Source organism: Mus caroli, unplaced genomic scaffold (genome assembly GCF_978045245.1).
Source record: "Mus caroli unplaced genomic scaffold, Mus_caroli_1 scaffold_3, whole genome shotgun sequence".
NCBI lineage: Eukaryota > Metazoa > Chordata > Mammalia > Rodentia > Muridae > Mus > Mus caroli.
The window spans coordinates 31,368,817-31,440,905 of record NW_028227258.1 but is presented as its reverse complement, the minus strand read 5'-3'; positions in this window follow the sequence as shown (position 1 = coordinate 31,440,905).

The following is a 72,089-nucleotide window of genomic DNA, read 5'->3' as shown; positions in this document are numbered from 1 at the left end:
TTATATATACTCACTACAAACTTTGGTTTCACTAATATTCACTGTACAGAACACTCAACAATAAATAATATTTATATGTGATAAGAGCATGAATTATCCACCATAAAACTCTGAAATAGATTGTAAATGAGATATGAAATGTTCAATTCCATAAAGTGTGAATGTGTTTTATGGTGAAATTAATGAGAAGATCTGGGGCAAATCTCCACAGCTGGTTTTTGGGACAAGACAGAGATCTGCTAATTCGATGTCAGTCCTAGAATGTTTTCGCCCGGTTTCTCACATGTTGTGTCCACACTTGTGCACGTATGTGTGTCCCCTTCTTCACAGATTTGCTGGAAATCTCATGGCCACTGGCGACGGACTTCTCAGAGCCTCACATTGTAGGCAGCATGCTGCATGAAAACTACACCCTTCTAGATGAATATTCTGGCTCTGGATGCAGACAAACCTGTTTCATTTGTTGACTCTACCACTCACTGGTTAAGTAAACTTAACAAATTACTAAGTTATTTTCCACATCTTTAAAATTCCTAGATATCAAAAATACTTACCCCCCCCCGTTCCTAGTAAACAGTAAGTAGATATAACAATTTATTTTAATTACATAGGACAGATACCAATGTACTTTATAAAACGGTTGCTTTTAAAATCTTTTCTTCTTTTGCAATTCTAAACACCCAAGTAAGGGTTTTTTTTGTTTGTTTGTTTGTTTGTTTGCCTCTGGTCAACCACTTTAGCAAGGATTGAATTTCTGTATTGCTTGGCTTCCTATCATAAAAACAGTATTGTCCTATATATACACCTTTTGTGCCATTGTCAGGTCCTTTCTATAGAACCAAATATGACAAGCAAAATCTCCTGGATCTAATACACAAGCATGAAAGAAAAGATGCGTCTTGGTTCGAAATAAGACAACAGCATTTTACTAACAATTATTCCAGCATAGTGCCAGATTCCCATTTCCATAGTGTCATATTTCTGAGTTAAAAATGAAATCTGTCCAGTGTAAGCTCTGAAGTCTCAGTTGTACATTCATCACAGAAACCGGTATGGATGGGCTCCCATTTATGTGTACCTCTAGGTAGAAGTCACCCACATCAACATACAGAACGGTCCAACACACGCAAGGCGTCTTTTCCCTCTTCTCATCTAATACCTTCCAGCTCAGATAACTCAGTTCTGACTCCTAAACCATACCATTTGTCCTGGTGTTTTACTAAAATAAATAACACACTATGTGCTCTTTACAAATGCCTGTTATCTTTTGCTCAGTGCGATGACTCTGAGTGCATCCAGCTGTGACCCAGCAGTTTCTACTGCGTACTATTCTGTATTCAGGCATACTTTGGTTTGTTTACATATTTCCATATGTTTGGATCTTAATCACTTACAGTTTGGAAGTTTTGTAAATAAAGTCGATATCAAAATATGAATTATGTGGGGATAAATGGAAGAGAGAGACAGACATTTTGATGGAGACAAACCATTTATTATGAAATCATTTATGAGTAAAGTAGCATTTTCACTAGGGTAGAATTGTATTTACCATTGATAGAAACCATTTATTCCAGTCTAAAAGCAATTCACAGTCTCATCAGTGAGGTTTAAATTTCCTGCTGCTCCTCGGCTTCTTCAGCATCTGATGTCATCAGTCTTGTGAGCCTTGGGCTTCTAGTGGAGGGTCTATCTAACTGTGGGTATGATTTGCTCTCATTTGACAAATCATTGTTAAGAATTTTTAAAATATATTTACTACTCAACTTGGAATGAATTTTGGAAATTACTCATAGCATTTTTAGTGAGACTCTTTCTGTTTCTATTGATTTTTCTGGAGTCCTTTATACTCTAGAGACACAAGGCCTTTGACATAGTTTTATTTCTTGTATATACTTTTTTCCTAATTTGTAAACTGCCTGCTCAATTTTCTCCTTCAATTATTATTAAATTATATAAAAAGCAGAAGGATTGTGATAAAAGTAGGCAAAAAAGCTGAGAATCTACAATAAAGAATTCACATGCAATCTGACTCCTATGCTAGATTTGATCTGTGATATGAGCACCCACTTGATGAAAAGCAAAGGGAGACAACTTTACATTGTTTTCCAAACAATCATGCAGAAGTAAGTATTTTGTTCATCCCCCTTCATATTCAGACAATTTTAATTGGAGATTAAAATATCTATCCCTCTCATGACTAGCTCCTAAAACATAATATTGACGCCTTTTACATTTCTACTTCTGCTTCTCAAAATATTAATGCATTTTGAGGTGTTACTTTCTTACTTTTAAAAATACTTCTTTTAAAATACTTCTTAATACTTAAGAAGTATTAAGTATTCTCTTAATACTTCTTTTAAAAATACTTCTCAGCAGATCTTTCCAAGTGATCTGAGATACCATTTTCATCAACTTCTAACTTAGATACGATGGTTGGCTTTTGATTATCTTTTTGCGATCTATGTGATTTTCTACCAAAAACTTTATATGAAACAATGTTTATTGATGAAGGAGACAGAACTGGTACTGAACAATGTTAGTAAAAATGCTTTCTGTTGAGCCTGACGAACACTTCCATCAATAATTATAGTACTTAGATGATTATCACACACCATACAAAAAGAATCCGAAGGCGTGCTTCCTTTACAGTGAGAATGTGATAAACACACACTTGAGCTAGCATAGGAAGAGCAGCTGAGAAGTACAGAAGTTTCCTATGGGCTTTTTGCAATCCTGTTTGACATAAGAGAGGAAGGATCACAGGGTCTCCAATGGAGGAGTGAGAGAAAGGACTGAAGGAGCTGAAGGGGTTTGCAACTCCATAGGAAGAACAACAGTATCAATCAACCAGAGCTCCCAGGTTCTAAACCACTAATCAAGGAGTACACATGGAGGGACCCAGGGCTCCAGCTGTGTATGTAGCAGAGGATGGCCTTGTTGGACATCAATGGGAGAAGAGTCCCTTGGTTCCTTGAAGGCTAGATTCCCCAAGGTAGGGGAATGTGAGGGTGGGGAGGCAGGAGTGGGTGGGTGGGTGCACACCCTCATAGAAGCAGGAGGAGGGGAGATTGGATGGAGGAGGTTCTGGGGGCGGGGTGTGAATCGGGAAAGAGGATAACATTTGAAATGTAAATAAAATATCCAATTTTTAAAAAGCAAGCAAAAAATCAAAAGGAAGTTTAGTATGTAAACAACATTTAAAAAAAGAAATCTTTTGTCTCTAGCTTGTACATTTTATGCTATGAACTCTATTCTAATTCAAAGGACTACATAAGTTATAGAGTGTATATTAGTTAAATCTTAAAATGAGCATATGAAACATTTTAAAATGTGAAAAATAAAGATGCTCTAAGATGTTAGTTTATATGGATTTCCCTAAAGTATAAACCTAACTTCACACGATAGTTAGGTACAGCTCAAGAATAAGTCTGTTATTTTATATGCTCTTTTGAGTCTAAATTAACTAATGCCCTGGAATACTGCAGAAATGTTTTGCCAAAGCTTCTCTAGGAAGGCAGAAGAAAATAAGAATAAGAAGGAATTTCAGTGGTTAACTTGAAACTCCATCATGTATATAGTTAGGAAATAATTTTTTGAAACACAAGGAAGACATAAGAAATATCTAAGAAATTTCTGAATGGAAGGAAAAGGGAGGGAGTTCTACATTGCTTATTGTGATTGTAACATGTACTTGAAAGACTGTAAAGAAGTCAGAGAGTCTGCATTTCAAACTGTGTCTACTGGTGCTAGACACTTAACAGGTCTGACAGGACTTTACAGTTTTGAAAATTATACACACAGAATAAACTCAGAAGTGATATTTGGGAGTGCTATGCTAAGTCCTTTGAAAGCAATACTTGAGTGGAGGAAATCTCTGCTTTCCTCAATAGTCCCATGTCCTAGCAGCAACACAGAACAGGGGGTAAGGAGCAGGGGGCAGGGGCAGGGGCAGGGGCAGGGGCAGGGGCAGGAGACACTCTTAGTCTAGCAGTCTAACTATATCAGATACCTTCTCTTTCCTTTTCTTAAGTCACTGCAGTGCTTTGCTTTGATTTTGCTTGTTTGTGGATTTCTGTTGTTGTTTTTGTTGATCAAGAGAACAGATTTTAGGAAGCCGAGAGAATATAGCAAGCAGGGTAGAGCTATATAACACTAAGGTCCAGTTGCCAGTGGCCAACAACCTGCAGACAAAATAAAACATGCATCCAAAAGGCTCCACAACTTCCCCAAACAGCACTACCTCCTAGAATCAAAATGCAAACACTTGCCTGTGGAGAACACTGAATATTGAAAAAATGACAGTATCCAAATGACTTGTTCTCATCAACAGGGCAAGCACCCTTTCTGTATGTGAAGACATGTCATCTGTTATACTGAACACTGTTTGTTAAATTGTTCTACAGTTCAGCTATCAATTTAATTTTTTGCAATATTTTATTAATACTTTCAAAAGTTTATTGAATATATTTTGAGCCTATTCATCAACCCCAACTCCTCTCCTACCGCTCTTTCCACCTTCTTACCCCTTCCCACCTTGGAGGGAAAAAAATACTTTCGTTTTCCTCTTTCTCCATTGAGTCTAGTTAATTTGTATTTTCCAGCTTGTCTTTGAATTGGGGCCTACCCTGGTTTTGATATGTGGTCAGCTGACCATCATCAAAGAAAACAGAAACTCCCTATCCTAGCAACTTTCAAATCCAATAGTGCCACAGACTATTAGGAATATGTCTCAGCTTGCCATGCCACCAGCAATGAAGGAGTGTTCCTCTTTCTTCACATCCTTGCCAGCATCTGCTATCACCTGAGTTGTTGATCTTAGCCATTCTGACTCGTGTGAGGTGGAATCTCAGGGTTGTTTTGATTCCCATTTCCCTGATGACTAAGGATATAGAACATTTCTTTAAGTGTTTTTCAGCCATTCAGCATTCCTCAGTTGATAATTCTTTGTTTAGCTCTATACCCCATTTTTAATGGGGTTATTTGGTTCTCTCAAGTCTAACTTCTGGAGCTCTTTGTATATATTGGATATTACTCCTCTATCGAATGTAGGGTTAGTAAAGAAAGATCTTTTCCCAATCTGTTGGTTGTCATTTTGTCCTATTGACAGTGTCCTTTGCCTTACAGAAGCATTGCAATTTAATGAGGTCCCATTTGTCAATTCTTGATCTTAGAGCATAAGCCATTGGTGAACTATTCAGGACATTTTCCCCTGTGCCAATGTGCTCTAGATTCTTCCCCACTTTCTTTTCTATTAGTTTCAGTGTATCTGGTTTTATGTGGAGGTCCTTGATCCACTTGGACTTGAGCTTTGTACAAGGAGATAAGAATGGATTGATGTGCATTCTTCTACATGCTGACCACCAGTTGAACCAGCACCATTTGTTGAAAATGCTGTCTTTTTTTCCACTGGATGGTTTTAGCTCCTTTGTCAAAGATCAAGAATACCTAAGATACAATTCTCAGATCACATGAAGCTCAAGAAGAAGGAAGACCATAGTGTAGATACTTCAGTGCTTCTTAGAAGGGGGATCAAAATACCCATGGGAGGAGATACAGAGGGAAAGTTTGGAGCAGAAGCTGAAGGAAAGGCCATCCATCCAGTGACTGTCCCAGCTGGGGATCCATCCCATATACAGTTATCAAACCCAGACACTATTGTGGATGCCAACAAGTGCTTGCTGACAGGAGCCTGATATATCTGTCTCCTGAGAGGTTCTGCCAGTGCCTGAGAAATACAGAAGTGGATGCTCACAGCCATCCATTGGACTGAGCACAGGTTCCCCAATGGAGGAGCTAGAGAAAGGACCCAAGTTGCTGAAGGGGTTTGCAGCTCCATAGGAGGAACAACAACTAACCAGTAACCCCAGAGCTCCCAGGGACGAAACCACTAACTGAAGAGTACACAAGGAGGGACTCAAGGATCCAGCCACATATGTTGCAGAGGATCTTGTGAGACATCAGTGAGAGGAGAGGACCTTGGTCTTGTGAAGGCTTGATGCCCCAGTGTAGGGGAATGACAGGACAGGGAAGTGGGAGTGGATGGGTTAGTGAGCATGGGGAGGAGGGAGGGGATAGGGGGGTTTGGGGGAGATGAAGAAAGATGATAACATTTTAAATGTAAATAAAGAAAATATATAATTTTAAAGAAGAATATGTCTCTACTTTCTCCCTTTGTGTTGGGATTTCGTCTGGCTATAGATTTTGAAAGTCTTGTACAAGTGTCATTATCACCATGAATTCACATGTGCATCTGATATTTTATGTCTGTTTTCTTGATGCTAATTACCAACTCTGGCTCTTGAAATCTTGCTTCCTCTCCCTTCTGCAACAGTTGCAGAAGAGCTTTTGTGGAGGAAGGCTGTGATATGAGTGGTCTATTTAAGGCTGAGCAGTCAATAATCTTATATTCTTTGCATCTTGACCAGTAGGAGTCTCTGTGTTAGCTGTGTTAGCTGAGTCTCTGTGTTAGCTGCCATGTACTATATAGAGATGCTTCTCTAATGAGGGTTGAGAGATACTCTGATCCAAATAGAAATAAAAGTACCAGCAAGGGAATTCATTACATTATTGTAATATGTTGATGGGATTGGCCAAGGAACTAGTCCTTAATTTCAAACTGAAGCATATCATTTATCTCATACTTTTTACACATCATAGGATATATAAAATTGCTTGGTTTATGAAGAATCATAGAAAACTGTCCTTAGATCAGAGTTTATTGAGGGTGAGTTAGGGGTGGTGGTTTGAGAGGGTTTCCCTGTATAGCCCTGTCCAGTGTTTTATTAACCAGGCTGACTTCTAACTCAGAGATCTACTTGCCTTTGCCTCCCAAGTGCTACAACCACTTGGTTAGAAGCTTATGTTTAATGCTAGTATGGGTGGGCTATTGAGAAAAGACAAGATGGGAAATATGCACAACACCTAACAGGCATATACAGGTATAATACTAGTTGAGTAGGAAGAAATTTTACAAATTAGAATCTAAGAGTTATACTTAGGACAGAGGAATCTAATGCTAGAGAGTTAAGGCAGGGTTTATGGCCCTTGCTTGTTAAACTAGGAAGTCAAGGCATAATTTGTTTACATTTTAATAGATGCCACAATAGCTTGGCTTTGTATCCAGAAAATTTTAAGACAATCTTCTTATCTTTATAAATATAGAGAAAATTTAGAGTATGAAATGATTAACATAAAAGAAAGGAAAAGGAAGAAGGACATTAATGAAAGAAAGGTCCAAAAGAGTTAATAGGTAATCTAATCCAAAAATTACAGCTATTTGTAACCAGCATTGAATGTGGTAGATATTTGCCAACACAACGAGTTCAATAAATTAACAGTTAAATGCAGTATATTACAAGTTCTACTCTTTCCAAGAACAAAATCAGCTTCATCGTGACCAGCACGATACATTACTCAATTTCATTGTTCTTCGTCTCTGAGCTAGTACATCTGTTGATTATCATATGAATCAATACACATAAATATTGGCATATTCTGTTTTAACATCTATGGCCTTCAATTGTAAAGTCTCTGAAATATTCACCTGTAGGGAAATTTTATAATGAACTGAAATTCCTTTCGGTTAAGTAAATACCAACTCTAGCATTTTATCTTAATTTTCAGTATCTGCCACAAAAATATGTTCCCTTCTATTACTTGATAAATACAAAGGCATTTTATCTAGTTTCAGACCATATACATATGCCCCTTCCTCAGGTTTAATTTGCTTTAATCTTCTATATAAATTGGATTTCTCTCTCGGTTTTGACATTCCTAGTATGGAAATGTTATCTTTCTATTTTGGCAGTACTCATTAGGTCATATTCTCCATCATTTAGAAACACTTCCAGTTAATCTTTTTAATTTCCCATTTACTTTGTAGTTACTTATAGACAATTAAGTCCAGTATGTTAATATCACTTATCACTTATATTTTGTCTTCGCGTGTTGAACTCCCTCCTCTCTCCATTGTGCATGTTGAGATTATTTGGGCTAAGCAAAAGATCCTTTCTTAATACCCAATTTAAAGCCAACTTAATGAGCCCTGCCAGTTCTGAACACAGCAGGGAGTTTGGTATCCCATCTGGTTAAGTGGAGACTACAATAACTTCCATGATGAGGACATCTGTTTAGAAAAAAACAGAGTTCCACAAATCCAAAACTCCTTCCTTTTCCACCAGCAGACCCAACATAGGTGCTTGACCTTTATTTTGTGACAGCAAGGTCTTCAGGCCAACTTCCTCTCTTGTTTCTCTGAAAATTCCCAGAGACATGTACAACAAAGTTTCACTAGTGAACTCGTGTTTTGTCAAGCACAGCTGTGTTCTATGTAGTCTATTATGTTTATTTTCATCATGTGTGTTTAACATGGTTAAAACCTATAGACCTCAGGGAATTAGTAGTAACAGTGTGTCCAGGGCTCACCACATTAGAGGCATCTAAATACAGTATTTTCTTTTGTCTTGACTATGAGGGCATTGAGGTGCTGTGTTTGCCTCTCCAAGACACATTTCACTCTTCACTCACTCTCTGAAACAAGAAAGAAATAGTTGTACAAATCTTTATGCACCCTCTTTGGAACTGTTCCCTCTGAGGTTATGTTGTGCAGGTTACTAATTGTGTTTGGGCACCACACCATCAGTTGTTTTCTTCATTTTGAGCAGTTCTGGCTTTCTGCAATGCTCTCCACTTTCCTCAAATGATAAGCCACTTTGATGAGAGATGAGAGCTAGACTTATCTGTACATATAAAAATTGGTTATAAAAATAAGTGTGTGAAATGCAGTTAAGAATAATACTGGTTTAGGGAAATGACAGTAGTATATTTTATAAGATCCATAACCTCACTAGGTATGGCTAGTTGAGTAGGTTGATAGGTTCAGACATCAGTTCCCTTCTGGTGACTGGGTCTTAAGTCCAATTGTATAGCTGTTGGGCACCTTTAAGAATATTTTGCATTAGCTGGGCGTGGTGGCATATGCCTTTAATCCCAGCACTCAGGAGGCAGAGACAGGCAGATTTCTGAGTTCGAGGCCAGCCTGGTCTACAAAGTGAGTTCCAGGACAGCCAGGGCTACACAGAGAAACCCTGTCTCAAAAAAAAAAAAAAAAAAAAAAAAAAAAAAAAAAAAACCAACCAAACAAACAAAAACAAAACAAAACAAAAAAGAATATTTTGCATTAATGGTTGTTGTTTTGGTCCCTAATCATCAACATCATTCAGTCTGCAATGAGTTTTTTGCCATGTACATAAAACAGGGAAATCATACTGATGAAATATGAACTATATGACTGCCTAAACAAGACCTGAATGATGACACCACCCACTGACATGCCAAGATAGATGAGAAAATCTCATGATACTCCACCCCTAGACAAAGAGCTTGAGGCCACTAGCAGGTGCTGCGAATAAGTCTTTCCCAATGATGAGTCCCCTAATTGGTTACCCAATACCAGTAGTCAACCTTAAAACTTTGTACTTATAAGCAATATGTATGGGTCAACAGTACTAATGTGGCTCAGGCCATGTTGATGTCTGTGGCTTGGGCTGCCACCTAAGGCCATGGTGATGTGTAGATCCATGGTGCTACCATCAAGGACCATGCCTGTATTGCAGCTCGGGTCTGTGCTGATGTCCATGACCCTTGTTACCACTGAAGGACATCCGGATGCCCTCAGTCTGTGATGCCTCCTGAGGCTGTGCTGATGTCCATGGTCCAGGCTGCCTCTAGGCTGTGTCTAGGTTTGTGGTCCTACTGCAGCACAAGGTGCAGCACAAGGGTCTGTGCTGTCACCATAAACAATGAGGATGCCCCAGCAGAGCTCCAGCTGACAAAGAGGAAGGATGTGACTGGCAGTGCTATCTATGACCGACGATGCATCATGGAGAAAAGAGCATGTAATACTTCTGTGACAATTCCTACCACCCAACAGCCCCCCAAAGTAACAGCCTAAAAGGGAGTCCATCAAGAAGAACTATTGAAGAATGCCATAAGGATGCAGAAGTGTAGCTCTCCACAATTGATGGCTTCTGGCAGGGATAAGGAAGAGAAAGATTCAGTTTTCTTTAAGGGTAGACCACCTAAGAACTGATTAAATTAGTATTTTGAAAAAATATTAACATAAAATTCATGTTTTACCATGTCCTTTTGATAGTGACCAATATCTCACTGTTTACCATATTTTCTTCATTGAGCAATTGCAGGACACCTTGGCTGTTTCAAGCTTTGAGCAGTTATGAATAAAGCTACTATAATATCTGAGTTTTTGTGTAGACGTGCTTCTAATGTCTTTGGGTAGGTATCCAGGTCTGTTCATGTACCTTGTGGCAGGAGTGTATTCATTGTGAAAGGAACTGAAGCTATCTTTTCCAAGTACATGTTGCATCTGACCAGCAATGAATAGACTTCCTCATGCTTCAGTCCCTGTACCTACGTTTTGGTGTGTCAATAATTTATATTATTGAGTGTTGCCCATTCAAACAGAGGTATACCTTTTTGATGCTAATTTCTAGCTTACAAATGGCTTCTGTGATGGATAATCTTGGTTGTTAACTTGAATTTGGAGTCAACTAAAACACAAGATGCTAGGCACTCCTGTGATGGTTTTTATTAACTAGACGATTTGCACCTGGAAAACCCACTCTAAATCTGTACCACACCTTCTGGTGGTGGTCCAAATAAAAGGACATAGAAGAAGGAAACTGCCTTTGCCTGATTGCCCTCACTCTTGCCTGCATGTTCATCAACTTTTTAATTCTCTGGTATTAGAACCAAATTCTTTTGGGATTCCTCCACTGCACCTCAGAAGCTCTCCAGGAATACTAGAGAAATCTAGAGTCAGATTAGAACTGTTAAGGCAGACAGCCTTGTGGAATTACCAGGTTCTTGGCCTTTCCATCATGATATATCCATAGTTGCTCTGCTTGGACCACAGCCTGTGATGCACTCTAATAAGTATAGATATATATGTATTATATGTATAATATATTATATATAATATATAATTTAACATATAATATATAATTTAATATATACTATATTATATGTTATATACATATACATATGCATATACATATAATCATTTCCATTCTTTTAGAGAACCCTAAATAAAGCAACATGTGATACTGAAGATCTCGTTTCTTTTCCATTTTCTTTCCTCTCTGGTGAGAGAAATCTTATGTCTTTTGTCGATTTTTAAATTTGTCTGCTTGCGTTTTTTTAGAGATTTATTCATACTTTTCAGTAAATTTGTTAAAAACTTGTTTTGTGTAACTGTGTGACCTTGTGTTATGAATGTTGTGTGAATTTCTTAGTGTGTGTCTGCATGTATATGCAACTATACATGTGTATGTAGGAGACAAGTTGAAATTAAGTTTCTTTCCTTGATCATAATTCATCTTCCTTCTTTTGAAACAACATCTCTCACTGAAACTGAGACTAATGGTTCAAAGTGACTGGCAAGCCAAAGAGCTTCAGGGACCCCCCTGTCTTGCTGTACCCCAGTACTTGGTTACAGATAAACTACCATGGTTATACTTTTAAGTGACTTCTGAGGATACAAACACAATGCCTACTTATATGGCAGGCACTTTATGCACTAAAGTAGACCCAGCTCCATTTTGTTAAGTTTTTCCATCCAATAAATGTACTGCAAATATTTTCGTAGGTTATGGTTTAGATATCTGTTCATATTTACTCTCATTTTCATGTTAACATTTTTACCAAACTAAAGTCTTTATTTTCTGTGAAATCCAGCTCACCAGTTATTTTTTAATCTGATCTTTGATGTTATATTAAAAAGTTATTATCAAAACCAAGGTCATGGCGACTGGTTTCTAATGCTATCTTACAGCCAGCTGTTGATAATTTTTGTGTTTGCCCTCAGCCAAGCCTGCTTCTTCTCTGAGTTAGTGACTTGGATGCTTTTCTTCTTGGTTCTACCTCCCCTTGGCTCTCTCAAAAGCACTTCAAGTTCATGACAGTATGAAAACAAGATATGTAATCTCATGATGATGACTGCCTCAGTCAGTCAGTGAATGTTCTTACATCCATCTAATTAAATGATACAAAACCTGGGAGGTTTGTAAACAAGTTCATCTCCATCCCCTAAATAAAATCTATAATGTATTCATTTTTATATATGTAACACTGTAAAACAATTGTATGTTCTTGGTCCCTACAACTGCCATAGACCAAGTTGTCATTATCTCCTGCCTTTTTATTTATATCTACTGTTTATTTTCCTTTATCATCGATAAAAACATAAGCATGAACGAGTCTCTAGAAGCGAGTCAATCCGTAGCATCAGTTGGATTTAGCCTTTCCAACGCCTTCTCGTATGTTCACAGCTGTGTAGACTAAGGCTGGCCAGCGGGGTTTCCCCCTTCTCTCACAGGATCTGTGTCTTCCTTTCTGGTCTAGACGTAGTCACTTTCACTTAGAGGTTGTGTGTCCCCATTGAGTTCACTATCCATTGATGCTTCTGCCTACGGTGCTCTCTCAAATAACACACTGGTTCCTTCCTTCTTTTCTTCATTAATTTAATTTCACCTTCACAGCTTAAATCACGTCACATTTTTGTTACCTTTTTTCCTGAAACTGGATATCACTATGCAACCCTAGTCATTCCTCGGGCCGGGGTTGTTGAAAGTATTGGTGTGTCATTCCTTCAAAGAGAAAACACGCTCGGAAACACCAAATCCTTAGTCAGTTATGTTTGATCCTTACACAGTAATGTTTACTGCTTCTGTAGTTCCAGCCACTGCAATTTCGGGTTTTCTTATGTGGGAGACAGCCACAAGATCCAGGAGGTTACATTTTTTAGTATTGAGGAAAGATGGCTTCCTGCTGTTGCCTATCCCTAGCTAAGGAGCAAATGGCTGGTAACAAGTGCACTGAACATTTTGAAGTTATTTGAAATTTTTAAGACAATAACAAAGAAAATGTTTCCTACAGCTTTTGTATTTAAGGATATACAGTAGTTTTAGAATAGAGATCTAGACTAAATTAATAGCATTTTTTGTTTTTTAAGAAAATTGGTTAGGTGAATAATTTATATGTAAAGTATTTTGTTGTCAATTCATAAATAATAGCATACTGTTATCAAATTTATCATAAATAATTATATAAATTAGGTAAGATTATATACTCTGTTTCTTTAGATTTGAATTTTTTAAAATTAATTTGGTTTGCAATTTCATCAATAAGTACTGCTTTTACATCATTAACACTTTATCTTCTCTTCCTCTAACTCCTTAGTTTTTAAGATTTTTAGAAAATTAGACTTGAAGCTTAGATTTTATAGCACATCAGAGAATACAGATGTTTACCCCACCATCGTGCTGAAAAAAAAAACTTCCAGAAAACAAAACAAAACAAACAAACAAACAAAAGAAATGTGTTTTTAAACTCACATAAATATAGGTTGGTTTTTAAGATGGTAAACTTGCCCATCAATGAATGTTCCCAAAACTACCAGCCCTCCTCAGCATCAGTAAATATTCCAGAAACTAACAGCCCTCCTCAGCATCAAGAAACTGTGAGGCTGGAAACTTTCTCATTTAACCTTGTTTTCCCCAGAGTCCAAATGGACCTGATTCACCATAAAATGAACTTTTGGAAAACTTGAGTTACATGAACTGCCTTTCCATCCAGATAACTGCAGTAAAGTATTCTGAATTTAAAAATCAATGCTGCATATCCAGTCCTAACTCTTTATCCTAATAAAAGCCATGTTATTCTATTCTTTAACATAAAGGATTTGTGATTATCCATCACTATACATGCCTTTGTTAACACAAATTCAAGAAACACGAATGTCTCCTTTATACACCTATATACCTTTGTTTCAACTTGTACTGTACAAATGGTGCAATCTATTGGTTCTCAAATTTTATGGCATATTGGAACTCTTCTGGGAAAATTCTTGGCTACTGATGGCTAAGCTCATCTCTAAAATTCTTACTTATGGCATGAGATTTTCGTCATGGTTTAAATGTGTACAGTCCTTTAAGCACTGGGAAGTAATGGCCAAAGCAAAATGCCCTGAGAGATAATGAGGTCACAAGGACTCCTCCACTCCTGAGGAGTGTAAAAGAGGCTTCATACCCTTTCCAACGTGTCTTTCCATCTATATTCAGCTATAGGAGGACACAACCCTCCTCACTGGAGGACAAGAATCAAAGCAACATCATCAAAGCTGAGAGCAGCTCCTAATGACATGCAAATGTGGACAGTGGATGGTGCATCCTTACGTCCAGGATGGTGAGGGTCAGCTTCCTGTTCTTTATAAAGTGCCCGGTTTTACCTTCAACAGTAAATAGCAAGATGCTATGCTTTAGAAAGCCTGCTCTGCATTACAGTTTCTTAAACCTTTCCATTTGTCTTGTTTCCACCACGGAAGAAATGTTTACATGACCCAAGAGATATAGGTATATAAAAGGTCTACAAAGCAAAGCAAAGCAAAGATTCACTAATAATAAATAATAGATATTTATTTGATTGTCATATGTATATATTTATATAAAGTTTAAAAACTTGGTGAATATGTAATCATGCGAATATAGCCCACATATTCACCATTTTCCAGCCAAGAATGCCATTTTGTATTAATACATGTTACAAAATGACACATTTAGGATCATTTTACAAATTGTGGGAATTTCTCTCTAATCCCATGCCCATATTTACCAACTGATGTTTTAAAAAAACTAAAACTCAGGTTGGCATCTCAAACATTAATTCTTTAAAAGCAAATATTCCAGCACAATACCCTGCAAAAATATACTACCCTGATGAGTACTGGGTATAGATGACAGGAAGATGTTTCAAAGTGCTTGTTTTCATAATAAACAACTATGATTCTAGACTGATAGGAAACTTTGCAAAACTACCACAGTTCATAACACAATAGACTTGGATCTGAGTTTAGTGTTTCTGGTAATGTTCATTGGTGTTGTGTGGTGTAATGGCAGACGCATGTGATACAATGTGTCCACACAGTATGTTGAGAATGAATGCTGCAGTGAAGTCACTCCATGCAACACAAGCGTTGCATGAAGCTGGGTTCCTTGCATGTTTAATTTCAAATTAAGTTTTGATCATTGTGTGGTCAGAATGCTTTGCCTCCAAATTTTGTTACACTTAGATACCTATTGTACCGTTTAAGAAACTGTATTCTAAACTACTTCTAAAACAGGAGTAACCATAGGAACACTTTACTCATCTGAGAGCTAAATTTCCTCTGAAGGCAGCATGAAGACATGGAGAAATATGCAGAGTCTTAATCTGAAAACAAAAACAAAGATTTCTTTCTGCACTAATCAGTAAGCCTTTGCTAGAGGCACTGACGCACTTTCCACGTCAGGCTGCCATTCCTTGCACAGCTCTCTGTCTTCCCAGTGCTTCAGTACTTCTTTAGGATGGTCAATAGGAAGAAGGATCAAGTGTTGTTGGCATAGGTGCATGCCACTTCGTGGTTGGGAGCAAGTTAAAATCCCAATGCTAGCTCTCCGAAGAATTCCTCTCAGCTAGCGAAATGGCACAGCAATTTAGAGCACCTGTTGCTCCTGCAGAGGACTAGGGTCTGATTCCCAGGACCCACATGGTGGCTCACAACCATCCCTCACTCTGTTCCCGAGCATCTGAGGCCCTCTTCTGGCTTTTGTGGGCACTGGACATATACACGATACACAGACCTACATGCACTGAAAATGCTTATACCTATAAAATAAGGAAAGAATTCCTCTGTGGGTCTCAGCTATGTTTGGGGTGAATCCTTTTAATGTTACCTTATTCTTAATACAACATATTTTTTTTAGACGATGAGATTTGTGGTGACTAACACACCATTTTTTTTTAAATGCAAAAGTGATAAGAGGTATAAAATTACACTATTCGGAGCTGATATTTAAATAAAATCTTTAAGTTAGGATTTGCTTTGTTCTATTGACTGTGTTCCTTTAAAAGATTGTTTTAAACTGCTTTTAAGCCGAACTTGAAGTTTTTCTAGAACATCTTTTTTTTCTTTTCTTTTTCTTTTGTCTTGCCAGCAGAATTCTCAGAGGCAAAAGGAGTGAAATATTTTGCTGGAGGGGATACTTTCCTTTCAAGAAGCATTCCTTTGCCTCCTGAGCAATATGGAGGGAAGAGAATAAATCAAAGACAATGCGAAAACGTGTCCAGTCAAAACAATTATGACCGTCCCGAGCCATCTTAACTGTCCCGCAGATTAAATCATGAGATGTAAGTGCCTTTGTTATTTATTCAGACAGTCAAACATGCATCTATGTTCCTTCCACTCCTTCCATTTAAATATTCCTGTTCTTCCCTTTGATGGTAACGTCAAGGGAAGGCAATGCCCTTTCCAACTTATCTCAGACATCTGCTGCTGAAGGCCTCCTGGTAATTACCCTCCCCCTTGTACCCCCGGCAAGGTTTGCTTTCTGTCTTTCTTATTTTATTTTGAAGATGAGACTAAGAGGTAAAAAGGAAAAGGAACTACATTTAAATCACCCTATAATCTGATGGCATGCCTGTGTTGTTTTCACACAACTGACTTGCTTCATTTGCATAGACAGCTGGAATGGAGTCCCTTTAAAAAACAGAAATCTAAATATTCAGAGTGTGCCTTAGGAGCTGCTGTGAAATGACGACCGATGGCTGGTCAAATGCACGAATGTGATTTTGTCTTTGAAGCGTCCAGTGTAAGAGAGGGTAATGTATGAGGCTCTTTCTTGTTTCTTCTGCACAGTTACTCTCTATCCTTAATAGCGCCCTGGCACCGTTATTGTTATGTAGGTTCTCGCCTGAAGGAAAAGGGAAGATTTGTTCCTGTGGGATTCTCTAAGACACTGTGCAGGTTGCACATGGTGTAGTTTTACATTTATTGAAATTGTCTTTCCCCTAGGGTCTTAACAAAATGTGCCTAAAGCTATTATCGCATCTATCGACTCTCTGGGATTTCAGGGATGTGGCTTTTGGTCCCGAGTGGTTCAAAAATGACCTTTATGAGCCAAAGTTCAAGCGGAGTGAAGGTTTCGAGATGGAGATTAGAGACCTGTCAGTAGCCTGAGAGGATAAAAGTGTAAAATCATATGTGACGCTCAGCTGGGGCACATCAAACACTAAGAAATGTTTGCTGAATGAACTACACCAGCCCTAATCACACCAATCCCATAAGTATGCACATTAGCATGGGCCCAGATACAGAGAGAGCCGGTAAGGGAAGAGCACCTAACAAGTGCGCCCCAATTACAGCAAGCGTGCGCGCGCACCTTAATTTCTTACAGCAATTATTTTCTCTGTTCAAATGCATTCGACTTGTTGTTAGAAACACTCCATTCCCTTTCTCCCATTTCTTTTAATTAACTTTTTAAACTTTGAGAAAAAGCAGATTGCATAGGTGTGTGTGTGTTAAATATGATCGGGGAGCACAGAGAATAAGATCCGAACATTTTCTCTTTTTTTCTTGGATAGTTTATGTATTTACATTTCAAATGGTATCCCCTCTCTCGGTTTCCCCTCTGGAACCCCCTCCCCTACGTCCCTCCCTCTGAATCTATGAGGATGCTCCCCCCATCCACCCATCTATTCCCGCCTCCCTGCCCTCGCATTCCCCTACACTGGGGCATCTAGATTTCACAGGACCAAGGGCCTCTCCTCCCATTGATGGTCAACAAGGCCATCTTCTGCTACATAAGTGGCTGGAGCCATGGGTCCCTCCACGTACACTCTGATTGGTGATTTAGTCCCTGGGAGCTCTGGAGGGTCTGGTTGGTTGATATTGTTGTTCTTCCTATGGGGTTGCAAACCCCTTCAGTTCCTTCAGTCCTTTCTCTAAGTCCTCCGTTGGGGACCCTGTGCTAAATGCAATGGTTGGCTGCAAGCATCTGACTCTGTATTTGTCAGGCTCTGGCAAAGCCTCTCAGGAGACAGCTATAACAGGCTCCTGTCAGCAAGCACTTCTTGGCATCCGTGATTGTGTCTGGGTTTGGTGTCTGTATTTGGGATGGATCCCCAGGTGGGGCAGTCTCTGGATCATTCTCTTGAGCGTGACCCTGGTAAAGAATAAACGAATACCCTCTTCCCACCGCTCTCTGGTATCAAATTTATATCCATTAAAAGAGGAGCATAAGGGTCAAATGCAAAACAGGGGGCTGTGAATGTGCAGTATGTAACTTTTAGATGTAAGGTGTTAGCTGCTGCTGCCACTGCCACTGCCACTGCTGCCATGCTGCTGCAACACCACTTCCAAGCACAGCAAATCAAAGCAGTATAAAATGACAAGTAGGCGTTTGCAACCCCATAGGAAGAACAACAATACCCACCAACTAGACCCCTCAGATCTCTCAGAGACTAAGCCATCAACAAAGGAGTACACATGGCTCCAGCTGCATATGGAGCAGAGGATGGCCTTGTCATGCACCGATGAAAGGAGAGGAACTTGGTCCTATAAAGGCTCGATATATACATATAATATATAATTTAACATATAATATATAATTTAACATATAATATTTAATTTAATATATACTATATTATATGTTATATACATATACATATAATCATTTCCATTCTTTTAGAGAACCCTAAATAAAGCAACATGTGATACTGAAGATCTCATTTCTTTTCCATTTTCTTTCCTCTTTGGTGAGAGAAATCTTATGTCTTTTGTCAATTTTTAAATTTGTCTGCTTGCATTTTTTAAAAGATTTATTCATACTTTTCAGTAAATTTGTTAAAAACGTATTTTAACCTTGTGTAGGGGAATTGAGGGCAGGGAGGCAGGAGGGGGTGGGTGGGTGGGTAGAGGAACACCCTCATAGAAGCAGGGGGAGGGAGGATGTGATAGGGGGTTTCTGGAAGGGAGGGAAACCAGAAAAGGGGATACCATTTGAAATGTAAATAAAGAAAATATCCAATAAAAAAGATGATCATTAGTAATAAGTGTCTCTCCCCTGCCCACTCCACAGCTCTGCCTGCTACAGGCTCTTAACTTTCTATATCTTGGTGGCACTTTACTGTTTATTCTCTGATTTGCTGTATATATATATATATATATATATATATATATATATATCACATGCTCGATGAATCATAAGGAAAGACATTACTTTCTATCTTCTTTGACAATGGCTAGCATTATATGACAAGCAATGGTATATGATTTTGGTAAATTTATATGTAACATTATTTTCTAGCTGTAGAGGTTCCAAAACTTTAACAAATATCTTTAAAAATATCCATTCTCTTTTAAAATCTCCTAAGTTTAAGTAGCAGAACGTTCAGTGCCAGGGGACCCCCTGAGGATCTTCTGGGATCCTCCAAAGGGCTTACGTTACTACTGCAATGCCTTCTTCGTCACGCACAGCTTGTCTCCTCGGCTCTATCCGGCTCCACTTCACGGATGCTGGTAGTTTGGGCGGTCATTCCATAGCATGGGCATCTCTAAAATGCTTAGGTCCTCTGGGGATCAGCTACAGCTAAGCTGCACTTGCATCAGAAACTCTCATAGGCTTCCTTCATGGTGCCCAGGCTCAACATCTCTGCAGGATCCCTTTAATCCTTTGTCTTCAACTGCCACTGAGGCTGAAACTTCATCAGTATTCTCCCCTGGCTTCTCATAGTGACAAACTTCATTCTACAATCTCTTCATGCCTTCACAACTAGAACCACCTAGGTGAGTCTTACTCTGTGACATTCAGCTGCCAGCATAGAGTTCAACTAGCTGCCTATAGAAGACAGTTTCTGTTTGGTGACCCTGAGGAAAAACTTCCCAGATTCTACCTCAGTGGTGCTGGTGTCTTCTTAATCACCTAATTAATTTAGCTCCAACTAAATTAATTTATTTACCTAATTATTTATTCATCTATTTATTTAGCTCCAGCTAGCCAGCATCAATTATTCCAGTAATGCAAAGATTTCACTTAAATGGTGCCAGTTCCTTGTTAATCATGGCTGACTCTTCAGGACCAGCTGACAAGAATGACAGAATCTCAATTCAAAATAGCAAACAGCCCTGATAGAGTCTTTAATCTTCCCTTTAAAACTTTATATGCTAGGCCTCCATCTTCTTTACTGCCCTTAAGATTCTTATCTTCCAAGCTCCTACAAAACACCCCAATGATCTCTCTTCTAGCCCAAATCCTAAAGATCTTTCACAATCCTCCCAAAGATGTGGTCAGGTCTCTCACAAAATTACCCAACTCTTAGTATCATCTTGAGTAGTTCAGGTTACTACTGTGGTGATAATACACCATGACCAGGGGAGAAAGGGTTTATTCAGCTTACCTGTAACAATTCATTATTAAAGGAAGTCAGGACAGGAATACAAACAGTACAGGATCTGGAGGCAGGAGCTGATGAAGAGGTCATAGAGGGATGCTGCTAATTGGCTTGTTCTCTATGGCTTGCTAAGCCTCTAATAGAACCAGATCAACCAGCCCAGGTGTAGCATCACCCATAATGGCTGGGACCTCTTCCATCAATCACTAATTAAGAAAATGCTCTACAGGATGTGCCACAGTCCAGTCTTATGGAGGCATTTTCTTAGTTGAAGTTTTTCGCCTCTCAGGTGTGTCAAGATGACATCAATCTAGCCAGGACACAGTAGTTTCACTTACAAGATGAGAGAGGGGGGCCTGGTTTTGTTCTTCTACATGTGGATATGCAGTTTCCTCAGTACTATTTTCTTGAAAAGTGTATATTTGTTCCAATTAATTTTTTTGTCATTTCTGTCAGAAATCAGGTAGATCCAGTGATGTGATTTTATATGTGGGTTATTCTATTCTATCCTATCCTATCCTATCCTATCCTATCCCATCCCATCCCATCCCATCCCATCCCATCCCATCCCATCCCATCCCATCCCATCCTATCCTATCCTATTCCATCCTATCCAGTGCTATCCTATTGATCTACATGTTTTAGTCTGTTCTTCAGTATCTTGTATTTACATTATTATGGATCTGTAGCATAACCTGAAATCTGATATGAGGATGAGTGCTTCACTATTTTTCACTTGCTCTGGATGATGGAAGCTTTTGTACTTTTCCATATGACTTTATGATAGGTTTTTAAATATCTGGCAAGTGGATATTTAAATTTTGACCAGAATTATATTGAGTCTGAAGACTGAAATCGCAGGAATTTTAAAACAAGCTTAATGCTTTTAATCTATGAGTATGAGGAGTTTTCCTTTTTAGTTTCTTTTTTGATTTTTATTGAGTACTTAAATTTTTAGTTGTAAAGGACTTTAATTTCTTTGTATACATTTATTTTAGTGTAACTTGAGGCAGTTGTGGATAGGACTGCTCACCTGATTTGTTTCTCAGCATGTTTGTTATTGGGAGACAGAGAATTTGCTTCTTTACTATGCCACTGTGTAGCCTGCTGTGTCGATGAAAGCATTTTTTTTAAAGACTTTCTTTTGAGGTCTTCATGGTCTCTTGTACACAAGCATTTCTAAATTTTTTCTTTCCCATGTACTACTGTATTTTCAGGTTCCTTTTCTTATCTTATAGCTTTTTAGTTAAGACTTCAAATACAATCTTTAGTAAAAGTAGAAACAAAGTTTGTGTGTGCTAGAATTATACAACACAAGATGACCATCTTAGCCTTCTTTGACTATAATGTGTTCACAGCTGTACAGCTCATTTGGAGAGTACTTGTCTAAGAGGGACAGGAGCAGCAGTGGAGAAGGAAGAGGAGGGAAGAGGAAGGGACGGGAGGGGAGGGGAGGGGAGGGGAGGGGAGGGGAGGGGAGGGGAGGGGAGGGGAGGGGAGGAGAGGAGAGGAGAAGAGAAGAGAAGAGAAGAGAAGAGAAGAGAAGAGAAGAGAAGAGAAGAGAAGAGAAGAGAAGAGAAGAGAAAGAAATAGGATACCAAACAAAAAACAAACAAAAAACAAAAATACCCAAACCAAAAAGAAAGCAATCAATCAAAGAAACAAACAAACACAAACTATACTAAATAGAAACACCAAACAAATAGTAAATATTAGTGAAATATAAAGGGAGTGGTGAAGCTCTCACAATTTTTTTGTTTGTTTGTTTGGTTGTTTGGTTGGTTTTGTGAGACAGGGTTTCTCTGTTTAGCCTTGACTGTCCTGGAACTCACTCTGTAGACTAGGCTGGCCTTGAACTCAGAAATCCACCTGCCTCTGCCTCTGCTTCTGCCTCCCAAGTGCTGGGATTAAAGTCGTGCACCACCACTGCCAGGCTCTCACACATTTCCTATTGGAGCATAAATTATTCCAATCATGTCAGAAAAATTACATGATCATTTTAAATATAACTGTTCACAAGTTAAGCGTAAGACATATATCCAGTGGAAATACACACTTATGAAAATATCGACAAACATATTGACACACAGTCACACACATGAAACTAGGTTTGATCTGAATCAATCAGTAAAACGTAGATAAATATGGGTGGTATAACCACATGAAGGGCTATTTACAACTTCAGATATGAAACTGCTACAGGATAGAGAGATGTGCTGTTCTATAATTAAAACAGGAAATCATTCTGAGTCATTTTAACACCATGTATATTGAGCATTATAGGAAAATTAGGCTCTCCCCATGACCTGTCTAACTACATGTTCTTGGCCCTGCTAATAGTAGCAGAAATGGGTTCAATCTCATGGCATAATATCATCCAATTCAATCAGGATGTGGCTGGTTTTACTCCCACTATTGCAGTACTGTGCACATCTTGTTAGGACAGTTGTTATTGTAGATTACAGACTTCACAGTTGAGCAACAACTTCTTGCAGTAGATGATAGTGCAGAGACCCTCAACTGGTTACAATGTGTGGAATGCTTAGTCATAAATGGCACATATGTGTAACACCTTCCCTCAAGTTTCTGGAACTTAGATAAAGAGGGATGGAAAGATTGTAAGAGCCAGAGATGGAGGATGAATTCCGGAAAACAGTATTTTTCAACATAACAGGACATTTGCCTGTATTAACTCACAATGATTATGACAGTATATACCACACTCATACAAAATCAATCCAGATAAAATCCCAGCATGATGAGGGGAAGATAGGTATGGGATTCTACCACTAGCTGAGGAATTATGGACATTTGATAGCTTCTGGGAGAAGGAGAGGAAGAAGAAGCATACCTTGATAATGTGATCCTTGGTACAACAGAATGCCAGCCCGTATTTATGTTCTACAGGTAATGTAGAAAAATATTTGAGTTATTTCAATACCGTTCCCATTTAGCAGAATAATAGTATTAGCCTCTCTCTTGAGACCTATGACCTTTTAAACCACTGGCACTTGGATCTACCAACTGTGGCAGAAGTGGTTTCCATCTCATGGAGAAATATAAGTAACAATAAGGGTATATATTATTTAAGTAAGGAAACAAACAGACAGACAAATAAGTAAATAAATTTGCACAGGACGTGGAGCAGGAGAGATGGCTTAGAGGTTAAGAGCACCTCTTATCTTGCAGAGGACCTGGGTTCAATTTCTAGCATTAACATGGCAGCTCCACCATGTTAATGGTGGAGACTGTAATTCCAGTCTCAAGAGATCTGATGCTATGCTCTGTCCTCTGCAGATACCAAGCATGCAAATGGTACACATTCATACATGGAAGAAAAACCTCATATACATAAAAATATTAAAAACCTCAAGTAAATGAATAAACTTTAAAACTATACATAAGAATCCCAGATGAAAAACCTTCACTTATAATTTCCCGAAAATGAATTTCAAGGGCATTTAAGGCAAATTTATAGTGCTTTAACTCAGGGTAATGACTCCCTCCTTGAGAGAGTCATTGTAAGTTAGCATGATGGGCACTTCTGTGTGCTCGTCACCTGTTCTGTGATCTGAGTTCTGGTTCTGTGGATGGCTCCAGTCTATGCATTTCTAAATTTAATACTATGTATGCACATCTGATGAAACAGTTTTGTTTCCTCTCTTCAGTTTTGATCCTGAGGAGCTTAAATAATTTTTACCTCCTCACATGTGGGGAATTACAGGCTGTTCTCCAGTTGAGCTGAGGTCTGAACCCCAAAGTCATAATTCACCTTCATGATGTGGTAGGCGTTTCCTTATGCTACTGGAACTCTGGCTCCTGCCTAAGTTACTGCCCCCCACAGCCCCCACAAGAGAAGCATGGTTAGTAGTCACATAGGCAATGGCCCAAGCTTCTGACCTTCAGGCTAAACTCCTCCCCAGTTGCCTAGCAATAGTAAACACAATAAAAAGGGCTGTTCAGCCCCACCTCGCTCTCTTTCCCCTTATACTCTTACTTTTCTCCTTCTTACCCCTTACTCTTACCCCTTCTCCTCTCTCTTTGTCTCCTCTCCCCTCTCCCCTCTCCCCTCTCCCCTCTCCCCTCTCCCCTCTCCCCCCTCTCCTCTCTCCCCCCTCCCCTTCCCTTCCCTCCCCTACTCTCCCCTCCCCTCCCCTCCCCTCCCCTCCCCTCCCCTCCCCTCCCCTCCTCTCCTCTCCTCTCCTCTCCTCTCCTCTCCTCTCCTCTCCTCTCCTCTCCTCTCCTCTCCTCTCCTCCTCCTTCCCCTTCTCTTCTCTCCTCTCCACTCCTGTCTCCCTCTTATTCTCTTTCTCTCTAGCCTTAACCCCCTCTCTCTCTTGCTCTCTCCCTTCTCTCTTTCTCCCTGCATTTTTATAATAAAGCTCTTAACCATATAGAGTCTCTGCTCATCAAGGCTGCATGTACTCTCACAGGTGTTGGTAACCTCTTCCCTCATCCCTCTCTCCTATAATCCTGGTGGCTTTAGCAAAGTAGCTCTGGGGTCCCCAGGTAGGGCTGCCCCAGGCCACCCCCTGAAGAGTGGGTCAGAGGCTGGAATGCCCACCCAGGGATTAGTAGTTAGTAGCCCTCCCATGCCTGGCAGACCAGAGAATAGGTAAAACTCTGGCAGGGCGTGGGTCTTTACACCCCCTCTTCCCCAGGGCCCCCCTTTTTAGTTCCCAAAATTCACATTAAAATGAACTCTGTTAATCACATTAAAACCCAACACTGTTAACAAGGTTAACTCTGTTAACTGTGGTTGTTAAACAGCTAATACACAGTGGTGCACAAATGTCGATTACTTGAACGAGAGATGCTCCTAGGAATGTTTCTATTTTCCTGCCAGCCTTTGTCCTTGATAATTCACTGTCTCCATCAGCCACCCTAAGCCTGGAGGTTTCCTAGCCCATTCTGCCCTCCCTTACATTGTCTTAGTGATGAGTTGTGCTGGTGTTAGGTGTTGTGGCTTTCCAAGGATGCAAAATCTCATGTACTTTCCCTGTTAGGAGAAAACAATAACCAAAATCCCTCCTTCCTTTTTGTCTTTAAGCTCTTTTCATTTCCCCTGTCCTTTTGTTTGCATCTGCACTCCCAAAGTGTGTACAGTGCTTCTTGTTTGTTCTTAAGAACACCACTAATGAAATCATGGCTATGTAAGAGTTAAGCACCAGTTTTCTGCTGTTGGTACCTAAGGGAGGCTTTCATGAGGAAGCTGTGGCACCAAAGAGAAAGAGAATAGGAATCTCCTGTCATGAGCAGCCTACTAAAGGGTCTCAGCTGCATGTTTGTTTAACCTAGTTCACCTCAAATACGGTGTGATTTTCTGCTGCCACCTAAATGACCTTTTCTTTAGAAAAAAAATAATCATAAAAGAAGAAAAGGGAGGAAAAGGCTTTTCAAGCATCCACTGCCCACACTCTCAAGAGCTATTATATCAGGTCAATGTTATTAGCCCCATTTTACAGATGAGGTTAAAAGTGCTCCCATGGGTTACAGGTGAGCAAGAGGAGGGTGAGATGCCAATTGACATGCTCTGGGACACACAGTTTTATGCTTCCAAGTGGCACAAGAACAAGAAAAGCATCATTTAGTGCTTTATAGAGGGAAAGATATGGAAGGGCGAACAGTACCTGGGCCAGTTTAACCTTCCCTTGGATACTTCTTGTCACAATGTCGCTGCCAGCATTCAAGTTCTATTACTGTTTATAAACAAAGTTTCTGCCTCTCTATCATCTATCTGTGTGTCTGTCTGTCTGTCTGTCTGTCAGTTCATCATCTATCTACCTCTCTATATCATTTATCTATCCATATCACCACCTATATTTATCTCATATATGATATATACATATATAATCATCTCAATCTACCTGACTATGATATAAATATGTATTTTCCTTCTTATATTTCAACTACTTTGAAATTCCACAGTATTCGACACAAAAACAAGGCACTGGAAATTCTTTCCACATATAAACTCATAGCATAAATAAAAAAATTAGTATCATTGATCTACTTAAATATTTTACTACCCTGCCTACAAAGAGAGGGATGAGACTATAGGAAAGCCACCGTATCTCTCCTCCTTTATTCTCCCGCTGACATTTTTCAAGGACTTTTAATTTCTCCTTCACCCTCAGGTCTAGCTCATGGAGGAGCCCAGTAGCATAGGGAACAGGTGTGTAGTGCTGATGCATAGGCAGCAGACAGCTTATTACTGGTATTTCGTTTTCTAAACTAACAGTCACATATTTCATCTAGTTAGTTACATGCCTGTTTTTAAGATGCCCAATGAAAGGTGATCCTCTGCTTTGTGTGTTTAATAAGGTCATGAACACTGTCTTTACTAGTCAAGTTTTGTGATATTGTCACCGAAGTATGTTTTTCAATGTCCAAGCCTGCTTACTTACCTTTCAAATGTATCCACTGTGTCCAAGGTAATAGTATAATAATTGGGCAACCAAAATATGCACATTTGGGGGATTTTATCATGTATTTCTTCATAAAGTAAAGGATCTGTGTGCCTCTGAGTATGTAAACTCCCTATAAATTTTTTTAAATAAACTTACTTAAATATGATTTTTTTTTTTTTTTTTTTTTGGTGACTACCACATATGAAGCACCGGGAAGTGTAAACCTTTAGGATACAAGGATCAAAGTAAACTATTCTAGGTCTTAAATAAATAACAAATAATGCACTTACAATTTACATACTGTATTTTATACTATTATACTAGCATTATTAGTATGTTGTGAGAACATTTTGAAATGAATATAACAATAATAGCTTAAAAATATAAATGATCATATGTGAAGGGCTACATAATTAAAATTATAAATTAGGAGGTATTTTTATAACAAATATAACATTTGTCCTTAGTTTACATATTGGAATATTAGGTATTTTTAGCTTGTAGTTTTCTTATAAAAGCTGAAGTTTTGTAAGATATGTATGTGCTTAGAGGAAATTTTCTGAGAAATTTTACCTGGTAATTCAACAACACTTGAGAGGTTTGCTTTGGGCTTACTCTAGGGCAGGCTAAGCTGTGCTAACTCTTACATCCTATGTTTTCAGTTCTAATAAAATGGCTTTTCTTCACTTGGGAAAGTCTTGCTCCTCACACGTAGTCTGTTTCTATTTATACTAAAGAAGTGATTAATTTTCCATGGGAACTCTTGTGCCTCTGAATCCTCTTAGTTTGTTTGCTCTCATCTTTGTGGAGCCACAAAGCATCCTATGAATTAATGTCAAGAACGAGTTTCTGTTCAGTAACACACATTTTATAAGTCTGCTGAACTGTCAGGACTGTGTGGAAAACTGCCAGAAGAGTCCTTGGTACAGCAACATTTTATCTTGTACAGTATTTTACTGCGCTCCTATTACCCTTATTTCCCAGTGTCCTTATTTTGGGGGGATTTTTTTTAAATTCAAGTCTCTGCCTTGACTTTATATGAAAATTCCCTGGTCATAGTAAATTAAAACACGAGTCTTTCTTAATAGATCTTCCTGGAGGTTGCTGCTGAGAAGGATAGTTGCCATTTTTATTAACACTAGAATTAAGTCATCTTTCTTCCTGAAGTTAAGATGTTGATTTCCTGTAGGACATAACAATGGTGACTTAAAACCTTTGTGAAATATGCACAGTTATGAAGCATCAGACAGGAGCTCTCCTTTGAGAAGAATGAGGCATGGCGCTGAGATGGGTCTTTCAGGAGACTGAACTGGCCTGGAAACTCCATAGGATATCTCAGTGTACACTGTGGAAGGGTCACACTCCAACTTCAGTGAAAAACAGAACAGGCTGCAAGACAGCATGCAGTCCGGCAGGATGACAGGCACAGGATGTCCCAAATGCTATAATGATCCCAGGACTTCAAACCCTGTTTCAAGAGATGCAGCTGGGAACAGCTTCTTGCACGTTGTTGTCACGCTAGAGGAAGCAAGTTTTTCAGATGACACCCTGCTGTATGAGAGCCCCTTTGTTTCAGTGAAAATATTATTACGGTGCATTAAAGAGTCCCAAATTAAGGTCCCACATCCTTTGCAGCCCCCTTCACTGAGGCAGCACATATTGTCCTGCCATTACTTGGCCTTATAAACCACTAAGAAACCACAAATGGGTTGACAGTGTGAGTTCTAGAATCTTGGCACAAGGTGGTCTTATAGATTCCACCTTCTTGGAAATTGTCCGGAGACAGCTGTGAGCAGATGTTTGCTTAACAGACTGAAGAATGAAACATCATCTGAAAAGAAATGTGACATCATAGGCGAGAGAACTAAGAGCTCACTGACAATCACAAAGAGGGCCCGCCCTCTGGACCCTTCCTGAGAATCCAACCTATGGAGAGGCATCATCCCACGAGTAGCCACAAGAGAAGCAACTAAGATCCAGAGAAATAACAGATTCTCATTACCTGAGCCAGTACATTTCACTACAGTTTACTTTTGTTCCACAAGAAAAATAGAACTGCTAACGAAATCTGTACTACCTGTGATGGTTTGTATATCCTTGGACCAGGGAGTGGCACCATCTGGAGGTGTGGCCTTGTTGGAATAGGTGTGACCTGGTTGGAATGGGTGTGTCACTGTGGGTGTGGGCATAAGATCCTCACCCTAGTTGCCTGGAGGTCAGTCTTCCACTACCAGCCTTTGAATGAAGACAGAAATCTCAGCTCTACCTGCGCCATGTCTGCCTGGATACTGCCATGCTCCCACCTTGATGATAATGGACTGAACCTCTGAATCTGTAAGCCAGCCCCAATTAAATGTTGTTTTATTAAGACTTGCCTTGGTCATGGTGTCTGTTCATAGCAGTAAAACCCTAACTAAGACACTACCTTACAGAAACTTCCATATGTAGCACTGGTCTTGGGCCTGAGCAGCAGGTGACCAGCACCAGGATGGAGGGAACAATGGAGGAGGGGCTGTTCCATTGGAGCAAGTGGAGAAAGGATCAGCTCTGTGATTTAGCTCAGAACTATTGAAAACTCGTCCCTCGCAGTAATTTATTTGAAAGACCAGAAATGGTCTTAATCCATTGCTTGCTTGCTCTTCACTTCATTTCATAGCTCGGACATTTGACACAGAATAGTGGAAGAGCCGACAGTCGGACTTTAGACAGTTATAATAAAGCACTTGAAGAGAGAAACTTGCTGGTGCTCATTTGAAGATTATTTGAGAATGCAAAGAAAAGTGTATAAGGCTCAGGACTTACAAAGTGGAACAAAAAGGAGTATTTTAGTCTCAGTCTCTCCTGCTGGTAAAGTGTTTTTGTATAAAGAATTCTTCAAGCTAAATGCTAATCTATGGTCATTAACAGTTAAGCTGAGAGGGAGACCTGAGAGCTCACCAGTCACACTTGGTAATGAAGGCAGCCACCCCTAGCTAGGTAAAGTAACATTGTCAGCACTCTATATGATAATGGTAGGAGGATCTTATACCCCATCTCTCCCAACATGTGCCTGCCATTTTATGGGTCTAGGGTGGAGTAGCTAGGGTTGGTATAAGATTAGAAAATTACTGAGTACTGTATATTTTGTGGATGAGATCTCTACCTGAGGGGCTAGAGAGGCCTCCATGGAGGTGCCTGGGTTAAGCTGACAGCACAGTTTTTGTCAACTTACCATAAACTTGGATCATTTCAGAAAGGGAACTTTGCGAATATTCCTCCATCATGCTGGTCTGTAGGCACATCTTTGGGAGCATTTTCCCAGCTGATTAATATGAGAGTGTCCAGCACTCCTATCTTGAAGTCCCTGCCCTCACTTCCTATTTCGATAGACCATGACTAAGATCAGTAACCCAAATAAACCCTTTCTTCCCCAAGTTGCCTTTGGCAATTGTGTTTATTGCAGAAGCAGTGGAGCTTTGTGGGATAACAGGCACGAGGAGCTTGCTTCTTCTATTGCAGCTTCCTGCTGCTGCCAGCTACTGCCCTGCCAATGCACTACCTTAGCATGGAGAATAGCTGCGGGGGCAGGAGCAGCTCTGTGCATGCCAGGTGAAGCCTTTGTAGCTATCCACATGGAACCTGAGAAATCACACAGTCCATGTGCCCATTGCAGAACCTCTCAACATTTAGAGTGATGCTCATGGATATTCTTCATCATCCGTCAGGGATGAGAAGGAGCTATTGTCTGCAGCAAGTTCATACTCATACACACAGCAAAGCAGAAAGGCCCGCCTCATAAAAGGATTAGGGTTTTTTTTTAATCTTTATTAAGTTATTTTATTTGTTTACATTCCAAATGTTGTCTCCCTTCCCAGTCCCACTTCCCCAAGTTCTTCACCTCATCTCCTCACCTCTGACAGGGTGCTCCCCTTCCAGTCCAACTACCCGCACCTCACCCTCACCAGTCCCCCTCTTCCCTGGGGCATCAAGTTTCCACAGAATTAAGTGCATCCTCTTCCATTGAGGCCATACAAGGCAGTCCTCTGCTGTACATGTTCCCAGGGCCACAAACTAGCCCATTAATGCACCTTGGTTTTTGGTTTAGTCTCTGAGAGCTCTGAGGGGTCTGGGTTAGTTGACACTGTCATTCTTCCTTTGGGCTTACAATCCCCTTCAGCTCCCTCAGTCCTTCCACTATTCATTTCATATTGGTCCCCAACTTCAATCCAATGGTTGGCTCTAAGTATCTGCAATTGTCTCAGTCAGTTGCTGCTAGAGCCTCTCCAAGGACAGCCATGCCAGGTCCCTCTCTGCACACACAACATGACATCAGCAATAGTGTCAGGATTTGGTGTGTGTGCATGGGATAGATCCCAAGTTGGGCTGGTCACAGGGAGGCCTTTCTTTCAGTCTCTGCACCCCCCCCCCTTTTTGTCCCTGCATTTCCTTTAACTCAGGAACAATTCTGAGTTAAAATTTTTGAAGATGGATCTCCTACCTCAACTGGGGGCCATATCTATCTACTGGAGGTAGTCTCTTCCAGTTCTATACCCCACTGTTGGTCCACAATGACTCAATGGGGATGACATTAGCCAAAATGTCCATCAGTGGGGGTTGGCTTTTATAATACAGAATGAAGGCAGGGTAAGATAATAAGCGATCTACCAAGTTTTCATTAAGCAGAATTAATCAAGTAGAAAATATTAAATGGAAAAAGTTCTTAGATTGACCTATGTAGAATAGGTCACATCATAAGACATATCTGGGCTTCCCAGCGAAATCAGGCAAGAAATTCGGCAGAGAGCATAATTCAACCTCAGTACTAGAGATTGTTTATCTGAAGGAAAGGCATCTCAGACAACAGAGCTAAGACCTCTTCCTAGGGGTTGAAGCAAGTTGTATCAAAAACTACTCCCAGCACAGAGGACAAGGAAGGGGTTGTGTGAGTCCTACAGCTAAGACTTGAAGAAGTCATATAAATTCAACTTTCTTGAACCTTAGGCTATTTTTCACAAAACAAAAAGCAAATCCAAACCAAAGGTGTCTTACATTGCAACAATCATGTAACACAAGCACTGCCATTTTGTCTTGCATATAAGGAAATTGAGAAATTAAAGGATGAACCATGTGTATACTAAATGGAAAGGCTGAGATTTAGGTCCAAGGTTTTTTTTTTGTTTGTTTGTTTGGTTTTTTTGGTTTTTTTTTTTTTTTTTTTTTTTTTTTTGCTTAAACAGACAATATATCAGTTTCATTTCCCTTTATTTCTTGTGGTCCAATATTATTTAGACCTAATGGTCTGTTATGAAATGAACAGGCAGTAAATCAAGCTTTGCTTTTATTTTTGTTTTTGTGGTGGCTCCACATGACATTACTATACATAGGTATCCCCACTATGTATCTCACAAGTGAAGTCCATATGATGCTGGTCTATTGAAAAAGCTCAATAATGCTTCCAAGTTGTCCTTATCGTTACAAACCATTTTAACTCAAAGTTATCTGTGTCTTTCATATTCTTTTGACCATCTATAATTTTATCTAAAAAATATAAATTTAAAAATATGTATCATAAGATGTAAGAACAAATTCGCTTTTTTAAATATTTCTTTTAGTAGATATTTCACTGCAATAATTATGTGTATTTGCAGGATGCAATGTTATCATTCAGCATGTGCATATAGTGGCTCAATCACAGTAGCTAGCATTTTTCATTTCCTTATAGTTTCTTTCTGTCTAAGGCTTTGGAATTCTTGTCTTCTGGTTTCATTAAAATGTGTAATGGATTCCTGTGACTTGTCATTACCCTACCCTGTGTGAGACTCTTTGTTTTGTACCCATCATCCAACCTCTGACCTTCCTTCTATGTCTTCTTTCCCATATTCTGGTAATCTATGTGACATACAGATATACTCCATTTTTTACTGTTCATGTAAAGTACAACATACAGTACTTCCTTTTTTCTAATCTGTCCTGACTTACTTCTTAACATTGCATCCTCCAAGTCTGCTATGTTGTTGTAAATGACAGGCTTTCCTTTTTCTTCTGTCTGAACATCATTTCATTTAATCTCCATGACACTTTTCTTTATCCATTCATGAGCTGATGCACACATGCATAGCCTGGTCTATTCACAGCTACTGTGAAGAGAACTTCAGAAATCATGAAAGTGCAGCGATTTCTTGAACATGCTGTTTCACTGTGTTGGATATATAACAGTACGAGAGCCGGATCACTCTGATATTCTAGTTTTCTTTCTTTCTTTTGCTTATTTATTTATTTTTGAGGAACTTCCATTAACTTCTCTATAATGGCGATATGATATTTAATATTTCTGGAGACAGGAGACAGTAACCTGCATGGACTTTTGTCTATTAGCTCATTTAATCGTTATATCAAACCAGCCCCTGAGAACCAACATTCATTCTCTCTCTCTCTCTCTCTCTCTCTCTCTCTCTCTCTCTCTCTCAATGAAGTAAAGAATAGAAAAGAACAGTGGTTCCCCAAAATCAGAGAGCAAAATTTTACAATATTCTTCCAAGGAGTCATTTTGTGTCCTATACTGTCTTTAAAATATCACTTGGGTAATGTTATCTTCACATTAAGAAAAGTAATCACTGTGTGGGAAAAAAAGAGTAAATATTTTCAAGAGTAAAACATATTAATAAAGACAGTTTATAGAAATGTTTAGAAATCTTCTGAACTAATCGTAAGAACAAATGGGATAAAGGGTAAGACATTTCTAGGAACAACAGAAGCAAGACTGAAAGTGATCCAGAATTCATTTGCTTTGTAACTGGTAACAGACTATAATAATACTGTTGATAATATCTGTACTGTGTGTCATTGGAAGAGTCCTGCATTCTTGAATTGGAGAAAAGTTACTCTAATAACACTCTAAAGAGAATCTAAGTAAGATATTAATCTTGTCTAATCTTTGCCATTGTGATGAACACTCCAACAATTCATGTACTGAAAGTTAAACAGAATACAATATTAATAACAGGTGAGACCTTAAGTTCCACCACAAGGGTCCTGTCCCTGCGAATGAGTTTAATGGCTTTATTAAAATGCTTGAGAGAAAATGTTTGCTTCTTTTTGCATCATGGGGTAACATAAAAAGATGCCATCACAATGGAATGAGCCTTCTTTAGACACCAGCTCTACCAGTATCTTGGAGCATCCAAGACTCAAGAACTGTGAAAAATTCATTTCTGGTTTTATAAATTATACGGGGTAAAATATTTCATATAGCAATTGGGAGTGACTAAAAGAGAAATTTTAAAAAGATGAATTTTTAATTCCAGAGAGTAGTAGTTTAATTATAAGTGCACATATTTTGTTAAGCTTTTTAAAATGTGTTTTGAAAAAAAATGGAGATATGCAAGTGCATATTTTAGCTCATTGAAGAAACAAGTTATAAGTCTAAAAGGAATAAGTACTAAGACACCTGACATAAAAATTAGAGGAGCGAATATGAAGAAAATGATTAGTGGGGTCATGTGAACTGAAGCAAGAGTGAGATGCCTACAAATTTCTTACTATAAAGTCTTCCTACAGATAAACTGAATATCTGTCCCTAGCTTTTGGCAATTGGTGGGAAAACAGAACTCTGGTCAGCTCCACAATTTATGAGGAATATGAGATAAAAATCATAACAGTTGTTAGGAGGAGTAAAATAATGGCTGTCACTAATACCCGAGAAAAACTTCTCCCTGTGGTCCTCATAAAATCAGTACCATGTAATAGAGGCACCTATATTCTCAGAAACACCTCAGGAGTGGACAGCATGACAACTTTCACAGAGCCGTTGGCATCATTTTCACACAAGGTGCTCAATACAACGCCATCCAGGTATGAAGGTGATTTAATCTGTTGACTCTGGAATAATAGATAACTGTCATCTTTTAATTGATCATATATATTATCTGCAGATTCTTTGACAGATGTTAAAAAAGAAGTGAGCTTTAAATCATGGTATTTTGCAAGCACTTGGAGTATAGATTATTTATATATTGTTAGATGAACACAGCTTTAACTATTAGTTTAACTGGGCAAGAGTTTCCTATACAGTAAGAAAAGTACCAATAAAGGTTCGGGAACAGAGCCTACACCTAGACAAGAAGGACAATTTGTTTAAAGATTAGGCCACATGCTGGCCCAGTGTCTCGGAAAGCCCATAATTCATAAGCAACTGAAATTATGCAATAGTGTTATGAAAATTACTTCAGCCTCTGTAAGGATGCATAACTTTCACATAAAGTGGTTTTTGAAAACACTTTCAAGGGAAAATAATTTTGAATACATTTGTAAACTTTTCTTCAATTAAAACCCCATTATGAATAGTATGCTTTAATAGTAGAGGTAAATGTAAAAGATGGCTTAATCCAATATGGTATTTAAGAAATAATGAACTTATATCCCAAAGAGATAATCAAATTTTCATACACTTATACAGATATATGTGTACATATGAAATGTATATGTATATATGAATGTATTATATGTGTATATGCAGAAAACTAGATTCTTAACATCACTTTTGATTGCTTCTCAGTCTGAAAACAAAATGGTGACATGAATTCATATCTCCTGGGCACACCTATTCTCCCTCCTCCCTACCTTATTTGTATCATCACCATGGAAACTGAACTTCAAGGAAAGAGCTTCCACTATCTTTGTATTTGGGAAGATGGCTGCCATGTCACATTGAGCTTAACATGATTTTCTTCACTGAACCAGCTAGCTACATGGAGTAAACATATGATGGACATCACAGTATTGATGTGCAGAAATAAAATTATTTGATTAAAAATAATGCATACGATTAACAGAAAGGGAAGCTATCTAATCCCTCAGCCATCAACAATCCATTATAAGGACCCATCAAGTCAAGATATGCAGGAAGAGGAGTGACTTGATTAGCAGCTGGCTGTGAGTGCTCCAGCCTGAGAGCTGCCAGATTCCAGCCACTAGAGTGCTTGCTGGGAGTCTCCTGCAGTCCCCTGCACCATTCTGTAACAAGAGCTTCCATTCCTGTCACTTCACATATTCCGTCCCAAAGCTCTGTCATTTCATTCTTCTCTATGTCTCCCCTAGGAGAACCTTCATTTTAATATAAATAGAGCATTTCATCACACGATGGCAAAGAGTCATAGAAGGCATGGCTCTCAATATTCCTGCTTACAATGTATAGCTATATTCCAGAAGAAGTCTTTTTAAAAGAGAAGAAAAATACCTAGTTTAGTAAGGAGCATCAATATTGTAAATCTAAGCATAATGTGACCCATGTGTCTGTAACGGCCGAGGAGGAAGCTGAGCTGGAGACATTGTGTTTATGGCATCTGTCAGGACATGAGAACACAGCTATTTAGCAGAGCCTACTGCTCTTCTCCATGTCTAAAAAAAAAAAAAAAAAAAAAAAATCAGATCATCTCATTGACCGCCTGGGGTCAAGTGCCTATTCAGGAGCTCTAGCAATTGAAGAATACACTATTACCTCCTTAAATTTAGGGTATGAAAAAGCATTCAGCATGATATTATGAGATTTATGTAATGCAGGGATGACCTGTGAACCCTTAAAGGTGGGGTGGGGACTTCAGGTAATGATAGTATGTATTTCTTCATAGGCTTGGCAGACAACTTTCTGGAGAATCTCTACAGTTCTCCTGGTTAGATTAGTCAAGCTGAGACACACTAAAGTCATCTGAGAAAAGGGAACTTCAGTTGAGAGACGTCCCCCATCAGCTTGACCTGTGGGCTTGTCTGTGGGGCGTTTGCTTGATTGATGGTTGACGTAAAGATTCCAATACACTGAGGGCAGTGCCACCCCTGCTGTAATGATCTAGTTGTATAAGAAAGAAGGCTGAGCTAGGCCCATAGAGTAAACCAGTAAACAGTATCTTTCTATGGATTCTTCATCAGGCCTCTACCCTAAGTTCCTTCTCTGGCTTCCCTGGGTGATCAGCTATAATCTGTAAGCTAAATAAACCAAGTCTTCTCTCAAGTCGCTTTGGGTCAGTGACCTGTTACAGCAACAGAGAAGCAAATTAAGACGCCTGCCTTCTCAGATCACTGTAGTCTTCTGGTAGTGACTAGTCTACAGCACCCAGTGTGCTCCAGAGTGATGATATAAAAGGGTCTTGGCCTATTGCAGTCTCTGTCCTCGCCACTGGAACTGTTCCACTGCACAAGCAGAGAATTAAAATAACTATCTCTTTCTTTCTCTAACACTAAAATGTTACTTTAATTTGTGTAACAGGATCATCACCCACAAGACAGATAAACTTGAAGAGTTCTATAGGACTAAGGTTTAGCAGACAAGACAAGGAGTGAAAATTTGGAATGACATTTTATTTTTGCTTTCTTTGTTTCTTTTTTTTTTTTAATTTTTTTCTAGCTAAGAGGTCAAGTTGGCATTGCCCCAAAGCATTCTCTGTCTTCCTCAGCTGGGGAACTGCTGGCCAGTCCCCACAATGGTCAGACTGGGAGAACCCTGGGCTTTCTCAATGGCTGTGTCCACAGATTGCAAGTTCCAAACCAAACTTTAGGGACAGTTTAGCTTGGTTTTGTTTCTTCTTTTGTGGTTTACTTTTTATCCTTTGGAGCTTTTATAGTTTAACTGTGGGATTGCTATTGTCTAACACACACGCACAATTACACATACAAATAAATCACTTGTAAGTCACTGAGTTTTAAGCAGTGCTTTATGGCCATTTTAAAATTAAATGCAAACATTTTTGTGTCTCTTTCATGTCAGTGATCACATTTAAATAAAAGGAAAGCCGTAAAATGTATGATTTTTCTTTCTTTCCAGATATTAGACTTTAAATCTTTTATCATTAAATGATGTTAATGGAAGATAAGATTGTACTTTCCTTTGTTTAATGGGTATCAACATAGTGTAGGATGGGAGAGAGGAAGCAATTACTTTTTATAGAATATATAATCTGATAACTAGCAAAGAGCTCAAATATGAATTCTAAAATTCTGTAACATACTTTACTATGATATTGTAAAAGACAGATAATCATAATTCTCCTTAAACATCTTTACATATAATTAGTCAAGAGAAAATTTTATCACAGAATACCATAATTTAGTCCATTTTATATATTTCAGATACTAACTACTATTTAATCAGAAATGGAGAGATTCCTTTATTATGACTCTCTTTGAGATGCCAGCTCCAAATTTCTGTGGTTATTTTGTGCAAATAATTTCCTGTGAATTAACCACACACTCACAATGTTTTCAGTTTCTTTTATCAAGGAAGGATATTATCCAAATCCTTTAACAGAAGAGCAGTCCAGCTGAGCCCAGGCAACCCATAGAACTGTGAGATATAATAAATCATAATAATTTTTATTTCATTTATTTACACTTTTAGTGTTACATATGGAATCCAGAATGTTGGTCATGCTAGGCAAGAACTCTTCTACTGAAGTGAATCTCCAGGTACATTAAATCACTGTTTAATTTTTAAACATCAAACTTAACAGCAGATAGTTAGCAAATCTAAGTTTATAGATTAAAGTTTATCTTTACATTTATACAAAGATTTCATTATCTCTATAAGCTACATAATAAATGTAATTTTATCCTCCCTCTATATGTTATGTGTGGTATAGACATGTAGGTGCAGGTGTGCATGCCTTTGTGCATATAGGCCAGAGAGGAGTGTGTCCAGTGTTCCACCCAACCACCATCTGCATTATTCAATAGAGATAGCATCTCATACTAAATCCGAGATTGGCTGACAGCCGGCAAGCCCCAGATATTTTTCTGTCATCACTCCCAAAGGCACTGGAGTTCCAAGCGCTCTCCTGTGCTTCACCAAGCTGATCCTTTTATGCTGGTTCTGAGGATTCACTCAGGTTTCACACTCACACAGCAAGTGCTGTTCCCAGCTCAGTCGTCTCCCCAGAACCACAGCTGTGGTTTTCTCATCTCTTATTTTCCGATTTTCAGTTGCTCTAGGAATCATAATTGCTTATCAGTATAACATAACTTAAATGTATCTTTGCTGTGTAACATTCCGTCTAAAGAACTTCGAAAACACAGCTGATGAGATACAGGGAGGGAAGACACAACACATAAGCAAGTCGAGTTCTGCTCCCTAGTTTCAAGCAGTGAAAAAAATTGCCATATGTAGTGTTTTTTGTCTTCTTGGAAATTCGTAAGTGGAACTCCAAGTACTAAGAATTCCCTTCCTAATCTATGTAACTATATTAAAATATGTATCTTCCCAATTTAGTGTAGTACAGAACTTCATTATCACGTGAGAAAATTTTTGGAAAACAGACACTCTAGACTTTTCCTAACCACATTCTTTTACCTGTGCACTAGTACTACAAGGTTGAGATGCATGGGGTTGCTGAAGATTTGGTGTCTCAAGGAATGAATACAGTAAGAGGGAGCATCATATACCCCTTAGTAACCATGACAGAATGGAGCAGAGAGCTCAAACCAGCACGAATTCAGTCTTTAAAAACAAATGGTCCCCATGAAGAAATGAAGACTGACAGAGAGTGTGTGATTAGGCAATTTTAAAGAGTATGTTCAAAATGTTGTATAACATGTGGTACTGCATAAAAGTTATTGATATGGTGAAAAGTTGTTCCAATGGTTCTTCACAGAATGCAGTTCTTCACTGATGATGTAGATTAGAGGTTCCACGTGGACACACCATTTTCACCCATCAGTCTTCCAAAGTAGGAGCAAAAGTCTCCATGTGGCTACATATCACCCAGCACTTTTGATGTGACTATAATATGAACAAGATAACTCCTTGAAGATAATTTGGGAGCTATTTATTAAAGTAGCAATTATATCTAATCCTCAGCCAATTATTTTTACACCTGAAAATGTGTTGATACATATTCTTTCACCTTCAAAAATCTATGTGCCTGAGTTCTGATTAAGCATTGTATCTTATGCCTAAATATTGAGAATGCATTGATACCATCAATGCAGAAAACATGATTAGATAAATGACAGAGCAGCTCTATACTTCAGGAAATACTTTGTCTATTTTCAAAAGAAAAATGAGCCCCTGTCACATGAGATGGAACATTCCTCGGGACATACTGAAAAATCCTTCACAGTATGAGAACTGAAGAAGAAAGTAACATATTCAGTTAGAAGTTTCGGCGCTTTGCAACTATAGCTTAATATTTCTCACAATGCACACGTTCTCTAGGGTCATCAGGGTTCATCTATTCTTAGGCAACTAGATGTATTCTAAGAACTGCTGGTATAGAAACTTCCCAAGCCCTTGGCATCTGATGATATATAGTTGCAGGTACACATAGTTTAAGCACATTTGACTAATACATTCAGAAGCTAGGCTTGCATGCTGTTAATAAAATCCTTTCCTACTGTCAGCTTTGTGGGTTTCTCGGGCGGCATGAGTTGGACTGACAGATGGGAATTTCCTTTTCCCTACTCTTGTCGTCAAGATTCTTCTCATATAAACTTCCAGAGTCATCTACAACTCATAATAATTTCAATATAAGTAGTGTGTGTTAGCCAGACCAGAAGTGAAATGTTTAAGTAAAATTTCACTTTAAGGATTAAGTAAAGCCAACGAAAGTCTGTTTGATGTCTTTTCACAATATTAATATTGTCCTGGGTGTATGTGCCTTTCAAATTGCTCCAGTTACTCTACCAATCTCATCAACTATGGGAATAAAATAATAAATTCTAAATACATTCTAAAATCTATTCTAAATTCAGAATAAAAAACATCCATCACAAAGAGAAAAGCTGAAATATTACAATAGGGCTTTAACTGAGAGCATATAATGATAGATAACACTCTTAGGTAAAGCAGACTGAGACAAACCTTGCTATGTTAGTCAGCTCTGCTATATTTGTAGTATAAAATGTGCACTTTGGACCATTTCCCCCCCTACCTTTGTCCATATTCTTTCTTCCTGCCCTTGAGTGGAAGTTTATGCACTTACCTTGAAATTTTGTTGATGATGAGAATAATCTTGTCTGTCTGGGAGGCCTTGGTGAGGTCAGGGGATCTGGGAGGACAGAGAACTGCCCCCAAAGGAATGCTATGATCACCCAAGTTCAAGGTAACATGAAAAGGAAAGATAGGAATCTGGCTGAAGAAAGTGAGATGAAGGGGTTGGTGGTCCTAAAAACCTAGCAGAAAATTGGTTCCTAAATCAAAGCACCTGGAAGAAGCCACACCGTGGTGAGTTTTGGGACCAATATTAACTGGCCAGTTCTCATCTTCTCAGCTGAGGTTCACTCCTCTCTGATGACCTTAGCTTGTATGACATTGACAAAATGCAATGTAATAGATTGTTCACTCTTTTGAAAAACCAAAAATGGCAAAATCCTATCAGTCAAATGTACTTCCTAGGATAACATTTCTAGACTCCACATAGGAAAACCAATGGCAAGAAACCGTTGTCGTCGTTCGGCAGATAACTGAAAAAGATCAGTTCATCGGATGCATTTTCTAGGACAAACTGAAGAGATAACCCTAAAGTGATTCAATTGGAGGTGCTCCAGATAGAGTGCAAGCCTTGCCTGCCTCCCCTCACCCCCATTCATCAGCTATCAGCTCTTTTTGTTTCATTTGACTGTAGCCTCCTGTCCCTCCCTCTGCTACTCACCTCCTCCATCCCTCTGCTTCTCCCTCCCAATCCACTACTCCTCAGTTCCCCTTCATAACAGGGCAGGCTTCCCAGGGATACCAACCAGACATGGCATATTCAGTTGTGATTGGATAGGTACCTCCCCTCATATTTAAGGCTGGAGGAGGCAACGAAGTAGGAGAACAAGGGTCCCCCAATCAGGCCAAAGTATCAGAAATAACCACTGTTCCCTCTGTTAGGAGTCCCACAAAAACACCAAGCTACACAGCAATAACGTATATCCAGAAGGCCTAGGTTAGACCCATGTAGGCTCCCGATTATCAGTTCAGTCTCAGTCCCTATGATTCCAGATTGGTTGACTTTGTGGGTTTTCTTGTGTGCTCCTATGGAAATGCTGTCTGCACACGGAAGGGCCTTGAAAATTATAGACGGTAAAATTTTTAAATAATTCTAATTTCTAGGGCTTGGATTTTCTCAACTATAACCTGAGTCAATTGGATTAGGTGATGACTAATGTAACCCACAGCCCTAAAATATTTTATATACTTCTAGATAACACTCAACATGATCCCTATGACCCAGACACTACCAGGTCCAGACTCTGAAGCCAGATGGGTGAGAAGACATATTTCTCAGATATGTTTGTCACAGAAAACATAATGGAAAATAAGCCCAGATTTAGAATAGCCACCTTACAAACAATTTTGCTTTTAGGTTATCATATTAAAGGCGTCATATCTTACTCATTGGTCTTTGTACACATACCTGCATGCCGGATGCTTCAGATGTGTATCTTTGAAATACAGATTGTAGGGTCACACTTATAGCAAAACATAAGTGAAAGAATAACTGTTCATGTGTTTTTATTTTTCTCCTGGGTGTTTGAATAGTTCATATATCAACCTGGCTTCCATTCTTTCTTCTTTGAAGCCATATTTATTTTTCTTGAAATTATTTTCTGCTTTGTATGAAAATACACTTTATTAAGGATTAATACAACTTAGGGGTTCAGCTTTAATGAAATCCTAAAGCAAAGGGGGAAAAGTGGAAAGTTAAATCCAGTGTGATTTACTTCAAAAGCAGAGGCCAGGGGTCACAGTCCTCAGTGAAATCCTTCTCACCATTCCCCCTTAACTTCTGAACCACTTAACTGGCCATTGGGCCAGTTCACACTATTCACATTAAGTATGAACTGTAACGATTCCCTTGCTTATGTTAGTCTCCCTCCTCTTCCTCTCCCTCCATCTTCTTAATCCTAATATCTATCATTTCTACACATCCATTGTTCCTTTTGGATTTTAAGATGCAGAGTATTGGAGTCCAACTGCCCAGAGTCAATCTTCAATGCAGTCCGGTGGACAGACACATGACTTGAGCTTTTTCCATAGCTGCCTCTACACTGGCAAGCTATGGATGCATTTAATCACAGTAACAACCTCAATAGATAGTTTCAAATATTTTATTATTTAATTGTTTACACAATATTTTCAAGACATTTTAAAGATTTTTAAGTCATAAAGGCCACAGTGAGGTAGCATCGTTGTTACTCAGTCTAGAAGAGAGGTGTCTTTCCTTGCTCTCCCAGCTCATCTCCACATATATGGATAGAGAGAAAGGTAAGGAAGGAGGATGAAGGAATGGTGTAAACCTAACACCTTCCCCCAAAGCCTCTCTTGTTGCCTCCTGTTGCGTGCCTCTGACCTACGAAGAGAGACATTTTCAACATCTGCCTTCACCAAAGATTCTTGAAGGAGATGGTTGTAACTCACAGCCATGTGTCCATCTCAGCACTGACTCTTGCTATCACCTGTGTTAAAATATCACAATATTTCATGGTTTAATTGAAGCACTCTGGCGTCCAGAGTTATTTTTATAGTCAACTTGAGATGACATGTGATATTTCAGATTCACAGAAGCTGCGAGTCAGAAATTCTGTCTCTGGTTATAGTTATAACTTTTAACATGTGCTAACATGTGATATCCTTAGATCATGTGACCTGCAGTTATTTCTGAAACGAGTGTTTGAAACACCAAACTTCTGTCATGGTAGTAACACTTTATGCTAAATGAAAGCAACACTTTGGTCTCTCATACTTTCTCTCTCTCTCTCTCTCTCTTCTGGTACCACATGTCTTAATAAAAAGCAGCCATGCTAATGTTTTTCAGATGTCTTTAACAAACCCAGAGGTATTTAACTAAAATAAGCAAATATTAGGTGAAATGGGCTTAGCAGTCTTTACAAGGCTATTTATAAAATGCTGATCAGCAGCAAGGAAACAAAGAGAATTGATTTTGAGGGAAGAAAGTCCAACCTATTTTAAAGCTCCCCGAATATGAGAAGAATAGATTCCTTCAAAGTCTAGGTAGCATTTAGAAATCGAAAGCAGAGAAAGGGTGAACCTCTTAAGAAGGCGGCCCAAAGATCCTTTTCAATGATGTGAGCAGGGAAGCTCTTAAAAAAGAGGCTAATTAGCTGTTTGATGTACTTGACAGAGAAAGATGTATGCAAGCAGAGAGAAAAGACTGCAAACATAGATATCCCTCATTGCATTATTGTCCAAAACTTTAATTAATTTCTTGAGGACTATCTTTTCCATAATTTAAAATGGTTTCCAAGAGGTACAACTAACCAGTTCAGATGTTTCCTTAGCTAATCACTTGCCCTGCAGGGGGCTGAAGAGGATAGAACAGACTCTGTCCATTCCTCCAGACAGCCAAGGATTACTTTTCTAGGATCTGGCTTTTGTTCTTCCTCTGTTTGCACACTGGCATTGAGAAGTGTGTGACTTGATTTCACTAATGTGCAGCTCAAACCCCAAATAGCCACAATGCAGTTCCCTGAACGCAGAAGGTATAGCTTGAAAATGGGCTTTTACCTTTTGCATCCTAAGAGAAGCAAATAAAGGTTAGATGTTAATCAAGAAAATGTATTTTTATACTTCAAAATACCGCAAGCATGTCTTTTAGAAATTTTCTGGAATTATATGTTTCTAGAAGACATGGTTCCCAATGGCAAAAACACTGGAGACAGATAAGGGACAATGATTTTTTTAATTAAATTACATATATTATATATTAAAATTATAATTGTTACAACAGCAACTAAGACATTGATATGCAGTTAATTTGAAGTTTCTGTTTATTTCAGTTATTCACACATGAAATGTGTTTTTTCCTGACTTTGCCTATTATCGTTATTATTTTTCTTTTGTTTTGACATTTAATGACAGTCATTACTTGAAGACTCATTTTGCTGGCATATTTAGGGAACTGGTCAAAAATTGTCAATAATTTTTTTAAAAAAAGACAAAATCAAAAACTCCTAAAATAGTTAGATAAGACATATGAGTACAAAAGTCTTAAAATCACCCATGACTTTCAGATAAGTCATAGATGACGTAAGTTGTGTGTGTTCTCCCTCCTCTCGATCTCTGTATGTTTGTGTGTAGGAGCACCTGAGATACAGTTCTCTCATTCACTCAATAAATATGATTTAAGGACTTCCTAGGTGGCCTGGCTGCTGGGGGTGGGGGTGGGGGAAAAAGAGGAGGAAAACACATAAACCCTCCTGTGCAGAGCTCCTTGGGGTGAGAGGATTAATAAACAGGCTAAATAAGGAACTTAAATATTGTGATGCTGGCAAGAAGTTCAGTGGAAGGAGAGGAAGGCTTTGATCAGGGGCTAGCAGAACAGCTCCTGCATCAAACACCCACCCTGGTTACTGGGCTGTGGCTATTCTGGAGTGTGGAAGGAATAGAAAAAAGGAGTGACGTTGGAGGGTGCATTAAAGTGTTTACGCTAAGAGACAACAACTCTATCAAGGGATTCAGCCACCACTGAGCAGGAACTGGAAGAACTATGAGTAAATAAATGGTTAATATCAATTAGTTATTTTATGTATTTACATTCCAAACAGTGCCCCCATCCTGGTCCTCTCCCAGAGTTCTTACATATATCTGCCCCACTTCACCTGTGAATGGGTGACAGTCTCCGGCCCCAACCCTGGCCCATGTATCCCCCACTCTGGGGCATCAAGTCTCTATAGGATTAGGTACATCCTCTCCCGCTGAAGCCAGACATGGCAGCCCTCTGCTACTAATGTGCAGACTACAGGGATGGGAGACTCTAATCGGCCTATGAGTTCTCTTTGGTTGGTGGCTCGGTCTCTGGGAGCTCTCAGGGGTCCAGGCTCATTGACACTGTTGGTCTTCCTATGGGGTTGCCATCCCTTCCAGTTCCTTCAATGCTTCCTCTAACTCTTGCACAAAATAATTAATAAAAACCACACACACACACACACACACACACACAACTATTGCATAGAGGGGACTTTGACACAATGCTACACATCGTCTGTAGGCTTTATTGGAATCCTGTATCAACTGAAAAAGTAAATAATTGGGGAAGTTTAAAACAAAACAAAACAAAACACAAACAAAAAACCCACAATAGGTTTTAGTTGTTAATATCTGTACTAATGTATCTCCATGTGTGTGTGTGTGTGTGTGTGTGTGTGTATCTCCCAGGGCACCAGAAATGCTACTATCAAGATTTTGGGCTTCACACCACTTCACAGGAAGAACACCTAACGCTGGTAGAGAGAGATGAAAGGATTGCCCTGAGTATCTTACTCCCAACAGAATGGAGAAGGATTAGAAGCAGACCCTTCTCCAGGGCTGTACAATCTGAGCAGGCTGCTCTTTAAGGGCTGTTTCATAGCACATTCTTTCAAGAAGTTGTACAGGTACCAGCAGCCTGAGCAAAGGCAGGGTGAACATACAGTTGAGGTATGCTTGTCTCAGTCTTACTGGCCAAAAATAAGGCTCCCTCTTAAAACAGTATTGCAAGTCAATATGACAAAAGTTTCAAACGCATATGGGTGTCTTAAATCTAAAGTATAAATAATTTTACAAAGAAGAGGCCTTTGAATACTTTCAGAGGATAGTCTTGTGACCAAAGACATTACGTATGCTTGATAAAGTGGAGTTTTCTTAGGTCACTCACGGCCCTACTGCAAGGATTCGATTGAGACAGCCTAAAGACATCATGAGATTCTAAAGGGGACTGTGGTAAAATTTGGAAAGATGTTTCTAGAGGCAAAATGGACCCGATAGGCAGAAGCTGGTTATGTTGTATCCTAGATACAAAAATGATCTAAATCCAAGTATTACTTGAAATTACAACGGGGCAAACTATATACATATAGCAGTGTAACAAACATGCATGGCACAGAGCTAAGCAGCCATTTAGAAATAATTCTAGGAAAGGACAGCATAACCCTGGGAAATCCTAGGAGCACAGAGTCTCTTTAGCAGCAAGACGCTGAGTACATTAAAGTAGCAATTTATTTGATGGGCCATTGATATCTGGCAGGCTGGTGACAGCCTTGTTGCCAGGAAAGCACAGTTCCAGTCTCAGCCTGTGATTTTAAAAACTTCACTAGGGGAAAAATTACAGCCCGCAGCAGCAAGGGCATAGCCTACGGCACAAAATGCCGATAACTAAGTCCCAGGGAAAACTGATTTGTGGCTGCTGATCACATGTACCGAGAGCCCCTGCTATTGACTTGCTCTGGTTCATCGGGATGTAGATCTATCTTGGCTAACAAGAAAGCATGAGAGGTCTTCATTTAGCCACTGAGCCCTGTCTCGAGGGACTGTGTGCAGCTGTCTTTACCTTCCTACCAATCAACACATCAAAACTGCAGAATATATTTTCACTTTAAAAAAAAGAAGAAGAAGATGCAAACTGCAAGTGAGATAAAGTTGCCAAAGTGGACCTGAAAGGGGGTGAATGATTACAGCGTGGCTCCAGATATGAAGAATAAATCATGTGTGCCCAGCCAGAATTTTCTTATGTGTGTCAACAAGAAAGATAACTGAGTCTGTAGCCACAAGGCATCCACACCATATTAATTTAGCTGGAAGGGATTAAAACCATTTACACTGGATTTCTTACTTGAATTATTCTAAGCAGCACACTTCCACAGGATTTCTCACTGAAGATAGCTGAGTATAATGAAATTAGAATATTCATCTTAGTAACCCTCAAATAATTACTTTGCATGATTTTCTTTTCTTTTTTTTTTTCCTCCTTCACTCAATCCATATAGATTAAGGCAAAAATTCACTTCTTTTCCTTTTTCTTTCCAATTAATTTCAGCAAGGTTTTCTTTTTCTGCGAATATGGAACTCCACTGGAAATAAGCTCAGAGTTGCCTCCGATGATCAGTTATTTTGACATTGATTCTAATGTCATCAAGACCTGTCCCCCAGATGTTTTCCAGGAAGACTCCCTCCGCAAAAGGTCATCGTTGTTTCCCCTTGCTTTCAAGGATCATTTAGGTTCTGCACTCTTGCTTTGGGACGTGTGCAGGTGCAAGAAAAAGAGAGAAGGTTACCCTTCCCTAAGCTCTATTTAATTCTCTAAAATGACTGAAAGGTCACAGTGGGGAGGTGAAGCTCCGTATGCATTTCAAGGAAAAAAGAAAAAAGAAAGAAAGAAAGAAGAAAAAAAAGTCAGTGCTTTCACTTTAAATTCCAGGTGGCCCAGGATGATTGGAATGTGTGGTTTGAACTTCTTCCCTTTCTGGTTAGTCTGGAGGGAGATGCCACTGTGATTTACTGGAGTAACTACACTGGCTCCTTCGGGGCTGTAGGCAGGGCAGGTGCTGGGTGGCTGCATCCTTTGGGGCAGCTTAAGGGGCTGAGCTACTTATGGGGAACCCATGATGAGGGTTCTGTTCTGACTCCCAAACCCCGAGTCTTTACAGGATTCCTTCCTAGCTTCATGAAAAGATTAGCATGCTCTCTCCTTTGCACATTGGCACATCCACAGCCATATGCCAACAGGCATACAAAGTATACTTGCACTGTCTCCTTTATTTAACATACATACAGGTTAGTTTTATTTGCCAAAATGTCACAGGAGCAGGTGACATGATGATACACCAAAAACTCACCTCCAGATTCAACACCCAGACTTGAAACCTGAACTTCAATTTTGAAAGTTCCTTAATCCTCTTCCACATAGTTTTATATTTCAATGTAATCTCCAGGTCTCATGTCATCTTTTATTAAGAATATCAGTTAATGGCTTTCAAGCCCATTCATTCCACAGAGGTTCCAAAGAAAGTTGAAAGAATGTCAGATCTCCCCGCAAAGGACCAGACAACACATAAACTAAACTTTCAAGACAAGCCATGTTACATACCTCTGTAACCTCCGGATTAGAGTATGACAGTGCCTACCTCCCGGGGCAATGCTTACAGACCACCCAGGAAGCTGCCACAGCCTGTTGGCTGAAGAATGAAGGACCTGCCTAGGTTGGGCCTGTGCTCTAGCAGGAACCTGTATATTTACAGCATAATTGAAAATGTGAACACCGAAATGCAAATATTTGACTTCTCTGACCAGTGACTCCTTTAGAGACAGGTTTTCACCTTCGTGTCCTCCTTGCTTGCTTGGCACATATGTCAACTTGGTCCTGTGTGTGTTCACCTACACAAGCAACTCCACAGCCTCCACAGGGGTCTTTTTTTATTTAATGCAATCCCTGATAAATCAAAACCCCAGAGTTAGCATATCAATAATCATGTAAATAAGCAGACTCAGTTTATTTTTAAGTTTTAGTGAATACATAAAACAACATTTAAAAAAAGTTTGACAAAGGTTTCAGATATACCTACATGGATGTTTTCAGTAATTTGAAGAGGTCAAAAACCAAAGGGTTTGAAGAAAAACACAAAGTTTTACACATTTCTCTGATAAGCAAGTTGTAGGGTCAGCTCTATAGAAGATAGGGACTAGTCTTTACATTCGGATAAAGGAAGTTGGCCTATTTTGTTCTCACAAAAATCTATGACTACCCAATGCCATCAAAGTCTCACTAAAAATCCCAGTGCTCTATCTACAGGAAACTGATCCTTACAAGCCCAGCTTGCTGACATCCATGTTGAGGTACAATTTTAGTGCCATCCTTGTATAGGACACAGTCAACATTCCTCCTCTTTAGGAAGACAAATTAAGATGGAAATGAATTTGGAAACTGAGGTTTCACAGGCGCAGGGCAGCAGTGCTTCCTGAGCACCTGCAGAGCCCGGGATCAGCTCCCAGCTTCACCTTCACAAGATCAAAAGAACCTGAACCTCATCAGGTTTCCCTAGTAGAATAAAGAATATGTATCTTTATAAGACGAATCAAGCTGATTAAAACTGCATCTTAACTCTCTGAGATACTTTCAATGTAAACTTCAGATCAGGTATTCAACGTGAAGCTTTTGGGAGTAGCATGGGGGTTAAAAGGATTTGTCTTGTGCTGAGGAAGACGCTGATGACAAAATTAGCCTCTAAGAAGCAAAGACAGAGCTCTTTTTTGTGTGCTTTGAGACAGAATCTAGCAAAGTTTGAGGAGAGCAATGTCTCAGCGACTATCCTACCTTTGCACAATTTATTCACAAGTAGAGTAACACTGTTTGGATAAAGTTAGATAGGCATGTTATTTCGGATTGGATGAAAGAAGAGTATAGACAACTGCAAGATTATTAAGACAAACAATACTAATGTGCACTAATGAACAAAGGAAACAAGGTACAGTAGTTTTCCACTCTGAGATCCCAAAACACCCTGTACTGACAGGTAATCGTCTGGCCTTGATGGGTTTTCTCTCAGACTCCTGGGCACCGAACAAACCGAACCATTTGAAAGTGAGAGGGGAAACTATGAGAGCCTAAACAAGAAAGAACACCTCTGCCCAAGCAAATAAGTCCTTGGTCTATCTGCAAATAACTCCTGGCTCTCTCCAACGCATCTCTTCTCCACAGCGAGCAGCTTACTTCATTTCACCTTCAACTTTAAAAAAAATGATAATGCAACATACAACTACAATCCAGGTAACAATGTTAACATTGAAAAATACATTTTCAAATCTGTTTCCTCAAATGTTTATATATAATTATCAATAAGCATTTTGCCTATTTCCTATTTCTATATGGAAATATCTGAATTTGTCTTCAAAGACAAATGTTGTAAATTATGTGCCTTGTTTTTCACATATGGTATGAATACTAATTTACTGATTTTGACTTTAATGTATATGCAAATAACCTGATTGCTAGCCCAAGTCTGATCTTTGATTGAAATAGATTCACAATAATCACTTTTGACTTTGAGAAAATTGCTAAAAGTCAAATTCTTGCTTTTCTAGTTCATGAAATGGGGAAGATATAACCCGTCCCAGAGAGTTGCTCTAAAGATCAGGCGACACTCCGCAACTTTGGCATACAGTAGGCATTTGTTACTGATCATGTTACATTGTAGAGATTTAGGAAGAAAATAACATGTACTGGGATGGACAAAATCTAGCTGTAAGGATTCAGAAGACATTTTAAGCTCTTCACATATTTTGCACGGCCACTATCAACACTTAGTCACTTAAATACACTGTAGTTCTAAGTCCTGGCTTCCAAATAAGGCTTTAAAAGAAACTATCATCTTATAGTTTAGAAAGCGACTCTATTGTAAACAAATGGCAAACCAAGAGAAGACTGTGGTTATTTGAAAATATGGGTGTTTTCTCCTTTTGTGTGAAATTGAGCTATGACTAAATAGGCATTCATTTCAATCGCTTAAATTATTTTTAGGCAAATTAAAAATATCACTTGAGCATAGATCTTCCACATATAAAGGGAAAGGTTAAAATAAGTGTTCTTTTATTGTCTTTTAAAATAATAAACTTAGGCTGCTGTTATTACTCTTCTTTTCAAAAAGTAATGGATCAAAGTAGATTATCTAGACTATTTTTGGCAAGTTTTCAAAGGACAATCATTTCTGTTACTCGTGTGAAGCAGCAAGAAAATGCTCAGGTGTGAAGAAACAGTTGCTGAAACACTGTGTGCATCCAGTGTTTGCTCCATGAAGTCAGGGGGAGAAGGGGCCAGGCGTTATGGGAGGAGCATGAACAGCTGTGATGTGGTGTGATTAGGGATAGGAGATTCCTCTCACAGCTCCTTGGCCAGAAGTAAAGCTCACGCTTAACAACCTTTCCCTTGTGTGCTGTTCCATCCCTGCTATAGCCCTGCAATTTGTGTTGAATTAGACTCTTCAAGAAGTGACCTGTCGAGTAAAGGAAAGAGAAGCCCCTGCTTTTGTTCATTCTGAAAGTAGTTAGCTATTTAACCAAGCAGGAAAATATATAGATGATAGATTGTTTAGATAGATAGATAGATAGATAGATAGATAGATAGATAGATAGATAGATAGATAGATAGATTAGATAGATAGATTAGATAGACAGATTAGATAGATAGACAGACAGACAGACAGACAGATAGATTAGATAGATAGACAGACAGATAGATTAGATAGATAGATTAGAGAGATAGATAGATAGATAGATAGATAGATAGATAGATAGATAGATAGATGATAGAGATAGACATATGCATAGATACATATATGCATAGATACATAGATGCATAGATACTTAGATGCATAGATACATAGATACATATATAAATAGATAGATAATGTGCTGGTTTGGATATTCTTAGCCCAGGGAGTGAGTGGCACTATTAGGAGGTATAGCCTTGTTATAGTAGATGTAGCAGTGTTGGAGTAGGTGTAGTCTTGTTGGAGGAAGTGTGTAACTTAAGAGATGGGCTTCAAGACCCTTGTCCTAGTCACGTGGGAGACAGTCTTCTCCTGTTTCCCTTCAGAACAAGATGTAGAATTCTTAGCTCCTCCAGTCTCATGCCTGCCTAGATGCTGCCATGCTCCCACCTTGATGATAATGCACTGAACCTCTGAACCTGTAGGCCAGCCACAGTTCAATGTTTTCCTTTAAAACAATTGCCTCCATCATAGTGAGTCATAGTGTCTATTCACAGTAGTAAAACGGTAACTAAGACAGACAGACAGCTGATAGATAGATAGATAGATAGATAGATAGATAGATAGATAGATAGATACATAAGTGATTGATAGGTGATAATAGGTGTGAAGATACAGAGATATTACTGAGGAATATGTGTTTGTGTATGCTTGCATGCATATTTGTATAACATTCTGCTTTCAAAAATTTTTTTAAATCCAAATGTACAATAAAAACCACCCCATCCAATCACAAACACACTGCAGTCAGTAGCCGCTGCTTCAGACCACAAATCACAGTGGAAACCAGATTCTATCTGTCTGCATAACCCACAAAATTCCTTTTTAACTCAACATTGTTAGAAACATTCTACCCCAGATTTGAAAGGATTTCCCTATTATTTTCTACCCCAAAAGATTAAGTATTAAATAATGACCCCCAAATAGATAACCGCCTTGTTTGTTAAGACGAGCTGTCTTACACTTTCCTAACATTAGAGCCAGATTTCACGGTCACAGGAAAACAAAACACACATAATGGAGTGGTTATTAATTCAATAAATCCAGCAACTCTCATGCTCTCTGGGTAAAAGGCAAAGTTAAAAGCAGCTGTTCATTGAGGACATATGGGACACGGCCAGAGTAAGGGAGCTGCCTGGCACATCATCTACCACTTTTAAGGCTGACTGCACTCAATTTCTTAGACAATCTACACACCATTTTCAGTTCTGTACCTTCATAATTTATCACAACAATACCTCAAGTGCACGACTCGGAGGGGAAAATGAAAGCAATTTACAGTATCGAGATGAAAGCATCTGGGTGGAGAGAGAAGACCTACTATGTAAATCATATCCACGGCTTCCAGGAATGTTGACATAATATTCTGGAATTAATTTTTTCCAGCATTCCTATGTAGGTCACACAAAGGTAAGTCTAGTTTCTCCTCTCTCCCTCTTATATCTGGAGTTGTTTATCAATATGTTAAAGAGGAAATTGATTTTACCTCTCCCTTCTACAGTGACAATAAGAACCGTATGTATGAAGCCTACCAAAACAATGAAAGGAATCACTTGAAACATTAGTGTGCAATCTTTATATATGTTTCCCAGTTAAAGGTCATAGGAAGACAGCAATAAAAAATATATAATCACATTCAAATAAGGAATAGCAGTCTATTTCAAAAAACAGTCTGGATTACTGTAAACTAACCTCATCATGTCCTCCTTTAAATTATGTCCCTAAAATCTGCCTCAGATTTATATCAGAAAATTTCATTGATGACAAACACCTTACTATGGAACAAATCAAGGCATGAAATTTGTGTGTATAGCACAGATTTCACATGGGAGCCTGCATTGGATTCTAATGAGAACAGTACACTGGAATTGTCATCAGAAGGTCAGCAACTGATTAAAATCACCCTTTCAGCACCCTTTGTCTTCTCTCTCCTGCTGTCTTAATCTTTGCAGAGCTGGTTGAAGCAAAGGAAGGATGAGAAGTTATAAGACAGTAGCGACTGTCCAATGAAGACCAGTGTTTCTGGACCAAATGTAAGCAAACACTCAGGCTGCGTCAGCACTTTCTGAAGGTCATTAGTGATCCATTGTAAGATCTAAATTTTCAGATGCCATATAAGGCAGAATCAACCCTTGTAATATAGGTAAGGGAAGAAAGAGTGAGTGCTTACTGCTGAAAATCTTGTCAGTTAAAACTGTACTTACACTGAAATCAGAATAAAGGATTCCCTAGATCCTTTTTTTTTTTTTTCCTCAAATGGCTTGATTAGTGCAGGTGACATGAAAACTGCAAATATCAAGACTCACTCTTTGTTCTAACAATTAGGAATCAGCGTGATCTGCACTTCTCGTCGCTTCAATTGTTTCTTGGGTGTGAATTGTGTATTCATGTCTCTCATGGCTGAGCCATCTCAAAGGAGATGCATAAGAAATATTTGTGATGTCGATGCCAAATTTTTGGTCCATTATTTATATTCTAGATTATCTCCCTGCCTCTATTTAACTTGGCAATGTTTCTTCCACGTGATTAAGGACCATTATTTTATTTATTCCTCGGGAAAAAATTTCATGATGTGATTATTATATTCTATAGTAATAAGAGTTATTGTTATAATTATTACAAATATTTTACAATTTAGAGAATCAAGATTCAGAAAGGTCCAATGCCTTGTTTGATGTTCGTAGCAGCACAGCCTGTGAAACCAGATCTGTCTTTCCCAGATTTTATATTGTCAGCTACCAACTATATTATTATTATCATTACAGTTTTTACCTCTCTGTTTTATGAGTTTTTCCCTTCCATCTTCCTACCTATAGAAATGTGCTTTACATCATGATTAAACAAGATGTCATTTTCTTTCAGGTCTTTCTTTACATTTATTTCTTAATCTGCCAATCAATTATTTTAACATATAGCAATCTTATTTTCTTATGCATTCAACTCATCCAAGATTGTTTATTTAATAATTTGCATTTTCCTAATCTATTAGGAATCCTAGCTTTGCAGCATTAGTGACTCAATAGGTTTGGATTCCACTGTTTTAATGATCTAACTAAAAGCATGATAGAAGTCACCCATTCACATGCTTTCAAACATTTCCATATTTAGTTCACCTGTACCTTTCCATATATACTTCATAACTTCTTGGAAAATGTGTAAGGAACACTCGATACTCAGAAAGAAATTTTACTGTGTACAGGTTAATTCATAAGAAGGTATCTTTCCTCATACACAAATACTGATGATAATTACACGCTCAGTTGACTTAGAGGGTCTTGTTGCTCTGGTATTCTCCATGACATCTGCTTCTTACGCTTTCTGTCCCTTCTTCATCTGCTTCTTACGCTTTCTGTCCCTTCTTCCACAGAGTTCTCCGAGCTCTGAAGAGAGTAACTTAATGGAGACACTCCATTAGAAGTGTGTTCCAAGACATCTCTATATCTCTCTCTGTATCTCTGTGTCTATGTATATCTATCTATCTATCTATCTATCTATCTATCTATCTATCCATCCATAAATATCTGGTTGGCAATCTTTGTATTTTTTTCCATTTGCCTCAGGAGGAAGCATCTCTGAAGATGGCTAATTGAATATGGTGGGATATTATTAGGAGTCATTTTACTGTTACTTTTAAATTATTTTTTCAGACCAGTAGTATTTTGGGTCTCTGGTCTATCTTGGGCACATAAGTAGTATCATGCATGGGTTCTATCTTATGGAGTGGGACTTAAGTCAAATCAGACATTGATTGGTTGCTTCTATGAGCATCATGTCATTATTACCCTAGCATATTTTGCAGGCAGGACAGATTGTAGATCAAATATTTTGTAGCACCCTGAGCGTGTCCATCTTGTCTATGTAGATTCTTGTAGATACTTACTATTTGTCATCTTAACATGTTTTGGTCATAATAGTTCAAATAATAATGCTACCCACCAAGCACACTCATGTATACATAGCATGTGATTCTCTTGTTGCATAAGTGTCAGAAGTTTGTGTAATATCTATTCCATCAATTGAACTAAGATATCAAAATGAAGTAATTACTCAGAACCAAAAAGTTACCTAAATAAGACCACATATCAGCCTGCTTCTCAGCATCCTGTATGCTATACAATACTAGACTGTAGAGTATGTGCAAGGAGAAGAGAAAACTAAGTGCAGCTTACCTCAACTGACCTCACATCTGCTTAGGATAGATCCCTACTGTGGGCCCAGATCTAAAGTCAGAGAAAGGAAAGCCCTACATGCTGTTGTTGACTTCTGAATGGAAATTCTAGGCCCTTCGACTCATACGGCTCTCATTTCCAAATATTTAACATCCTGTATTTGAATATATAAATGAATTGCAGATTTCATCAAAGTAAAAGGCTTACAGAATTTCCAACCAATTTTATGCTACTGATTAGAAAACACAGAACGTAACTTTTTTTGGGTAATTTCTTAGCATGGAACTCTGAAATATAGCCCAATTTCCGGCTGCCCTTTAGAAGTGTTGCCTGCATTTTGCAAACCAAAACTACTATCCAAATTCTTTATAAGTAAATTACTTTATATACAATTGAAGGCTTGAGAACAAAATATTTTAAAGTTCATTTGATGGATATTCAATATATTATTTGCATATTATTTGTCCAATAGAAAAACTTATACTCCCTGAAGTGAGAGAAAACCAACATCTATATTCTTTCTTGAAAGTCTTCATTATTAAAACAGTGCTTCATCATCTTGAAGTTAACTATGGTGTAACTTTGCATGAAGCTAAATGTTTTGTTAAGAACATGAGCAAACATTCCTGAAGTAGTAAATCAGATTTGTCTCTAAGCACTTGGAATCACACATTTAAACATTGATAACCCAATGGCATGACTATCTCACTTTACACATTGAGATGTAGAGTCAAAGTGTAAGCAGCCTGCTTCAGGACTTTTTCTACTAGTTCTTGGTGGAGCTATCGTACCAACCTAGACAATACCTACCCAGTATACAGGAAGGAGATCAAGAAGTGATATTAAAGGGGAACGTAAAATGTTAGCTTGTCAAATCTTAAAACATATTTCTAGCTTAGGCATTTAATTATAGACCTCTGTTTGTGGAGTCTACAAAATCTGATTCACAAATTGGACCAAAACATTAATATTCGGCCCGTGTAAACATCAGAAAGGATGCTCTAACCAACATCCTAATTACCAGCTGAAGTAAATTGCCTATTGCCAAATTGGATAAGCAGTCAAGGTTACTCTACTACTGAAAGGAATTATGATAAACAAAAGGATTTTATTTAAATTACTATTGGTGAAGTGGCTTTTCTAGGTGGGATGTGGGTATTTAAAATTAATTTCATGCCACGGTTTAATTACTAATGAATTTGCTCCAAGAAAGTCTGATGACAAAGATCAGCCCTATTTAATTTCATTGGGAGTATTAGTCATTGAATTAGTTAATTAAGAATATTACAAAATCAATCTTAATTTTAAAATTAGTCCCAGTGTGTAAATACATTAAAAATCATAAGCTCCTCATACTGCTTTAAAAAATGTTTAGGGGAAAAGAGAATAAAGAAAATTTCACAATAATATATTGTTTAGGTTGTGATTCTGTATTTTGTAACAACTCATTTGTCCTCACTTGGTATTTCTCTGATGGTGGTATCTGGACTATCTTCTAAGTGTAAATTGTGCAGTACTCAGGCGAGATAAGGCATGGACAGAGTTTTCTAAATGGCAAATGTAAATCAAAGTACCGTGGTTCCTGTTAGAGATGGATTGTGAGCAGTTCTCTCTTATGCTCGAGACTGTCTGAAGACATTCATTTTTTAAAAATTGGGTAAAAGACTTTTAAGACTAAATTTCAAAGAAACTGACAAGAAGTGTTTTTCTTAATTTTCCTAAATTCTAGAATTAATTTTATTTTCTGATGAATTGAAGTAGAAAGCCATTATACCTGGCAATATCACAGTGAAGAGATAAGAACAGAGAGATCACTTCAAATACTTTCTGGTTGCTACATCTCGTGGGTGGTTTTGACCTTTGCTGTAGAAGTGATATTTTTGTGGATATCCTAGGACTCATAAGATGTGTTATTTTTATTGAATACTATTTATTTTTACCTTTTATACTGAATATCAAAATTTGTACAGAGGATTGTACCTAGATAAAAAGGCATCTCTGCTGAATTATAGTGAGTTGACTTTCATGGTACTGGAAAGTATTGAGATGAATAAAGTTGAATGTCAGTGTTCATTATGTGATAAGAGTTAACAATGTGAGATGATGTTTTACTGCAGATACTTCATTCTATTCTTATGGACATTCATAAATTTTGTGATGTGATTTTTGACAGACTAAAACATGTCCTGATTTGTCTAAATTTTAATTATACCGAATAACTATTTGCAGAGACAATTAGAATGGAATCAGAAAACTATATTTTTGTGCCTTCTTGCTGGCATATAAACAATTTAGTAACTCTTCTAGCCTGATAAAGTTGTCATTTGTGATACAAAACTCAATTCCCAGTGCTAGTACATGCATGGTGGGTCCTTTTCTAGCCAACTCTCTGATCTCCTTAATAAATGAATGTGTTAGGTATATGGTGAGTGACTTTAAGACTAGCACACTTAAACAGACAAGGTAGGAAGATTGTCTCAAGCCAGAAAAATTGTGAGTCCCAGGCCAACCTCAGCTACAAAGACCTTTTAATTAAAAAGCAACATGAATACCATGGCTGGAGAAAGTTGGGATAAGATGGCCTTTGGGGTTTGGAAATGTTTTTGAGTGTCCTTCTAAGTGAAAATAGTGAATATCCTTTCATGGAAATTGGGTCTTCAATTTTCACCATCCCTAATCATAGAGATGCTAGGAGATAACATTAAGAGGCATGAACATTGGTATTAATTAATTTCCCATTAGGTGTCCTACTGCTGGAAGGTTGACTAGTGGTCACCTTGTGCAAATTTCTGTGGCTTTCATGTGTTCTAGGGTAAACTCTAAAAGAATTTGGAGATTCAGGAGAATCAGGGTAGAAAACAACTCTCCCATCAAGATGGGAAAGAAGCTGGTATTCTGTTGATGTGCAAAACAAGGAGTGGATAATTAAATGTAGAACTTGTTCTTGTCTCGGATTCATAACACTATGTGGTGGCCTTTTATTAGTGTAAGAGAACTGTATTTTGAAAATAATTTTCTGAAATGGTACCTCATGGTTGGCATAGACCTTATCATTTACTTTTTAAAAATTAGGTATTTTCCTCATTTACATTTCCAATGCTATCTCAAAAGTCCCCCATACCTGCCCCCACTCCTCTACCCATCCACTCCCACTTCTTGGCCCTGGGGTTCCCCTGTACTGAGGCATATAAAGTTTGCAAGACCAATGGGCCTCTCTTTCCACTGATGGCCGACTAGGCTATCTTCTGATACATATGCAGCTAGAGAAATGAGCTCCAGGGGGTACTGGTTAGTTAATGTTGTTGTTCCACTTATAGGGTTGCTGATCCCTTTAGCTCCTTGGGTACTTTCTCTAGCTCCTCCATTGGGGGCCCTGTGATCCATCCAATAGCTGACTGTGAGCATCCACTTCTGTGTTTGCTAGGCCCAAGAATAGCCTCACAAGAGACAGCTATATCAGGGTCTTTTCAGCAAAATCTTGCTAGTGTATGCAATGGTGTCAGCATTTGGAGGCTGATTATGGGATGGATCCCTGGGTAAGTCAGTCTCTAGATGTTCCATCCTTTCATCTCAGCTCCAAACTTTGTCTCTGTAACTTCTTCTATGGGTGTTTTGTTCCGAATTCTAAGAAGGTGCAAAGTGTCCACACTTTGGTCTTCATTCTTCTTCAGTTTCATGTGTTTTGCAAATTGTATCTTGTATCTTCGGTATTCTAAGTTTCTGGGCTAATATCCACTTATTAGTGAGTATATATTGTGTGAGTTCTTTTGTGATTGGGTTACCTCACTCAGGATGATGCCCTCCAGGTCCATCCATTTGCCTAGGAAGTTCATAAATTCATTCTTTTTAATAGCTGAGTAGTACTCCATTGTGTAAATGTACCACATTTTCTGTATCCATTCCTCTGTTGAGGGGCATCTGGGTTCTTTCCAGCTTCTGGCTATTATAAATAAGGCTGCTATGAACATAGTGGAGCATGTGTCCTTCTTATTGATTGGAACATCTTCTGGATATATGCCCAGGTGAGGTATTGCGGGATCCTCTGGTAGTACTATGTCCAGTTTTCTGAGGAACCACCAGACTGATTTCCAGAGTGGTTGTATAAGCTTGCAATCCCACCAACAATGGAGAAGTGTTCCTCTTTCTCCACATCCTCACCAGCATCTGCTGTCACCTGAATTTTTCATCTTAGCCATTCTGACTGGTGTGAGGTGGAATCTCAGGGTTGTTTTGATTTGCATTTCCCTGATAATTAAAGATGCTGAACATATTTTCAGGTGCTTCTCAGCCATTTGGTATTCCTCAGGTGAGAATTCTTTGTTTAGCTCTGAGCCTCATTTTTTAATGGGGTTAATTGATTTTCTGGAGTCCACCTTCTTGTGTTCTTTATATATATTGGATATTAGTCCCTTATCTAATTTAGAATAGGTAAAGATCCTTTCCCAATCTGTTGGTGGCCTTTTTGTCTTATTGACAGTGTCTTTTGCCTTACAGAAGCTTTGCAATTTTATGAGGTCCCATTTGTCGATTCTTGATCTTACAACACAAGTCATTGCTGTTCTATTCAGGAATTTCTTTTTAAGTTGTATTAAGTATTTAATCTTATTTGGGGGTCTCTAACCCACCTTCAGTTTTCAGATAAAGGACACAAAACTTTTATATTTATAATAAGCCTTAAGCAGCACTAGAGCTGGGCAATATCTAACCTCTAAGGTACTAATATCTACTTCCCTATCAATAGCCCTGAGTTTTAACTGGCCATATTCCATCTTGCTGCCCTTAACTCCAATTGGCTAATCCTCATGGCCGTGTTTGTATGGCTTTCCTACCCCTTGGAGTCTTCTTTCTCTACCTTCTTCTCTTCCTTCATGCTGTCCTGCCTCATACCCCAAGCCTAGGCACCAAAACCTTGCCTATCACTCCTTTTTGCCCAGCTAAAGGCTGTAAGCATCTTTATTGACAAATCAGGGGTGACATGGGGGTAGTGGGCAAGGTTTTATAGCATCACTTGGTCTACATGTGGATTTCCTTGTCCCTGAGGCAACCAGGCCCAGTATTTAGCATTATAGTACATAGCAACAAATCAAACCTCAACATGTTAAAGCCTTCCTGAGTGAAAATTTACAAATGCACAACAAAGATAGAAGGATGTCAATAGGCATGAGCAATATATATTTTATTCCAGACACTGAGAGCATTATGTTATGGGAGATGTGGATTCTATTGCACTCCTTCAGAAAGTGATGATGTTGTGTTTAAGTAAGCAATTGATTTGTTTGTGTGCCAACTGCATATTCTATCTCAGCAGAGAGACCCAGTCTCAATTCAATACAAACCTGAACTGGGTTCCTTGTCAAACTCCATGGGCATAGGTGGCTCAGGAGGCAGCTACAGACCACTGCAGTGTCCATGTGTAGATCAGGAAACATTTTCCTCCTTCCATGATACTACCCGTACTTACCAGTGACCCTGACCCTCAAGCACCAACTTACTCTTTAGGTCACAAAGTCTGTGGACTTACTTTAGATGTCCTAGTCTCTTCTAATAGCCAGCTGGGTATCAATCTTCAAGCTAAAACCATGAAAGCTGAAAATGTTACTCATGCTGTTTCCATTTATCAATATCCTGCTACCTTCCAGAACTTTCCTGCTGTAATCCACTGTGTAAATCCTTCTGGGTTTGTTCTTGTCGTGTTACTTGTCTAGAGTAAAAAAGGTGTTCTCTTGTGTGCTTATGTGGCCTCACAAGAAGAAATATTACTCACAGACTCCTCGTCAAAGGATTGACAGTTTTGCCAAATCGCAAATCGCCTTTTTTTTTGTTGTTGTTCCTAAGAAATTTCATGATTTAGTGGATGAAATAGTAGAGTACTTGTTTCATTTCCCTCTTTCTGATGATAAATAGCCTTATAAATATTTAAAATATAAATATAATTGGGGTGTTTTAGTGGCCCAAATGGTTAAGCTGTAAAAGTTCTAAAATATAAACTAGAGGATTAGGAAAATCACTCAGCAGTCAAAACACTTGCCATGCAAGCAATGGGACAGAATATGCTCAGTAAATGTTGAATGGGGGTGACAACCAATCTGTAGGTTCAGACTCTAAAGATGAACCTAGAGTAAGGGGCTAAAGAGAGTGAACTAGCTGGCAGGAATAGTTGTAGCCATGAGCTCTGAGCTTAATTGAGAGACCTTGACTCAGAAAACGAGGCTCAAGAGCAACCAAAATTATTACTAACATCAAATCTGGGTTTCCACGTGCCCATGCATGCAAAGATGTATGCATACCCACACACATGTAAATGGAAAAAAAGAAATAAAAAATCATGGAAGTTATTGAAAACACTTTTGGATTAGTGTTATTGACTTAGTGTATAGGAATTTTTCTAAACTACATGACTGCAATACCTTTATGTATTTGAAATCTAAAGTAGTCAATTTTCATCACCCTTCCTTGAATACTAAAAGCATTTGAACATTTCTAGAATAGGACCTTATATTAGTTACTTTCATCATTGCTGTGAGAAATTCCTAACAAATTACAGCTTAATTAAGGTAGAGTCCATACTGACTCACAGTGTCAGAGGGATCCAGTCCATCCGGACAGACAGGCTTGGTGTGAGGCCAAGGAGGCACTTAGGAGGCCTGGGTTTGCAGGCAGGAACACAAAGAGAGATGACTCTAAAAAGGTTTACTCTTTTCTTCATTCTTTGCCATGATATGGTGCTACCTACATTCGGGGTGTTACTTCCTCTTCAGTTAAACCTTTCTGAAACTGCCCTCAGACACGCACACACACACACACACACAGAGGTATGAATTATCTAACACACACACACACAGAGAAAGAGAGAGAGAGAGAGAGAGAGAGAAAGACAGAGACAGAGACAGAAGTATGAATTATCTAACCACAGATGATTCCAAACCCAGTCAAGTTGACAAGGAAGATGATCATCGTACACCTCAACATCAGGAGATTAACTCTTGTGAAAAATGTTCTAACTGTACTGAAAAACACCAACAACAATAAAACGGAGAGAGAGAGAGGGAGGAAGAGAGAGGGAGAGGGAGAGGGAGTGGGAGAGAGAGATGGAGAGGAAGGGAGGGAGGGAGGGAGGGAGGGAGGGAGGGAGAGAGGGAGGGAGGGAGGGAGGGGGAGAGGAAGGGAGGGAGGGAGGGAGAGGGAGAGAGAGAGAAGGGGAGGGGAGGGGAAGGGAGAGGGAGAGAGAGAGAGAAGGGAGATGGGGATAGGGGAGGGGGAGAGGGAAAGAGAGGGGGAGGGGAGGGGGAGGGGGAGGGATTCACACACACATAAATATAACTTAGAAACCAAGCAATGTCACCATGCACATCAGCAAACACCTACCATAATACCCGAACGATCTCATCTCAGAGTCAGCACATAAAATTCTTACTTTCAATTTGACATATAGCTTTGAATTTTCACATACTGGTATGATCCCTTTAAATTTTAACTCTTGAAACGGTAAGTAAAAATATTAACATGCAAACTGTTTTTAATGTAACATGAATTTTAAATTCTGCTGCACTTTTAATCTGAAAAACAGCCTCTAACTGTATTTCCAGACTAGGCCACAAGGAAAATCCTGCACTGTTTCAGTAGATTGGTAGTCTTAGATAAGATCTGAAAATATTGCAAGTACATAGAAAAATGAAGATTACAACACATATTTGAGTGTCCTGATGTAGATGTAAGATAGATTACAGCCAAAGCAAGATGATGGGTGAGAAGATTGCTTGCTAGAAAAGAAGTATGTAGATGTCTCTATAGGTAGGTGTTTATGTTTTGGTCTACATTTCTGAGAGCAGGTGTGAAAATGCCAAAGGAAATACCATATGCATTAGCAGTGATTAGATTCAGAACATGAAATTATGCCCATGTCTTATTTTGATGCCTAATTTGTCTCTGTACTGAGTGCCAAAATTTTGCATAACTTACACTTTTAAAAATCACTAAGATATTTTATCAGCTCATTGTTAACTTCTCCCAACCATGCTTTTTTTTGTTTGTAGCATGAACAATAAAGAAACCAAATCTCATAGCCTGCATCGTAACCAAAAAAAGAGTTTTTAAATATCTCCATTACATTGCCAAACTACTGGAGAAAATACAATTAAAACCTTGCTCACCTAGTGCTATGTCCAAATTTCTGAGGAACCACCAAACTGATTTCCAGAGTGGTTGTACCAGCTTGCAATCACTGGTTGTACCAACAGCAATGAAAAATAAAATAAAATAAATAATTAAAAAACTCTCACTCAGCAGTATCAGAAGAGCAAAATATATATATTCATATATTTCCAAAACAATAGCAACACAAAGGACACAAAGAAAAACCAAAGGGAAAGGGTGGGGGCCCTTACTGGGTTTTGTGTCAGTCTCTGCACATTGATTTTAGTGGCCATTCTGTCAACACTCCAGCCTAGTTTGAGGATCAGCAGTACGCTGGGAATTTCATGTCAGCTAACCTAGAAAATTGTAACAAGTCATTTGTCTCCCAAAGGCTAATATAACAAACTTTATTGCTCTGTTGAGCACATACTCATTTAATACAGATGGTGGATTGCAGAGCTGGAAACTGGGAAAACAGGGGAATTCATTTGCACTGGAAAAGCATCCTCTTAAAAGTAAGAATAGGAGATAGACTCCTCTTGTAACCAGAGCCTGCTTCTGTGTTTCTCTGCATTCCAGTTTTCCCCCAGCTGGGACTATTCTTCATCCTTCAGATCTGAGAGTCAGCTTCTAAGATGCTACACATGAGAACTAGTGTCTTTGCTCCTGTTGTCCTTCAGAGACATGAAGACGCTTCATCAAACTTACATGCAGCAGATGGATTAGTCTTGAGAATACAAAGAATGGAAACACAGCAACAACAAGTAGAAGGCCCTCGGGGCTTAAAGTGACTGTGTGCCCTGTTGCCAAGCCCAGCAATGCCCTGATTAAAATTCCAATCTGGATTTTCAGCCAAATATTAGTAAAGTTTCAAATAATGAGGGGTATGACTTCTTAAAGTATTAATCACTAACACCAATGTCATTCACCAAATGAACATTGTATGGTAATCATTGACCTTAGCAAAGAAAATCATCACTCGTATATCTATTTATTCTGATGCAAACTGTATCTTTAGTAATGGCATTATCTTCTATACGTGATCAGAGAGTTCATATATGTTTTCCATATCACAAGCATTTTGGCTACTTTTTAAGCTTCATCTCGGACTCTTAATTAATTTAGTCTACTTTTGTACAGTGTTCTCTTTATATACTTTGTACCTGGTTTTCTTAAGTGATTTGTTAGCTAGGTTAAGACACATTTCATCTCAAAATATTTAACAGATTGGTCTACAGGATGTGGTTTCTCTTGTCACAATACATTTTCTGCTCTTCTGTTGTAGGCCATTAACTGCTCTCATCCATTTCCTTACTTGTTTTCGTAAATATTTACTGAGTGACTACTGTATGAATGGTACCTCAGATAACTAAAGCTGTGCTATGGACCACTCATCCTCTGAAAGAATGTGTCTAGTGCCTATGTGTGTAAGTGCCCATGATTATAACACCATGAAAGTGAACACATTCACCCAGTCCTCAAAAAAGCAGAAAGAATACTCAGCCCATATAAGGTTTGAAGGTATCCAAGTAAATTTTCTGGTACAAAGAAAAAGACATCTAAATTTAATCTTTTAATAAAGATGAATTGTGTGTGTGTGTGTGTGTGTGTGTGTGTGTGTGTGTGTTTCCTGTGTGTTATGTGTGTGTGCCATGTACATGTATGGAGGTTCAGAAGAACATTGGCTCTTTTGGAATTGGAATCACATACAATTGAAAGCTGTCAAGTGGGTGCTAGGAATTGAACCCAGGTCTTCTGGAAGGGCATCCAGAGCTTTTGACCACAGAGCCATCTCTCCAAGTCACATTGGAAATTCTAAAAACTTTGGGCCATACGCAAATAACTTTTGCCATCTTCCCATTGCTTAGAAGTCTAAGTTCCATAAATATAAGAATAAAAACTTAGAGCCTCCACCAAATTCCTGATACCATTTCAACATCAAAGAATTGAAAATATCTCCCTCAAAAGAGAAGATAAGACGAGCCTCACAGTTAGATTAATGTGCAATGAATCATTAGTTCAAAGCATGGATAACATCAATGACCTTCTTCCTGCTAGTGTAGCACTGTTTCTATCTCACCACATACTATATATACTTTATAGTTCTAAATTACATCCATGCACAGCAGGCCAGTTCTTCATAGTTCTATACATTTCTGTGCCTTTAGTAAGCAGACAAAGAATGCAAAGATGGAGGTAATTTGATTAAATTCTTGGAAAACCATCACTATGTGTTCTAATCCTACTAGATATTGAATAAGTGGTATTTTAGATTATTGTTTTTATTTACATTCTATCAGAATATGTTTCTATCTTCATTTTTCCTCTGATCTACCAATTTTACATTTGACTTGTCCTTGTCTTTCTAAAGTCCCAAGAATCATCATTCACTTACTTGATATTTCACTGGCATTTAACATAAGCATTTATAATAGTAAAATTCCATCTTAAGAATGTTTTTAATTGACCGGGCGTGGTGGCTCACGCCTTTAATCCCAGCACTTGGGATGCAGAGGCAGGTGGATTTCTGAGTTCAAAGCCAGCTTGGTCTACAGAGTGAGTTCCAGGACAGCCAGGGCTATACAGAGAAACCCTGTCTTGAAAAACCAAAACCAAAAAAAAAAAAAAAAAAGAATGTTTTTAATTATATCACTGGGTCTTTGCATTTTAATTTCATTATGGGAACTTTGTAATTTCCCTTCCTATTTTTTAAAAGACTCATTCATCATGCAATACTGTCATTCAGTAGCCATGAGTATTTGTATTTTCTACATTTTCTATTGTTCATACCTAGTGGTATATAGCATATTACTTTATTTTTCCCTGTACAATTCATCTTTCATATCCTATGTTGATTTTTATGTTTAGTTCAGCATTTTGTTTTATTACCTTTCAGCATATTAACATTTTATTTAGGTTTATTTTAGTTGATCATTTTTTCTATTCTTTTGAACCAGACAGCCCAACTCAGGAAGGGGATACAATGGCAGGCAACAGTCAGAGACACCTCTGTTCCAATTGTTAGAGAACCCACTTGTATACCAAGCTGTATATCTGCTACAAATGTGTAGGGGACCTAGGTCCGGCTCCTGAGTGCTCTTTGGTTAGTGGTTCAGTCTCTGTGAGCCCCATGGGCCTAGGTTATTTGACTCTGTAGGTCTTCTTGTGGTGTCCTAGACTCCCCTGGCTCACTCAAATCCATCCCCCACTCTTCTACAAGACTCCCTGACCTCCACCTACCATTTGACTGTGGTTCTCTGCATCTGTTTTTTTTTTTAATTAATCTTTTTTATTAGGTATTTTCCTCATTTACATTTCCAGTGCTATCCAAAAAGTCCCCAATACACTCCCCACTCACTCCCCTACCCACCCACTCCCACACCTTGGCCCTGGCATTCCCCTGTCCTGGGGCCTATAAAGTTTGCAAGTCCTATGGGCCTCTCTTTCCAGTGATGACATACTAGGCATCTGTTTTTATGTGCTGCTAGATGAAGCCTCTCAAAAGGCAGTTAAGCTAGGCTCCTGTCTGCAAACCTAGCTGAGTATCATTAACAGGGATTGGCTGTCTTACATGGGATGGGTCTCAAGTTGGGCCAGTCATTAGCTGTCCATTCCCTCAATCTCTGCTCCATCTTAATCCCTACACATCTTGTAGGCAGGAAAAATTTTAGGTTGAAGATTTTGAAGATGGGCAAATGTCCCCATACCTCTACTGGAAGTTCTACCTGGCTATAGGAGTTTTCATATCTCTTGGTGGTAGGAGTCTTAGCTAAGGTCACCTTCTCCCAGAGACTCTCTGGAATCTCCCCTGTCCCAGGTCTTCAGCTAGTGCCATATTTGCTCTACACTGATTTCCTTTTCACTCCCAGCTCTCTCTCACCCATCCTTGCCTATAACTGATTCTCAACCCTGTTCTCCTTCTCACTCCCTCTGCCATCCAGGTCCCTCCTTCTATCATCTACCTCCAATGACTTTTGTTTCTCCTTCTGAGTGATATTCATGCATCCTCCTTTAGGCCTTCCTTATTTCTTTATTTGGGTCTGTGAATTATAGCAAGGTTATTCTGTATTTTATTGCTAATGTCCACTTATAAGTGAAAAAATACCATGTATGTCTTTCTGGGTCTGGGATACCTCACTCGGGATGGTATTTTCTAGTTCTATCCATTCATCTGCAAATTTCATGATGTCTTTGTTTTTAATAGCTGAATAGTATTCCACTTTGTAGATGTACCACATTTTTTTTTAATTTATTCTTCCGGTGAGGGACATTTAGGTTGTTTCCAGTTTCTGATTATTATGAGTAAAGCTACTATGAACAAAGTTGAGCAAATGTCCTTGTGGTATACTGGGGCATCTTTTGGGTATATGCTCTGGAGTAATATAGCTGGTTCTTAGGGTAGAACTATTCCTAATTTTCTGAGAAACCACCACATTGAATTCCACCAGCTTGCACCCCCACCAGCATTGAAGGAATGTTCCTCTTGCTCCACATTCTTTCCAGTATCTGCTGTCATTTGAGTTTTTGATCTTGGTCATTCTGATGGGTGCAAGATTGAATCTCAGAGTTGTTTTGTATTGAGTCTTCTGCTACACTTACAGACTCCATCTTTGAAGTCACTCTGAAGTGCAAAGGAACAGGGTGTGTCTACATCATCTTGCTTTACATTTTCTAGCTAAGTTATTTCCTTCAATAAAAGTGGAACTTTTCCTCCTTGTGATCTTTGTGCTGTTTGTCACTGTGCTGGCTAACTGTCTTAACTTGGCACAGTTTGGAAGAGGAAATATGAACTGAGAAAATGCCCCCACTAGGTTGGCCAGTGGGCAGACCTGTCATGCATCTTCTTGACTGATGTTTCGTGTGGGAAGGCCCAATTTACTGAAGATGGTACCATCCCTGGGTAGTATTCCTGGGTGCTACAAGAAAGCTGGTTACACACATCAGAACGAACAATCCAATAAGCAGCAATCCTTTATGGTCTTTGCATCAGCTCCTGCCTCCACGACCCTTCCTGCCCTGACTTCAATCAGTAATGGACTACAGCGTGGAGCTCTATGTTGAGATAAACACTTTCCTCCCTAAGTTGCCTTTGGCCATGGTGTTTGCTCACAGCACTGCAGCCCAACTAAGACAGGGTGATATCCAGCACTTTTATTCATGGTTTAGACTATAGACATAGCTTCATATGGTGTTTAGTCTCTGGGTACTAGTAGGCTTCTAGCAAGCTTTGCACTGGTTCATCTTGGGCCCTATAGACTTTAAGCACTTGTGGTTTGTTCACTCAGACCTCTTCCAAGAAGTTAGAGAGTCATACAGAGTATATGTCTCAGAGCAGATTGTGACCATGTGGAGCACACTGTGGGTCTGACTCAAAGTTTTCCCACTGTATTTGAAGGTGTTCTGTAGCCATATATTAAAGCATAGTCCTCTGACATGTTCTGTGGGTTCCACCAAGAAGCTGGATAACAGGAATTTAGCTGCTAGCTACTGACTAAGCAGTGGCTATTTAAAAGTGGCTTTCTCCAGAAAAATGACAGGAAAAGAGGATTTTCACTGGCATCTGTGAAGTAGGCAGACCCCAAGATTCCTCTCTGGTTTAATTGCAGATTTCTAGAATAATGAGTCCATTGTGTATTTTTAATTCCCCATCCCCTGCTTTTGGTCAACATCCATCCTCTGTTAGGGATACTGCAAGGTTTCCTTCAAGATCCTCATTTTCTAGCACCAAGATTATAGTGTGTATTTTATGATGCTCTCATTATATTAGAAATGGTTCCAACTCTTTCATTAAGCTCACTCTGCACCGGGAGCAGGGCACTTCCCAATAGAACCCTCTAGATTCCTTTGATTCTCTTGCCTTCTGTTCTACCTCAGAAATCTGCTTTTATTTCTTTACAGCTAAACCTAGAATTTTTCTACTTCATCTACCAGCTATCCAACTATCCCAAGAGCTTTCTCCAAGGATTCTGACAGCTGACTGATCCAGGTCTCCTTTCTTTTTGGCAATACTGCCTTCATCATTTCTGGCTTTCACAACAAAATAGAACAAAGAACCAGTGTGTGGATGCCTTTAGCGATTAAAATTTATTTCTGACAGCTCTGAAGTCTGGGAAGGACAAGATTAAGTAGAATCAGATATGGTGTGTAGCGAGACACACTTCCTGGTTTGCAAATGGTTTTCTTCTCTTTGTATCATCTACGGGAGACCAGCACCACTGATCAGTTTTCTTTAATAGTGTCCAACCCATGGCTTATAGAAACAAGAAAGCTCACAGTTAATATTTTAAACTTTTTATAAAATTTGTACACTATATTTTTCAAATCTAAGCAGTAGTTTTCTATTCTTCTATAATTATAAGGATATATTTTCTTTAGGGAAATCATCTGATACTTGCATGATCTAAAACTCACGTGTCTTAATGTTTTGCTTTTGTTTTCTACAGAATTCACTTTTAGAACTTGATTATAGATATAACCTCTTAGTTGTAGATTGTTCAAAGAATCTAGGTTCATTTCCAGGATATTCAGGCAAGTGCTGAATTGAGTTTGTGAATCAGCAACATTTTAAACGTCTCTGCTTTCAGATTTTTCACAACTTGAAATCCCAGATGATTCATTTGCCTTTAACCATACTTAATTGTACTTCCCCAAGTATTTCTAAATACTTTTACTGTTGAAGTTTCAGGGGAAAAATACCAAAGACTATATTAATCAATTTTATATTCTAATATTTTAATTTATTGACGAAAAGAACCAACAGATGCTACTTGTAGGGTAAAAGGGCTAGGGAAAGAAGAATATCCTGAGCCCAACTTGACGCCAAGCCCAAGACCAGGGCCAAGGAACAGAATTCTACCAATCTCTGAGCTTGCCACAGAATCCTACCAATCCCTGAGCTTGCCACAGAATCCTACCAATCCCTGAGCTTGCCACAGAATCCTACCAATCTCTGAGCATAAAATCCCACCAACCCATGAACATGAAATCCCACCAATCCTTGAGCATTTTTCTCAGCAATCTGGACTTCCAAATTCCTACTAAAATTGAATATTAATGTTTGCTTATAGGATTTCTTATAGCTCTAGGCTCTTCCACATTCCTCCAGAAAAAACAGTTCCAAAGGTTGAAGAAACACAATGTAAATCTTATTACAGCAGTGATTCTTTTTTTTTTTTTGATACATTTATTCTATTATACCTGACATCACTATTATAAAATCCTGATGAAAATAAATGAGGAAGGGATTATTTGGCTCAGTTTGTGATAGTCCATCTTGGCCCAGAATGTAGCCTATTGAAATGGACTTAAAGTGTGACAGTGAGAATATGAGGGATTTAGTCATATTGTACTTTCAGTCAGTGAGGGAAACAAAAATTATTCTCTTTTAATAGTCTCCTTTTCCATTTTTTCTGCCTAAGATCCTACCCCCATGAACATTACTACCCCCATTCAGAGAGGGGCTTCTCGACCTAGTTAAACCTCTCAGGAATTTGGGCATGGTAACATCCATCTAATCTCAGAACTTTAGAGGCAGAGGCAGGTGGACTTCTACAAGGTCAGCAAAATCTTGGTGTACATATTGTGTTTCAAGTTATCTGGGGATATGTAGTAAGACCCTGTCTTAAACATAAAAAGTCAATAAAGCTCTCTGGACATGCTCTAATGAGCACACACAGAAGTCAACCTTCTAGGTAATTCTAAAACCAATGAAGTTGACAATCACTATTAGTTATCATGACCAGATAAACCATGAAACATTGACTGGTTTTAAATTATAGAAACAATGTCCTATCTGCTTCCAGACCACAGTGAAATTCTATGGGAAATCAATAACATAAAATTTGTCTGTAAGATGAAGAAAAGGTGAAGATTATACAATATGCTTTTAAGGACCTTATTCATCACTGAAAAAATAGAGATGGAAATTAAAATATTTTGAGTTAAATTAAAGAGTCAAAATAAATATGTTGGGTGCAGTAAAAACAGTAATTTAGAGGAAAGCTATAGCAGCCATGTATATTTTAGGAAAGAAGAAAATTTTAAATTAATATTTCAAACTTCAGCTGCATGAAACTAGAAAGAGAAGACAAACAGAATTCAAAGAATGTAAAGG